This window comes from Battus philenor, unplaced genomic scaffold (assembly GCF_028537555.1).
Source record: "Battus philenor isolate CCGP_79_NKW_IND1 unplaced genomic scaffold, ilBatPhil1.0.hap1 SCAF_4, whole genome shotgun sequence".
Taxonomy (NCBI): domain Eukaryota; kingdom Metazoa; phylum Arthropoda; class Insecta; order Lepidoptera; family Papilionidae; genus Battus; species Battus philenor.
Genome location: NW_027181704.1, coordinates 16,770,603 through 16,842,691, shown reverse-complemented (window position 1 = coordinate 16,842,691; position 72,089 = coordinate 16,770,603). Strand labels below are relative to the sequence as shown.

General features: G+C 33.8%; 2 protein-coding genes across 4 annotated transcripts; one reads left to right on the top strand and one right to left on the bottom strand.

The window, feature by feature from the left end:
• Positions 1-26,831: 26,831 nt before the first annotated feature.
• Positions 26,832-40,863, bottom strand: LOC137928686 (uncharacterized). Of its 3 annotated transcripts, none has more exons than XM_068771616.1 (15): positions 40,687-40,863; positions 40,370-40,479; positions 39,757-39,883; positions 37,645-37,722; positions 36,795-36,920; positions 36,050-36,238; positions 35,615-35,740; positions 34,947-35,093; positions 34,096-34,416; positions 33,494-33,642; positions 32,800-32,948; positions 32,136-32,434; positions 31,884-31,997; positions 29,319-29,481; positions 26,832-28,826 (listed from the first exon to the last, which is right to left on the bottom strand). In XM_068771616.1, the coding sequence occupies exons 1-15, from the start codon at positions 40,768-40,770 to the stop codon at positions 28,036-28,038; spliced, it is 2,973 nt and encodes a 990-aa protein (XP_068627717.1). In that variant the 5' UTR covers positions 40,771-40,863; the 3' UTR covers positions 26,832-28,035. The 3 variants fall into 3 exon arrangements, with proteins under 3 accessions (XP_068627717.1, XP_068627718.1, XP_068627719.1); XM_068771617.1 differs by having other exon boundaries at positions 36,050-36,211; XM_068771618.1 differs by lacking the exon at positions 35,615-35,740.
• Positions 40,864-42,004: 1,141 nt separating this feature from the next.
• On the top strand, positions 42,005-54,170 carry Las (lipoyl synthase, mitochondrial). The gene is made up of 8 exons (XM_068771567.1): positions 42,005-42,116; positions 43,632-43,824; positions 45,297-45,430; positions 46,370-46,526; positions 47,252-47,309; positions 49,263-49,415; positions 51,678-51,799; positions 53,028-54,170. Exons 1-8 carry the CDS (start codon positions 42,069-42,071, stop codon positions 53,261-53,263), a joined length of 1,101 nt encoding a protein of 366 aa, XP_068627668.1. The 5' UTR covers positions 42,005-42,068; the 3' UTR covers positions 53,264-54,170.
• The last annotated feature ends 17,919 nt before the right edge of the window (positions 54,171-72,089 follow it).

The following is a 72,089-nucleotide window of genomic DNA, read 5'->3' as shown; positions in this document are numbered from 1 at the left end:
TAAATTGTCAATAAATACAAGTAAGAAAAGGACCAATGTTTAGCCACTTCCGCACATGCAGTGGTAGTCGTGCAATAAAGTGCACCGCCCGCCAGCCCGCTGATAAATGCGTATGCGGCAAACAATGCGAATCACACAACCGCCACCGCCAAATTACTCAACACGTGTTTCACCCCTCCACGGGGCATCTTCAGAAGTTATGTTACACCAATTAGTGCCAAACACAGTCACTACTACTTAGAATGGACTTCCGCGAGGTAACGCCTGATTCCATTAAATAAATAAATACAAGGTTCGTCCTGTGAATGGACGTCTCACGCTGCACTTGCCGATACATGGTCTCCACTGCAGAACCTCAAAACCCCAGCGGCCATCTGATCTGCCAATTATCTGACCGTTTCACTGCCACTGCAAATTCTTAACCCACTTGGCTATTTAGATTACTATAGTAGATCTAGTAGAAAGTCCGAAATGAAAGACCGCGTCTCTGTGTCATCATTAAAGTTATCATTATTAACACACATAGGTTGTAGATTAGTTGTAGGCTTTAGACACCGAGAGGAGAAGAACTGAGAAAAAAAAGCGATAAAATGTTACTGCAATCTATTTTGAAGTCGTAGTTCGATATTCAAATAATTAATATGAGATTACTTCGCTATTTCCTTCCTACACACATACATACACATGTATATGTATGTGGTAATCGGGATGCAGGGATTGAATTTTAGAGTCCTTCGTGGGGCACAAATATTTATTTTAAAAAGTACTCCTAACCTCCGCTCCTTCGTCGTTCAACCGTCATCCGTCTCCCTTCCTCTTACACGCCTCTCGCTTGCACCATTTGACATTTCTATTCACGCATGCTTATACGTTTCATTCTACATGTATATGTGTATATATATATACAGATTACTAGACGCGGTAGAAAATTTTTGTAAACACACAAAAATATTCATAATTTTTACAGTGTTGCCAACCCTAACATAAACAGTATATTTTTTTGCAGCTCGATAACAGGGCTAGCCCCAGTTAACGGATTATCTATTTATGACATACCCTGTGTACATATATACAAAGTATATACCTGATGCATATATATACGAGTATTATATACTTAACCATTTAGTTTTGAAATCAACATCGGTGTCACCTGACCAATTACAATATTCCTGGAACAAGCGGTATGATCCAATTGCCGTTTGACCTCTCTCTTAATTAATTGCATTTCGCATTCAAATCTGCTGGTGAAGTTTTCCTTAATCACAAACGATAAAAAAATTAAGGGAATTCACCTCGGTCGAGATTACGCGATATATTAATAGGAATGCGGGCAATTATTAACGTAATTGCAAATACTTTTGTATTATCTGATTAAATGAATGCTAGCAGTCTAGTGGTTTCAGCATTAAATTCGAAAGTTTTAGGTTCGATCCATAACAGGCGCTAGCTATATTAATTTATATTTAGGTACTGTGAAACAAAAACTAGAAATATATTTGGTTACCAATAATCCACTCTCAGGTTTTGGGTCCCGTTAAAAATCTAACTACAGATTGGACGGAAAACGCTGAGAGCGTTGATATTTTATTTAAAAGTATATCTAGTAGACTATGGATGCACAGACCGCGGCCCGCCGGTCGAATGCTGGTGGCCCGTCGACAGCAAAAATAATATTCTCGTACATTCGATAAATATTGAATTCTATTTCAGAATAAAACCAAAAGAATTTAATTACCTACACTTCTGGCGGCCGGCCCGCCATCAGTTCATAATTTGCCTGAGTGGCCCCTAGTCTTAATAAGTCTGTGTAGTAGACAATAAAAAATATTATACATTTTTTTTCTTTCAACTGCCGATATCAAATATTGAAAAGCATTTTTAAGCAACATCTTTGTTCATTTACTTCTCTTGCTTTTGTATATTTTCATCCCATGTATTTCCGCTGCAAGGCAAAGGTATCCCTTAAAGATATCTATGGGGTGATATACCATATTCATCACACTTCGCAGGCGGGTTGGCAATTGTAGTTTGGTATTATGGTACGCAGCGGAAATTAAAGTCCCATCTTTTGGAAACTTGTTTGTGAGCAATGGTAATCTTATATAACTAATGCACAAAGAGTGAATTTCATAAGATCGCAAATATTAGTACTCTACCGCGGGACTATCACTAATCGCCTTTATACATATTCCAGATTATTTTAACATCCTTAGGCTTTGAAATATTTATTGGGATCTATAAATGAATTCTAGTTCAGGGATCATCGACAAACTATAATATTAATCCTAATTTTAAATTAAATAAACATGTTTATAAAAAAAAATTGTATTATTATATTTAAATAACAAAGATATATATTAAGATTATAATAAAGTTAAAAGGAGCCGGTTCAACTTATGTTAGCCGGAACGTTAATTCCGTGCAGTGTTAAGTGGAAAGTTTATATCATCGACCTACTAAGCTGTTTTCTAAACAATACTAATAATATAGTGGAGAAATCAAACAGAAAAGAAAACATGTATTATTAAAATTACAGTTTACATACATATTTAATGGAATCAGGCGTTACCTTGCGGAAGTCCATTCTAAGTAAGAAAAGGACCAATATTTAGCCACTTCCGCACATGCAGTGGTAGTCGTGCAACAAATGCACCGCCCGCCGGCCCGCTGATAAATGCTGCATTTTAGGTGCATTTGTTGCACGACTACCACTGCATGTGCGGAAGTGGCTAAATATTGGTCCTTTTCTTCCTACAGTTTACATGTTTTACTTTCATATTCCACAGACATTAGCGTCTATGCCTTCGTTTAAGCAATTACATTCTTTTATTTCAAAAATTTTCTCACGTTTCTACATACCTGGATTTGTATAGCATGTCATAGCTTTTCAAAAAGACCGGATACAAGCGGCTTGCTTCCAGAGAGAGTTTTCCGACATACCAGCTGTGATCAAAAAGTTGGTTGAAAATATCATTTAAAACTCACGGAAGGCAGGTAAGTTTTTTCCTAGGTTTGTAGGACTAAATATAACATTTTTTAGGCGATTATTTGTCAAAAGACTTAATTATCTTCGAATTACACGTATCTTTATCGAATGTTTTAATTTTGTCAAACGCGTTGAGTCTCGGTGGATACCAAAATTGCTTAATTATTTGGAAAAAAAGCATCAAAAGCTCTACTGATATAGTCTCGCAACAACTGTGTTGTATTTGGCTCCGTTTTGATATGATTGAAGAGAAAAAAAAACAAATTGAAAAAGGTTTCGACGGTTTAGAGGACTGGAAAAAGCGTTGGTAAAAGTCTGTTTTCTCAGACGGGGAATACTTTGAAAGGGATGAAATTGAAGATTTGGATGAATTGATTTTGGTTTGGTATTTTATCTATATATATTACTTACCAATGACAATATCTCTGAGACACAGGCATTATAGGCTTGAAATTTTCATTCCTTCAGCTGAGTAGAAGTCAGATTAGTTTTACGAAATTTCAACCGCAAGGCTTCTACGGGTGTTCATTAAATTCAAGAAGCGGACGAGTGAAATAAATTATCATTAAATCTTTTAGTTTCATGTAATAACACTTTGATACACTGAGACAAATATTAAATCAGCATTTATGAGTAGTTTTGTTTCATGTTCTATTTTTGAAATCCACTAAAACGTATGGAAGGAAAAAGCAACAGAATTCAAACGGAGACAAACCATCAGAAATAGAACACAAACACGACAATATTGTTATTGCTTACTAAGACACTAAGAAGCAGTTTTTATAATGCTTTAACTGAACTTTTTATATATCACTTATTACGCCTAGCCATATTCTTTTTAAATAAAGACTATGCCCATGTAGTTGAGAGCAAATTTCCTTTTTAACGTATTCTTTGCAGAAACTAAAACTTAATTGAATAAATACTATGGCATCTCGATAGTCATTTTTTTTTCTCATTTTCATTTTTATCAATTTTTCTTTGATTTAATATATTTAGTTGGGTAGAGAGAGGAGTCTTTTTGGCAAAAGTTATCGCCAATGCATAGCAAGTTGGTCTCCATAAACGTGCTACGCAAGTCGTCAGCCCCGAGAGCGTTACCTACCCCCTCTACAACGCGACGGAATCGGCGTCCGTACAGTAAATCAATGGAATTAAAAAAAAACAATCCTAATTTTGTTTCTACAATTTAATATAAATAACTTATTAGCAAAAATTTAACTTGGAAGTACATTACAGTATTGCAGCACTGTCGCGACTGAAGGGCCGCATTCCAAATGTTCCAGTGCCGGCGTAGCGGCGTGCTACAGGGCTACGAGCGTAGCATTAGTCACGTTTATTTCTGTACATCTTAAAGCTCCCGCGATCTCTACGTGCGCTATGATTGGAAAAGTTATTTTCGGTGTTCACCTTTAATTATCGCAGTGCCGAATGTCTTGTCTCTAATTGTTTACTATTATTTCTTTATGACGTCATCACCGATTACAGACTGGAATAACAATCAGTGGAAATCTTTTTTGGGTCCAAATATACGTACTTAAAAAAAATCTTCACAGATGGGATTTGTTTTATTAATTAACGTTTAAAATGTCATGAACGAAAGCTTTGTTATATTCTAGTTAGTCAAATTAGGCTCTAGAGTGATCACATGTAAAGATCAAAAGTCCTCTTATACAATAGTTTTTTACGAAACTTAAGCGCCTTCAAAACTTCTGCACTAATTACACATTTGGACTCCGAAAATATGATCATGTTTCCGTATGTCCCGCTAAGCTCAATTAGTTACCCATACGGCTTCGTCGGAATGCTCTTATCCTTAATATACTTTATAGTATTTTTGTCAATTAGCTCACTCCCTCTTATTTCAAATCAAGATTTCAATTTCACAATACACATGAAAGGTATTTGAGATCATCAGAGAATCTGAAGTTAAAAATCCCAGCGCATTCTTCTTCGTTCATGGCCAAATCTTTTACTACACAGACCGTTCGATTGTTGAATGTTTTATCACTGAATATAAGACGTGCTATATCACTATCTATTTTTAAGAAAATGTTTAAGTAATATTTACCAGACCATTGATTAATTATCCTTTAATTCTTTTCTTTCTCTCTCTCTATTCTTTCTGAAGCAAGTGCGATTCAAGTTATTTTGCTGTTTTATTTGTTATTGTACGCATAATTATGTATAATACTGTATTTATTATAAGTATGTTATGTACACATATGTGTATGTTTATTTATATGTACACGTTAACAACCCGTTATTTATCACTCTACTGTCTATATACTATGATTGTCTGAAAGAAATTGCCTCGTGTAATAAGACCGCCCGTTGAATTTTCTTCGCTATTATGCGACCATATATATATATATATATATATATATATATATATATACATATATAAATATTGTTAGCGTATATAGAAAAGAGTTTTAAATAAATGAAATAACACAGTCGGTATGTTCTTTTCTTCCTGTGGCCGAAAAGGCTAACAGCGATGACATCAAATAGAAACAAGAGCCGGTATGTATGTCATAATTTTGTATACATGTATATGTACATATGTATACATAACAATATTAATTATATAAATATACTTCATCGCCTATTATCAAATAATTCTCTATATATCTATATCATTTATGTCAAAGGGCAGTGACATATTTGACGCCATTTGTAAAAAGTAAGGCGCGTCCACATTATGACATAACTTTTAACTAACTACTAAATTAGGAGACAAACATGTCTGGTTTAAGAATCATGTTGATTTTTAGCAATAGAAGATTTTTTTTACATGTTCTTGTAACAAGTATTCTATTACTCTTTTTATTTCTAATTATTATTACATGAAATTGTTTAGTAAATATTTTGAAGATTAACTATCTATGTATAAATATATATTACTAGCTGACCCCGCAAACATTGTTTTGCAAAAAAATATAAGTTTTTAATTAACAAATGTAAGATAAGGGTTGATCGTAGAGGGGTGAAAATTTAGGTTTGTATGTATTTTTGTATGCTGTATCATAATAAAATAAAAACCAAAAAAATTGTCTAAAAAATTAAAAATAAAATTTAGGGGTGGACCACCCTTATCACTTAGGGGTATGGAAAATAGATAGTAGCCGATTCTCAGACCTGCTGAATACGAATATAAATTTTGGTAAAAATCGGTCAAGCCGTTTCCGAGGAGTTCAAGTTCGAACACCGTGACACGAGAATTTTATATATTAAACCTATCTACTACGAAACATTTTACCTTTTTATACTTTCATTCGACGAACATTTATCGAAACAAAGTTTTAAAAAAAGGGATGATAACATGAATCATATAAAACATCGTGCACCATAAATTATTACATACAAAATATAATCAAATTTAATGAAACTTAATAAAGTTTACGTAATAAGTAGAATAATAGAGTTACTTCCTTCTTCTTCTCCACAACTATAACATCTTGCGAACCAGAGTAGTGTCAGAAAGTAGACGATCAATAAGAGAAAAAGGAAGCTGTTAAAAATTCCAATGTTGAATAAATGAACTTTATTTTAATTAATCTAAATGTCTACATTAAAATTAATAAATAATATAGATCTCTGAGAAACGATTTTTTTTCTTATACAGCCACAAACTTATCATTTTTGACAATACGAAATCTGTCAGTCGTGAAAATAAACCATATGATAATGATGTAATATTTTAAAACATTAATTACTAAGTAAATAGGCGACAGACAGTCGAAACACTTCAATTGTGTATTGTAGTGTTTCGTGCGAATCAACTAGCGAATAAAAACGCGGGGATTCCCCGCTGCGTTTCCCGCGCGATCGCCGCGGCAGACGGAACTGCGTGCGGATGTAACGCTATTTAAATTCGAACCGGTTTAATAAGGTGCGAATAATCGAAAACCGGATAAAAACTTTACCATTTAATGTAAGGAATTAATCAATGATTTGCTACTAAAAGTGTAAGAAAAGAATTTGTGACTACATTATTAGTTATTAAATCAAACAATACATGTATAATTTATTTATTTATTTAACCTTTTATCTACACCATTGACAATAGAGAAGGAAAAAAGAAAGAAAAGAAAGAATTCATATCGTACAAGAGGCAGTCTTATCGCTCGAGGCGATCTCTACCAGACAACCTTTGGATGGAGATGAGAGACATAAAGAAGAGGGCAGTTTATGGTTTATGTCCATACAAATACATATATATATATACATATATATATATATATATATATAAACATTCCGATACAAATATATATACATATAAACATACACACATAGATAGATACAAGAACACTATATATAAATATTTACGTGGTAAAGATACTATATAAATAAAAATAGTTAAGAGATGCTACACAATATCCTATTTAAAAGGCGCAGGAAGTGCTCATTTACCATTTTTGTACTTCTATATACATGTATATTGTACTTATATACAATATACTTCTTCCTTATCGTAATAACACTTGTACTGTACTTTATACATTACATTCTTTTCACCATTTGCAAAAGTATCCTCACTTATACACGTAATTTACTTATTGCTGACAAAAGCAACAAGTTGAAAGTACATCTAAACTACAATGAAATATACCGGCTTTTACTTAAGCATATCTATCTCATGTAACTACAAAACAGATGATAAAATAATAATCTGACTATTTTATGTTTTAGATGATATATGATGTACATATATATCTAGCGGATTAGCAAGTCGAATTGTCAGTGGGCAAGCCATACATCGTGGAGATGATGGCTGGGAACATACGCAATTTTCGACAGATGGCGTCACTGTCGTTCCAGTGAATTTCATATATAGCCGTGATAATTCATACTGATTTGAATTGAAGCGAAAACAGCGAACTAATGATGACGTTTCGAGTTTTGAGTAATATAAGAATTTATGTAAAAATGTGAAATTCATGACCGGTTTATAAATTTAAAATAAATACGAAAAAAAAAACGAAAGGTACCAAATATTTTTGATTAAATTCCACGCGGACGAAGTAGCGGAGCAAAGCTAGTATTATAAATATCATTTGTTGAATAAAGACCAATAAAAAAAAAACAAAATGTCAAATTCCCACACCAAAGAGTTTATATTTTCTCAAGAAGATCACTATATAAGCTATGTCACTACTTTGCTTTAGATTAAGATTACTAGTGTAATCACTAGATAAATGGACGCGTCACCTTATCATCTTTACAAGTAGGTCGTGTAACTGAACATTTAATTCAGCGCGTCTCCTTTCGGGTCATAAAATAAAGTAGCGTAGTTTAACACTACTGCTAGATTTTCTAAATACATTTTATCCATACAAAACGCAAATACTGCAAAAAGGTTATATGTCACGTAATTAAATGTAAGTCCTAGTCTGATAAAAGTATAACGAGGTACAAAATGAGAGACTATGGAATATAGAACTAAACATAATACAATAGGAAAAATGTAAATTAAAAACTGTAATGCAAAAATAAACAAAAGTAATACCAAAAATAAAACAATAATAATAATTTTAAAAAGAGTACTCAAGGATGGAGGTGAAAGCAATGTAAGGAAGTAAAATAAAGTGTGGAAAATAATTATAGATTATGTGACGAATAAAAAAAAGATATGTACTAGATATTGTGAAGAAGAAAAGGTAACGATGAAAATATAGTCACTGAGTTAAAGCCTTATTAAGAAAAATAATGTCGTTGAGTATCGACGATAAGGGATGTATGGTAAGCGTCGAATAACGGCGGCCATTATAAAAAATGTACAAAAAAAGAAAAACTATCGATTAAAATTTAAGAAACTAGTAAACTAACACCTGTTTTCGACAAGGACAAAGAAAATGAAAACACCTGTACCTACTTGTGAAACATTTGACGTCAATAAAATCAAAACATGACGCGCGAGGATGTATTCGTATAAAATAAAACTAGAAATAAAGTGTACTACATAAAAATCTGTTATATGCAATGGCCAATTGTAATCAGGGAATGTAGATGGGGGAAAAAAGGTCATGTGAGGAATAGTACTTGCAAATTAGGAAAGATATGATATTGTGATAGAAGGAAGGAAATTGTTAATAAAAATTGAAAAACTTGAAAAACTCATTTTCTTGAAAAGTATTTAATGTCTAACCATATAAAAAATATATATAGCGCTATAAATTCAAGAAGTTCATTTAACAAAACATATATAAAATTCTTGTATAATATGAAATATTTTTAAACGATAATAAAGGTTACAAATAAATTTCTCTAAATATTTTTTCTTGGGAATTTTTTTGATATATTTTGGCATTAGAGAGTAGTTTAATTTGATCGTAGTTTCTATTGCATTTGATACGTCTGACATTCTTTTTATAGGGTACACGAGGATAATAAAATGAATGAAAAAATAGAACTTCGTTTTGAAATGCCTTTTTTTTTAAATACAGTTTATTTTACAATGTTATAGGTTCATTTCGTTTTATTTAATCTACGAAAAGATTTTTTTATTTTTTTATTAAGTGATTATTCATAGCTAAGACGGGAAAACGTCTGACCGGTAATCTAGTAAGTAATAAAAAATCAAGCATCACGTGAGTATGCAAAACGTCATCTTCCACTTCTCAGTGTAGTTTAAGATAGTTTTTTTATTGGTGTCCCATTAAAAAGTGCTGGCTTATCACCGTGTTTCACACATCAAATATTTAATCAAAGTGTACGTCAAGATACGCAAGACCAAAACAAATAGCTGCGCGGGCGCACACTGTTAAAGATATGATAATACGCGATGAATGAGTCATGTAACTTTCATTATACTTACGCAATTTTTGTAAAAAAAAATTGGCATAACGATGCCCCCGGAGGCTGTAGAAATCATATCTTTGATAAGATAAGCATGTCGTATAAGTCAACCTTTAATACTGCTATAATTAACTGATATCAGGCGTTACCTTGCGGAAGTCCATTCTTAGTAAGAAAAGGATCAATATTTAGCCACTTCCGCACATGCAGCGGTAGTCCTGCAACAAAGTGCACCGCCCGCCAGCCCACGGTTGTTTGTTCTTATTGAAAATCTCTGGGATAAGCCCATGTCCAACAGTGGACGTCATATTGCTGAAATGATGTTGAAAGTGATGAGTTTTTGTTATATTATTTATCTTACTAGACTTGGACGGTGTCTAAAGACGCTGCTACAAATTACGTTATCAATCAACCAAGGCCAGCCCAATATCCGGGACACGTCTGACCCATTTAAAAACCTCACCAACCGCACACGACCTTGAGTTGCACAAAAAATGGTTTTTATGTAACACTACACGCTCATCAAAATTATCTAATTTCCTCGCGTCGATCGGGGGCACAGAGCAAAAAATCTCTCGATTACCGTTTTTTTTCTTACCGTCGGCGTCTTAGTATCGATGGTGAGTACCAACCGCGGAGGTTGACGGCGGACGGTGACTCATGGTGACTCGTGGCGGATGCTATGGAGTAATCTTCAAAAAGATTTTTTCTTCTCATTTCTCCGTTTCAACCTCTACTTTTTTCTCATGCCAGAGAATGAAAATTAAAATTAATTACTTCAACAGATCTTAAAAACATTCGTACCTAAACAGATCTTCAAACTTGCAGGATACATATTTCCTTTTCTTGTATACTGGCTGCAAAATTTCCATAGCCTCCGAAGTTTAAGAAAAAAAAATTAAACATATCCCAAAGTGACTTGGTACATAAAATTTCTATCACTTATAATGCAAGACTTCAACCATAACATGGTTATGTTTTAATCAGCAACGGTTATCGTGACGATCTTTAATCCTTAATAGCCTAGAGTTTCAATTTTGATACCAATCTTTTAAACCGAATGTTCACATTACTATTAGTTTTTTTATAGGTTGGCTGTACGTATTTTACTGTTGTATAATATTCTTTCGAACGAAATTAAAAAAAATATATATATTTTTCCCTTCATTCACCCTCAAGCAAACACAGTAATATTAAAAAAAATCACTTTACGAAAGTGATTTTTTTTATCAGGCTATTAAGGGTTAAGACGGGTATATATCTTTCAAAAGGCGTCTATCAGCTGAAAAAAAGAAGCCACACACAAATCATAGATATTTCATAGTACTCGAAATATCGCTCACTCAAATTACACTCAAATTAGTTTATGATTGTGGAGTCATTATCGACAGTTGAGCTGTCCGTATCCGTCAGGAGCGCCGTAACCTCTGAACCCGCACGCGATTGAGGTTAATTTCACAAAAACTTCTCACCAACGTCAAATCTTGGGTAATACCGTAAATTCGGCCTTGCGGCGCACGGAAAAACTGTTTTAACTGCGGAAATTGAAACCGAACTCATATGACGCCGGGTGTTGGAACATATTTCCAAATATTGGAATGTACATTCCGATGACATCTAACCGTACAGTCTTCAGGAACAAATAATAAACAATACTTAATTTTAATATACATTTTAATACTATATATTATTTGTGAAACCATTGATTTCGGATATGGTGTACTTCACTTTTGAAGGCAATTATTGTTTCTGAAGATGTTAATGCTGTTAGCCCTAAGACTTTTACAGCTTCATCGGTAATGAGTTCACGGAGCGCAAAGGTCCGTGAACTAGATTTAAAACTAGAAACTAAAAGCTGGTGGGGCGTTTACCAGTTGCAAAAGGACGCTCGCACGTTGTTAAGGCTCTTCGTGGTAGAGCTTTGACGGGATGTGTTGCTGGAGTGTGCTTGCGGGTTAGGACGGCAGCGTGGACCACAGGCGAGCCGAAGAGGGATCTGGATCCAACCACGGTTCGTCTACTCTGTTCGCGGTAGCGGGAGCGGGCGTCCGCTCACTAAAAACGGGTGTTGTGGTGAAGGCAAGCGCTCTCGTGGACGCTCTCCAACGAGATGGACAGACATGATCAGAATTATCACTGGTGATGATTAATGAATGCTCATCCGCCAAAAACCAAGTTATATAGCGACGCTTAGCGAAAGCAGCAGGAGATCTGACAAGAGTTCACGAATGAGAGGAAGAAGTATTTCACATCAATGTAAGGTTCGTACATTCACCCCTTTTCGGCTTTTACATCTAATCTCAATCATCCCGTATTCGTATTTACCCTGTATATTCGTATTAATAACCTTTATGTGAAAGCGTCTCATTCACATATAGTTAATAAAGTTATTATTTATTTTATAAAATTAACAGTGAGCCAACCAAAGATTTTGTAAATGATTTTTCGCGTCGTGTTTTAGTGTGTCAAATTAAACCAATTTGTGTAGTTTTCAGTAGCGCAATATTGTCTTTTTTTCCTGAGAACACGTAAAACATTTCTGGTCATAACTTTCACTAACATTTGTGTGACCTTGTTTAATAAAAACACTTGTATTAATAAAACTAAATATTAAACTTTTATTAGAAAGTCACGAAATTATAGGGACTATAGCTGTGTAAGTCTAATCCGCCATATTGTTAAAGGCAGGTTAAATATTCGCGCATCAAACATTTATATATACGGAGGTCACATCCATGAATGGAGAGTTCTAAAGATACAGTCACCGGTGAGTAAGGCGAGTGGAACTCGAACCCACGTCGGCGCGGTCGCGGGCACGGGACGCTGGTAAAATCCGTTGATATAAACAAGACGAACTCGAGCGCCCGAGGGCGGAGTTTTGTTAAATTTATTACGCGTAAATTGTACGAGAAACGCCCACGTTGGTTATGCCGAATGAACATGGGCTTAGAAGGAAGATTCTAGAAAGTTCTGCATAATCAAATAGATATCCAGGACAATAATGACTTGAAAGAACACGTAACAAAATATGGTTTACAAAATTTTACTTTATATTTTGAATCGTTTATAAAGATCGTGTACATAAAATGAGTGAAATGCTATGAAAGCTCAATTTTATCTTCATCATCATGCCAACCAATAGACACCTTAACATCACCAATGACAGGTCTTGCGCTGCCGAAATTGCTGCCGAATTCAACCACGTCTCATGACCGTTGTCAGTCAACCTTGTGAGGGTCCATCCGCACCACGTCTACTGGCTTATAAGGTCTACTATAGAACTTAAAATCGAAATTTATTAGTAACAGGCATCCGTTAATTAAAGTTGCTACTTCAAATCGCAGCCCGATTTAAAAAGCCTACAATAACATAATAAACTTAGACTATTTTATGGTTAGATACATTTATTTACAACCTGTATTTTTGATTTATTTATTTACTATTCTTAAAATTTTCGTAATATTGTCTAATGAACGTTTGAAATACGTTGCATATAAGTATAAGAGAGGTAAGTCGTGTTACTTAAGCAAACGAGAAAGGTTTAGATTCCCTCTGGAACAGTGTTTCCTTACGAAGCCGCCCACGCCAGGTGTGCAATTTAATTGTTAATGGTGCAATTCCAAAGTGTACTCGACTTAAGTTTAACTCTCTTAAATATAAAAATTATGTATGTTACATAGGGGAGCATAAGAATTTTAGAAAGGATACGATCGTACAGGCTAGTGTATAAATCTTGGTACTCGACTAAAACATTACGTACGAATAGAGGCTTTTAGTGTGTAGGAACTAAAAATAATTTTCTTTGATCGGAGGACACCTGAACAAAAAAACTAAGTTTAAACTGTAAGCTCTGTGTTTGGCACTAATCGGTGTAACATAACTCCTGAAGATGCCCCGTGGAGGGTTGAAACACGTGTTGAGTGATTTAGCGGTGGCGGTTGTGTGATTCGCATTGTTTGCCGCATACGCATTTGTCAGCGGGCTGGCGGGCGGTGCACTTTATTGCATGACTACCTTATGTGCAGAAGTGGCTAAATATTGGTCCTTTTTACTAAAAGAACTGTAATAATACTTCAGTGTAAGACTGCATTCGTGCAAAGAAATACATTAAAATGTAAATTTAAAAATGTGGGTGTTAATTTAAATGTAATTATAAATACTTATTAAATTCTCTAAGAGTTAAACAGGAAAATACGAAGTGTTTACAAAAGTTGCCAATAGAACTCGTAAAGTTTTTCTGTCCGTCCGTACGTGAGAGCAGCCGCTGGCAGACACCCAGGCGCCTACATCTCGTAGTCTTTTAAATTTTGTCTACATTCTAAGAGTCAATATTAAAAAAGATTCTTAAATGAAACTATTAGGTTTTTGCAAATAAAATGGCGGATTTTTTTAACAAGCGATCGTTTTTCTTCGTTATTTTATAATAATACTTGAGTTTTTAACATAATATCATCTATAGTCGTACTGTTCATTGCCAGACACATTTAAAAAAAAGGATTTTCTCTCGAAAGTGTTAACCTTTTTATTATCTGTTTTGAATTTCTACAATATTTAGATATACGAATATTTTTAAATGACTAACTTGGTATAATAAGCTGCACGCACTTAAATAGCTTATTCGCACGCATTTCATACGCACTAACCTAATATCTAGTCTAATACTAGCTGCGTCCCGCGACATCGCATAGAATTTAATAAAAACAACATACATAACTCTCAGAAATTGTACTTTACGCTATACTTTTTAAACAGGCCTTTATCAATTACATTTTTTATATATCTCAACATCTGATATAATAGATTTCGAGAAGTGTTTTTGCCTTACTTTCAGTTTGTGAAGTTTAGTTTTTTTTTTAATAATACGTAATATATATATATATATATATATATATATATATATATAATATGAGTGGGTGATGGTTGAAATTTCTTTTCGAAACTAAATTAACAGAGGACATCTGCCGCCAGGTTGTACAGACAACCTTTTTAAGTTCGTCAGGAAGGCGCAAATGTAAGTCGCTTTTCACTTGTCTTATTTAAATCTGTGGGGGAGTGTCATGTTGATGCAGTAGACGTTCTATGGCTAAAATGATGATAATCAGTGTCAGTTAATAGAATTTAAAGGAAACTTTAATAATCCATATTCTATAGATATTAGCCGTGCTTTTGTTTCAACAATTATATTCTTTTTATTTCCCATTTTTTTATGCTAGCGTTTTTTCATCAGTGTTCACTAAGTCTCTTACAGTCTCTTAACTAAAATCTTAGGTCCTATCTCTGTATCTCTCTGAGTTACTATCATCAGACCTTACTCCTGGGAGACCCGCCAATGCGAAAGAGATGAAGCTTGGCCCTAATTCTCTTATACGACCAATCCGTGCCTGGTAGCCGCCTCAACGAATTACCAGTAATCAATTAGTTTCAATTAATATTAAATATCATGAGGATATGAACCTGAAATAATTTGTAACTCCTTATCAAAAGGTAAACTGTAAGATCGTTTACGTCATTGCTTGCATAAAAAAACCACAGAAGCGATATCACAGCAAATGCAAATGTCCGCGGCGCGTTATCAGGCGAACTGTTCTTGGTAATCTCGCGTCGCATCGACTAATCGCTTCCTTTCAATTATATGATAAAATACGCGATGAACTCACTTGGTTTTTAATATTTTTCCAATTTCTTATTGTTAAAACAGGCCATATACAGGACCTTTATTTAGACACCGGCTTGCATCTTAAACCGTTATTTTGCCCTTTTATTTCTTGTAAGTGTTACAAGCTTATCGACGGTTTTGAAACGTCAAGTATAACGCTTTAGTTAAGGTAGAAATTACTCGAAAAGAACCGGCAAGAAACTCGGCACTTGCTCTTTTGAAAGAGTCGACAGCGTTACATTATTCCCATTAATATCTGTTTACAAGATGGAAGCGATGCCGATTGTACCCAAGAATTTATTTAATTCAAATATTCCTCAATTTTGTTATAACCTTTGGCAATTAGACTAAAAGTTAGCTAAGCTATAGCGCTATGTCACCATAAACCAAGCGAAGCTATAAATGCGAACAGACAAAAACAATTTATCCTTTTACAAATAAGTAATAAGTTTTCCGGAAACTTTTTTAAAATTCTGAAAAGAAAGTTCAGATGAAGTTCAGATGAAGATGTACGTTTGACACAGTATTCCGTGTAAAATAAATATAGATTACTCCGGCGTAAAAATCAGGGAGGAAACCATAGCCTCCCTGATAAGCGGAAAGGATACCAAGAAAGAATTCCTATCATATTGTAAAAGAATCACACAATATGCAATAGAAAGAAATAAAAGTTAGGCATTGAGAACAAATAAAAACTAACAAGACAAGATAAAAATAAAATAATATAAAACTGTGATAAATAATATTCTATAATAGATAAAAATATGATATACAATAAAAATAGAAACTAAGAAAATGTAAAATGAAAAGAGGATGAAAGAAAGGTAATAAAGAGCAAAAGGGAAAGACAGCAGAATTGTGGCATAAAAGAATAGACTGAAAGAATATGTGAAGTATGAAAGGAGAGTATGTAAATAATAAATAGTTATGTGAAAAAATAAATTTGCCTGTAAAGTCCCTATCCCACACAAGATAGGGGTACGAGAGGCCCCCAATAGCGGGGGCCATAAAAAAAATATAGATTACGACAATATCATGTTACGTATTATCAAAGTTTTATGTACATATAAACTAATTTACAATAGACATTCCAATAAATTCTGCTTCTTTTTTACAGCAGATAAAAGATAAAAGCCCATTACAAAGCATAGGCCTTTTACACAGATCACCACGATCTTGCGCTGCGGGCGCATCTAGCTACTTCTCATGATCTAAGTCTTCAGTCAACCTAGTAAGGGAGTTTACCCACGCCGCAACTACCGGCTGGCTGTCGCCACTCAAGAACCTTTCGGCTCCAACAGCCATAGGTTGTGCGAGCAATGTGACGCTCGCTACCACTTCTTCGAGCAACGTCGGTGATTTTGTTTATACTGTAGATTAAAATAAATTAATGCAACATATTTTATAATAATCACATTATTTCCTGATCAAACGTGAAATATATAAATTAATTTTGTATAAAACTAATCGACGCACCTGATAAAATACAATATAAGCTTGCAACACTTGAATTGCCAAACGCGCATAATTCTAATCGAACTGTCAAACACGCAAAGGTTCTATAGTCATCTAATTTTCTGAAAATTTTGTAATAACTGCGCAATTTTATGTTACCTATATATTAGGAGACTTTATAAAGTATTAGAGGTTCATTTTAATGTAAATAGTTTAATAGAATTTTTGCTCTGTCTTCGCGGAAATAGCTACAGTTCGTACACCGAAATTAGATGTTTAAAAAAACTTAAAGTATATATTTCTGTGAAAGATTCCAATAAATATTCCATACTATAGTATGGAGTTATTGCCTGAATAGTATTTGTTTTAGAAATAAATATTTTTCTACCATCAAAGCCAATTAAAGATTTTTTGTGCAATAGCCTGATAGACGTCTAGCTTGACACTACGAATGTTACGTTTGACGAACGATGTGTTGCAATTTTATTAAAAAAATAATTACGTATTGCAAATACACAAAAATGATAAAATAATTATTTCTTTGTGATATTTAACGGTCTGTTTTAAATTGTTTTATCATTTATAACCTGTAAATAATATATATTTATATATGTTCTAATCCGCATGAGAACAATGTCACAAAAGAAACACGTGAGAAACTAGAATTAAAATGAGATACCAAATGATTGTGTCTTTCAAATAAAGAAACGTAGTTACGCTACAATAGCCCACATTAAAGTCAGTTGGTTCTTTTATACATTATTTAGGAAATAACCTCCAAATTTTTTTTCAATCTATAATTAATAACATGGCAACACACAGTTATTACAAGAGAGTTTATATTAAAAGCGTTAACAAATGCTTACTAACAAAGTGTTACAAGCTTCTTTATTTATTTCTAATGCAAATCTTATGTATCGCACTATTTTGTCATTTATATATTGATAAGGTTTGTGAAATTTTTTACAAAAAAAATACGTCTGGTAAAGGTGGTCTAAAGATTGTATGTCGTGTTATAAAATATGACTTTTTAATTTTAAATAACACTAGAAAGTCACAACACGCAGGTAGAGGATATTTGAATATACATTAAACCAATTCAATAATTAGATTATTAATAAACTCGAACATAACCTAAAATGGCGGAAGGTAGAACGCGCGCGTCAACAACCGCACGGGCACGAATTATTTTGGACTTGCAACACTGGAATTAGCGCGCGAACTAAATATATTATTTTTAAAAGTAAACAAGCGGCTTCAATTAGGTGCGGTTCGACGGCTAGGCGCGTGGGCCTGGCCAATTGCGTTTGTTTGCTAAACCGGCAATCGCATGTTTGTTTGGTGATGTTCAATTTGGCGCAAATTGGTTGCGTTCGCTGACAGACGCGCTACTTTACACAAGCTCTTTGCTTATACGAGTATTTAACTTTAAATTCCTTCAATTTTAGTATTTCGATAAAAAAGCTTAGAAATGCTTAAAAAAACTCGTTTGGTCCACTGTAGACATATATTTTGAGTTAAAGAATGCCATTATAGGAGGCTTCCCTTTAGTGGCTTTCTTCTCATGATGCACACAAGTGATCCACAGTGTATAATAATATCAATAAATAAATTAAACAAATTAACATACTTAATCTATATACAAATATTTTATTTACTACTTGGTGCCGATGTTGGTAAAACATTAAAACCATATAGAACATATATTTTAATATTATTACTAGTTCGATAAATGACCAATTATATAAAGTTACATTTTCAGATATTTGTTTTTTTTTTCACATACAGAATGCATATCACAATAATAAATGACCAAAGTATAAGAAAATTCCATGGTTTTTATTAAAAAAAAAGATTTCTTAATCACAGTGGCAATTTTGTTTGTTTATTTAACGACAACTATGGATGAACGACCATTGAAAATGGCGCGTAAAATCCGTGACATTTCAAAAAGAGCGGGAAAACATTCCGCGCGCCTGTCGGTTTCGCGCCTTCCAGCCATGCCTCCGATGCCAGTGGAAAATCCCTCGCTCCGGATCAGAAACGTACTCGCAATTCAAGCCCACGGAGAATGTTTCAATCCTTACTCATTTCACCAGAGCCGAATTCCATCCAGGAGTGATGCGGACGTGCGAGTGCCGAAACACAGAAAAATTATTTCGGGCTCGCGGCCCACGCAACCGTTCCATGCATATTTCTGTCAAAACAAGTCGATTCTTTTGAAGCAGCGTAATAATAGATTCGAAAGTTTATTATCCGCGCGTACGCAAGGGAAATGAGCCAAAAGCAACATAAAACGATCATCCGGCCCGATGTTGTGACTTACATTTCTAAATTGCACAGATAACACAAACCACAACTTGTTTTCTTCGTTCAACCTCAAAATATTGTGACTATGTGATGAACTACATATCTTAATTTACGTTAAATATGTAAACATCTTTTAAATTACATCATAAACTAAGTTATTATTGATATTATAACATATATACTGGATTTGAAGTTTGTTTTTCAGTTTATTAATATTTTTACGATTATTAATCTGTTATTATCAAATTTTTTATTTAATATGAAAACAAATATTTTTCTAATAAATTTATATTTACATATTCTCTAACTTTCTAAGACAACATTTTAGGCAAACAGTGAATTTTATATAATTTGTGTATTGTTTCTATTGTCTTAACATAAATAAATCATTGAAAAAAGCATAAAATTTTAAACTCAAAAAAGTTTTCTATAGCCGATTTAGGCGCCTAAAATTTTTAATTAGTTAAAATAAACATCCACAACTTGTCACAATAAGATATCTAAGTTTTTATTGAAAGTTATTTTATAGTAATTTTTAGGTAAACTTAATACAAATAATATTTTCAATTCAATTATATTAAACCTCATAATACTAGTATATTTATTATCTGTTGTATTTTTAACAACTGTTGTAGTGCAGAATTTTTAAGGACTTGAATAATACACCAAAGGAACTGTCGTGAAACTGCAACACAAGTCATAAACAACTACTATACATATCAAAACTTAATTAAACGCTGTCACTTGCACAGTGATTGAGTAAACAACGTATATTATAACACATCGCCGCCCAAGTGGTTTTTGCAGATTCCGTGAATTCGAAGTAGGACACAAAGGGTACTTACCCTAAAATCTAATTTAAGATAGCCTAAATTAAGATAACCTAAATTAAGATAGCTATGCTAGAAGTCTCACCAGCTTTATCAAAAGATTCCTAATCCGGTACCAGAGCGTGGTCATTTTGTCAACCTCTGCCGCTTCATGAAGCGCTGAACATATCTCAACGCAAGAAACTTTGAAACTAAAGTAAATCGGGTTTTAAAAAAAGACATAATCGATACGTACCGTTGCTATAAAAATAAAACCATATTATAAAATATATTCTCAACGGTAATGGTCATTAGTTCTTTACTAAATCACCAAGTTTAAAATGACAAGATGAACATGACCATAAGCCATAAAGGACCAATAGGAAGTACAAGTCTCACCAAAATAATAAAACGATGGGTGAACAATATTTTCACAATTTGACAGACATATCTGGAAGAATCTAGATAAGGCATTTATTCGTGAGTGATCCACGAAAATTTAACATAAAATATTTCTAACAATACTCACCACAAATATTTATGATGTGAGATTGCGGTGAATTATTTATTAAAATATCTTTTAAAATAGTTAAAATTTCCTATAATTGTGGGCTGGTGTCGTGTGGTATTATAGTACGCAAAGGACGCCGCTGCTTGTCCTTTGGAAACTTTTTTATAAGCAGTGACAGTCCTATATCTAAGAAATTGAACCCACAGCCAACTATCGCAAGTCGCAGACTTCTGCTGTATTAAAATAATGACTTTAATGTCTTTTTGGTCAATATTAAATAATTATTTTAAACACTTGAAATTAAGCTAATTATTAGGGATGGAATTGAAAGGTAAATCTAAAACGACAATAAATAATCTGAAATCGAAATAGAAATGAATTCATTTGAACCAGTCACCGTGATTTTATTGAAGGCATCCTTAATCTAAAATACAGTTTATGTAAACAAAGTACGCCGATCGTATGAATGAGGCGATTAGCGTTCCATCCAGAGCAACGGAATTCTTGGCGGCAAATCAAACGGAAGTTGCCGGTTCGCTCGCCCTTCGCCATCTACACGCCTCACCGCTCAAATATTCAGTGTAGTAACCCCATTTCTAATTCGGATTGCTCTAATAAAAGATTGGGCAACATTATTCTCTTGTTATTGTTTATGATGAATCTTTTTTTATAATACTTTGACAGATAATACAGATTAGATATGTAATTTACACATTAATTTTTTTTATATTTGACATAACAATGACGCATTCGAATCTCCGGGAAGCGGGATTAGTACTTTAATAGTTCATTTTTGGCGGCATTTCACACCATTGTCGTAGAAAAAAGTGTTTTTTTAAGTTGACAGATCTTTTAGAACTGTCAAAGCTAAGTCCAAGGATGGCGACAATATGTCGAACTGTTATTGAGCCAGCAAAAAATTATAATTATTTTTTAAACGAATTTAAGTAATTTAACTTACAATTTACATTAAAACAGACTCCTAAATTTCCTTTTTTATATAACAAATATCGTTTAAAATATATTTTATATCAATTATGTTTAAAAATAAAACAAAATTTGCTTTTCGTTCTGATTTATTTAATAATACATTTACATACATGTTTGTTATTACTTTATTGAACTGAATATAAAATGTATTAAATGATGGTGTAAAAAAATAACCAAGACTTGTTTAGACAGTTTAGGCAAGAAAAAGAACAAATGGGACAAGGGCGTATATGATCGCAAATAAATGTAAAGATGCGTTTACATGTGCTAGTTAATTATCCTACGCATTTTTTTATTTCTGTCGCCATTTTTCCGATTGTCAACACCGTCCTAACTTTACGCCATTCCATATTTTAGTGATTTAAGAAACTTATGCATACGAATTATCATGCAATAATTTTAAAAATTTGTAAAAAAAAACTGTTACTGTTAATTCCTTGATTATTTATACACCTGAAATATCATAAAGGGTTCCAAAAGTCATACGGCATATCAAAAGACACGCCGTTTGATGTAGCCGCGTTCGTCAATGCCATTACATTGCGACGGTCTTCTTTCGACTGCATACCGTTCTCTCTTTCACTTGAGCGATAGTAGTGTAATTTTTGGTAGTTTTTTTCGGTACAATTCTAGGTTTACGTGTATTTTAAGTAGTAATAAAATTAGTAAATATTGTATTACAAAATTCGAACTATAATTGTAAGTTTTTAACCCTTTCGTTACCAGGGCCGAAGTTATCCGGCGTCCATTGGACAACCCATGTGTACGAGCACCGAAGTTATGGGGCATCCACCCTGTAATATGGGCTTATGTGTAGATCCCTGTTTTAAGATTTATCACAGCCAAATAAATTACTAATAAACATCCTAATTTCTTTTTTTAATTATTATGTAACACAAATGAGAGAATTCGAACATCAGACTACCGTCATGCAATGTGCACAATTCGCGGCGCACATGCCCGGTTCAGTAGCGTCACTTCTGCGGAACGGACTGCGGTAAGGAAAGGGTTAAACCCTTCCGAGTGATGAAAAGAGATTTCAAAAGGCTTTAAAATAAGAGTAGCTTTTAGTGAAGCAGCTATTTGTACTATAGGATTTTCAAGCATGGAAATTATTTTCCTCTAAACTTTGGTCTTTGGGGTTTTAGGTTTCTTGTGTGTTTTTCACACACAAGACCAATTTTGGAACCATCTTATATTTTTAAGCTCATAGAAAACCTTAATCATCATTATTCGTAAAGCACTCCTTAGATTTTCGAATGTAACCAGGATCATGCAGCCAGTCTTTAGTGATCTATTCTCAAACATCTCATATGCGTCTTGTCATCCGCGTCCACGTGGAAGGGCAAAACACTCACACAATACATCACTACCTCGTATACAGGGTGTCTTGTAATGAATGGATAATCCTAGGGTGTCCAATAATTCAGCTAAGGGTGTGTTGATCGTCGTTTTTATTGCCTTTGCGTTTATGTACACCGGGTTCGCAAATTAAATTCTTAATAGAAATGCGGTAGATTGAATGAGCCTCCTAAATTTGTTAATAAAATAATTTAGACAAAGTTTCTAGACCTTTGATAAAAAAATGTATGAAAACCAAAATAGCCAACTATTGCATAATTAAATACCTGTAATACAATTTACAAAATAGTATAATACTTAACTATAATTACCATAAACATGCAGTGCGGTGGAAGACTGAGATTTGGGATCTTGGGTCTTTGATTCGATTCCCGAGATAAAATTCACACTTTGTGCATTAATTAAATAGGATTGCCACTGTTTGCAGAACTTTCCAGAGGATAGTCAGCAGCGTGGTCTGCGTATCCTAACATACTGCGATCGCCAAGCATGGCGATTATGGTTACCCCTCCCCTACCTTTATAGATATCTCTGGGGTAAGTCCATGCCTTGCAGTGAGCATCTATCGACTGAAACGAATGCTATTAACATCCAAAAAGAGTACATTCGACTGAATTTTTTAATTTACGACCTTGAATCTACAGTAAGGTTAATAAAAACGTGTTTTTTTTTAAACTTACATTTTTGGCGCCGACTGGAATTATTTTTGATACTTTTTTTAACTTTAATAGCTGAACTATAAGTTTCTCCAAAATTATCCATTAATAACGAAACACCCTGTATACGCTTGCGAAAAGAATGTCAGAATTGGAAAAGGGAAAGCAGCTCTGTATCAGGAGTATCAACAGCTCCAACCAAAGAACTAAGTATACAGGTAGTCTAAAATATCAAATTAAGTCGCTTAACCCTTAAATGCACGACTTTTATTTATACTTTAAAAAAAAAATATTTCTCTTGCAGATAAGTACACTAAAATGCAGGGCATAAAAAATGAAATCTATATAATATTTTTTTAAACTTACTTTTAAAAAAAAAACCTAATGTAGCATATTTACAACACTATGCATTTTCTCTCTCATTTTACGTTTAAGTGGTATGTTGCAATTTTACATCATTATGCATTTAAGTGTTAAGGTTCTACTACTAAATAAGACTTGTAAGGTTTCATAAATTTGAAATAAAAATAAAACAAACTAGAGAGTTGTAAAATTTAATACGGGCAACAATTTTAACTTCATACAACACCAAAGGTCGTTTGAACCAATTCAATTCTCGAGACAACAATCAATAATATTAAATGTTAACCAAAAACAAAGCGAACACCATCCCTCTAGACTAAACATGTTCACAATAACTACAGCTGGTCGGCGGTTGAATCTTTAGTTTACTTACAAATATACACAACATATATCTATGTTAAAATTCATTACTTCACATATTATGCAGGTATATCTTATACTATATATATCTTATTTACACTGTATTTACATTGTATATATATATATATATATATATATATATATATATAGCTCGCGCCAAACTTCAAATACATATACATATTTCTGAAACAAAAGCGTATAGATGTGCGTTTGTGTGTCCCTTTCTTTGACACAAAGTACAGTCGCGAGCACATATTATTTTGTTACTTTTATTCTGCTACTACAATTCTTTTTATTTATCGATTGGGTGTAAGAACATGTAATAAAGTTCAACGATATATCTCAAACCTTCCGCTTATAAATTTAAATTTCAAAAATATATAATTAAATTAATCTTATCATAGCGTACAAGAGTTTTTAGTTGATCAAAACGTATGGAATTGGGTTTATTAATTCTTTTAAATAATTGATTATATAATGTACACATGAAAAACTGTTAAATTTCATTTACAAAGAGCAACTGTTGAGTTTCTGGTTGCCTCTTTCAGCAGATCAGCGTCCGGAACAGGTGGTAACTTAATACATACATGTTAAAATAAACGACAATTCAACAGCGCATATAAAGGCCTGCTTGAATCAAGATATTTTGATCTCAAAGCTTGTTCATTCAAAAACAATGAATTGTCAATTATGTTACCGACTGTACACACACGATAGCGCGATTGAAAATATAACTAACGCCATCTAGTACAGAACAAAGGAAACAAGTTGACATTCATCACATGTATTAATTAATGCCTTTAAATATTAAAACTAAACATTGTCTCACTGACTGTACCCACTGTGGTTTCACGCAGAACCACCAGAGTCTATAAGAAATTTGGAGCGAGCTTTGTTGGGACATTAGTTTCAAACATACCTTTTGGATTTCAGGTTGATTTCCTTCATTATTTATATGCAATGATATAATATACGCCAAATATGGCGCTACCCAGAAATCATACCTACTACCTACGTTGGTAAAGTGGTGGTGGCTTGACGGTGTGTACAAAGGATATATACAATAATGTATAGGTAGGCTTTTTGGCACCTCAACTAAGTACAATAAAGAATTAACTCTTAGGTTTAACTATTGCAATTAAATTTTTTGTTAATGACGTTCCAGTTTGCACAACATTAAGATACTGTGAACCCAATTTACGTGAAAATGGTTTGAAGATATCTCAGAATAACTGTTGCCTATCTATGTCTTACATCTCAATCCAATCCCTACTTATAGGGGGCTGTAATTCAATCCAAACGTCAGAAACATAAAAATAAAATTAAATCGCAATAAGATCCGTTAAAAATCCTTTAGGTTTAAAGTAAAGTTATTTAAGTTAAAACACATAGTTAAGTGACAACCAAATAAATACCTTGATGTACTTTATACTGTATCAACTGGACAGAGTCAAAATCAAAGACTAATAGACAACTTATTCCCTTAATATCAAGGTAAGGGTGCGTTTACATGTGAGCGAAATTTCAGTTTACATTAGTCAAACAAATTATATAAACTGATTGATTTGTTTTGTTTTGTTGGTAAAATGTTGAAATAAATTGCTATACAATGTCTCTTAGGCATGACTGCAAAAGATGCAGTTATAAAGAAAAAGTCAAAAATTTATTTGAAACAAACAGATGTAAATTATTTGAATTTTCTTCTTGTTAAAGAGACGGTGGTCCATAAAAGGTGAGTAAAAAATTAAAAGTATTAATAATAACATAAAAAGTCATTCCCGCCAAAAATCAACCAAGATTGTAAGACTATATAAGATGTGATGATATGTAGAGATGTGGGACAAACCAAAGAAATTGTCAAAAAAGTTTAAAGTCAAATTCAATCATCTATCCCTTTCACTTGCTTACAAAAATGTGGTTCAAAGATTTATTGTCTCTGTCCAACAACAGTAAGCAACTCCAAGTTATTTGTACTAAAGGTAAACGAAACAGAACTTAAACATATCGGAAATAAAGAAAAAATAATTAAAATAATAACCTGGAAATGGACTGTGAAACCCATTACCATAATAAAAAATTAACATATTTAAAAACATAAAAAGCATTAAAACTGTAAAACAATTTCTGCATAGGTAGATAAAATATAAATGTAAGAGAATTGTTATCAATAAGTCTTGTGGCATTTTAATTATCTGTGGTGTCACATGAAACAATTTAGTCTACAGTGGCAAAAAGACAAGATATCTTAGCAAATTGATAATTGCATAAAATACATGTAATAGACAAACTGTGAAAAGAAATATAAAAATGGCAGAATTAATAAAATATAACAATTTACCACCATTCCTATATAATAGTTACAAAAATTTTGTAACAATATTTTATTATATTTATTTCAATATGCGAAAAGTCTAACCTTTTTAAAATTGATTTTAAAATATTAACCGTAATTAAAAAAAAATATTTAGGAGTTAAAATAAAAAACGAATGTAAAGACAGAGAAATAGATATAAAATAAATATAGTTAAAACAAAAGTAATAACACCTTTGAAACATATATTCAATTCATTTGTTCTCTGTGTATCCAACCATATGCCACATATTAAAAAAAAGCATTTATTACCGCGATATGCAAAATGTATTTACATTACATTACATTACTTAAGACAGTTTCTTACATAGTAATCTGAAGATTTATCTGTTCTTCAATATCTCATGTGCATCTTGTATATCATGCATGTTTATTACAGCTCATGCAGTACTGTCATAACCACTATAGTATTTCAAATCTTTAATAAATATTTTATGCAATGATATTTTATGGGGTCTTGTGATTTATTTTATGAAACTAATGGTGATGTGACCATAGTGGAAATGGTCACTGTTACCGAATTTGTATCAATAATATATTCATGTTGCAATGGGAGATCAATTAGATTGTAATTACAATCAAATTGACATCCTTTGGCATCCTTTTTATAAGCCACAAGTGACTACAAATTATCTTAGGTCATTAAAAATATGAATAGATTAATTTTTAATTTTCCTGGACTTTTATTAATATATAAACAGGAATATTAATATTATGATTTTTCCTTTCAGCCTATGGACTCCCACTGCAAAGCATAGATCTTCTCCATAGATCACTATGTTGACCAGTTCTGTGCTGCATGCATTCAGCAACTTTCTGTGACCTGTCATAGACCTACGGTTATGGCAGCTTGGTCTGTACTTTGGATTCTAGCACCTTTTACCTAACTGTTGTTGTCCCAATTTATGGTACACTAAAGATATCGGCCTCTTTCATGATTTATCTCAATCTAAATATATATTTTATACATGATTAGTATGTAACCAAATATAATATACATACATATATACATTATCTGTTAGTTTTTGTTTGATATATCAATCTTGATGTATTTTAAAAAATAATATAAATTGATAAAATTTTTGGAATAGATATGACACATCGCTAATTAATGCCGATTTCACATACGGCGGTAATAGGAGCTTTAACCTTATTAAAAAATCAGTTTGTGCATCTCATTCCCAAATGTAAAACTTAAATCTAACATTAATAACCTGAACCACTGTTTCTCAAGAGCATCTCATACTTAATGATATACAACTTACCAAAATCTTTATTCCTCGTGCCATCAGGAATATCACAAGATATCACTAATATAAAACCACTAATAAATTTCACTATTTGGTCCCCTAACGGGTATGTATCACTCCCGTTGTCACCTGCGGCCGCCGCGAGACACCCTTCCTCAAACAGCAGTAATGTTGTACAATGCACTCAACTTCTCCAAGAACACATTATCCATGTTCTCACCAGACAATGCATCATTCCTCACTTCTCTATTCATATCCCTGTCCATCCTCACATCATTAAGTAATACAGGTTGCGTAGATCCCATAGCTATATACCCTTTATTCTTCTCCACATTTGTGAACACTTGTAGTTTGCCATCTGTGTTCTCTGATCTCACATTGGATTTATCCAAGTCCTCCATTGGAGGGCTGCTACGGAACATCGGCCTTAGCACTGCCAAGTCTCTTTCCTCAGTCAGTCTATCGCTTTCCTTGTAGACCATCTCATCAGAGTAATCTTTCTTGTATGAATGCATCATTTCATTGTTCCTGTATTCGAATACATCCTTGTATTTATATTCGGGCTGTCTTGTATCAAATACTTCAACATTGTTAGTGTATCCATCATTTATTTTCATTTGTTCTTTGTTTGTAGCAACCGTTACATTTGGGACTCCCTTTTTAGTTTGTGTCTTTTTGGTTGATTTCTGTGGTTGTTTCTTGTCTAAAATACTCCTTAGTATTGGTAGGCGGCCGGAGGAGGGTTTCTTAGTTGTTTTTTCTTCTTGTGACTTTGCTTTGGTCTCTTCGGTCTTCGTTGAAGATTTCTTGTCCTTGGTTTCTTTGGGTTTGGTCTTCATCTCGTCAACCCTGAGCCGCACCTTCTCGTGGATGAGCATGTGACGCCGGAGGTCGTAAGCCACTCGGAAACACTTCTCGCACTGCGGACATTTGTATGGCTTGCTTCCTGTAATAATATAAAAAATGTAGATTGTTTATATATGTTACTTTATAAAATATTACTAATAGTAATTATGACCACAGCGTAAAGTTGTAGGGTATGAACTCCACATAGACTTTTCACCAACCAAAAGGCATTTTTTAGGATATTCAAAAGATTTCACCCCAAAAGCCAAAAAAGGGGCTAAGGCAGCGTGTTTCACAGAGGGAACAGCTTATATAAGGCGCTAAAAAACGGGTCATTAACTTAGGAAGTCATATAAATGCATTACAAGGACTAAATTTGGAAGGAATTCTGGAAAAAAGGAAAATAACGGGGAAAGAGTTTGCTTTTTGTCAAGGTATATGTTAGAGGTACCATATTGCTGTCCCCTCGTATAGTAGACACGTAAATTGTTTATAGCGACATCTAGTAATTGCTAGTATACACTTATATGGTTACAGCGCCATCTACCGGCGGCGCCATTATAGGCAGTGGTTTCGGTGCGCGTGTACCTACCCGTGTGCGTGCGCATGTGGCTGAGGCGGTAGGAAGAGGCGCGGAAGGTCTTGTTGCAGTAGTCGCACTTGTAGTTGCGCTCGCCCGTGTGAATCCGCCGGTGCACGTTCAGCGAGTAGCGCCGCGCGAACTCCTTATTGCAGAACTCGCACTTGAAGTGCTTCTGTTGGCACCAACGAAAATCCAATTATTTAGATAACGTTTAATACATAATACCAAATCTTCCCTACGCAAGTTTCGAAAAGAAGCGTTAAAATAACAAACATTGAAATAAAAAAAGTTCCCTTTTTATTTAGTTAATGTGACGACCGTCTAAATACCTGACACAGAGAAGAGCACAAGAAGGATGAACGAGACAATCGGAGCTGACGGCACGACATCAAAAAAGTTTTGGGGTCTGTTGTGCGTCCCTCGTTTTACAATGGCAGTGTTTGCCGGCGTAGAGCCCACGCCCCACAGGGGGGTAATTTAACCCTTCTTTGCATGGTGATGGAAATTTCCATCATAACATTTAGTCAACAAAAAAAGATACTCAAAACCCTTGTAACGTAAATTTGTTGTTGCTCGCAACTTTTTAAGCGACTATTGCGTACAACAAAACGCGGTTGTCGAAAAATAGCAAAGGTCACTGTGAATTACCAGACCTAGAACTTGTTATTCTGCTGTTTGTTGAGACTGGAAGAAAGGAGCGAGATTTTAAATTGTTTTATGGAAATAAACGGAGATATAAAATACAATAAAAAATTAAAATGAGTGGAAAAAAGGTTTGTTTTCATGTTTTTGTTATTTTATGTACAATTTATATCAAAACACTATAAATGAATTTCTCAAAACGTTGTGATAGAAATTTACATCACTATGCAGTAACTTCACTTGTAATGTATGGGAATTTTTTTTGTAAATGTTTATTTTATGTTTTTTTTTGGGGAAACTTGAATGAAAGAGATATTGCAGATTATCTTTGTAAGTTATAAGGCGGTTGGCTCTCAGAAGATGACCTTAATGACCAAGATTCCGATGATGAAAACCACGATGCTGATGAAATTATAAGTGTTGCAGGAGGAGAATGATGATGACGATGTGGATGAAACTGCTGACGTTGAGCCTCCTCTTGTAAAAAAAGACGATCAAGAATCCTCTCACACATCAAACTCATCTAATTTGTAGTCTTCATCCAGTTTTCCATTTGACAAAAGAAACTTGATTTGGAAAAAAAGGAATCTGGTGTGTGACACAGATAAAATTAATTTCTTGGGGAGTTATGCTGCTTCAGGTGGTCTATCACACCTAGAAACTCCATATCAATGTTTTAACCATTTTATCACTGAAGATTTTATCAAAACATTACTAAAGGAGACAAATTTATATACAAAACAGAGTAATCCCAGTTCATCTATATCATTTACAGAGTATGATTTGTAAAGTTCTTTGGTTTATTATTATACATGCCAGTAATCAAATTTCCTAGCACAAGATCATACTGGTATACATACTGATATTACTTGTCCGTTTATTGTCCAAGAATACAATAAACATATGGGAGGAGTAGATCTCATGGATAGCTTTTTGGGCAGAAATCATATAAAAATGGGGTCTAAAAAGTGGTATTGGCGTATTTTTTTCATCTATTTGATCTTGCTATTATAAACTCTTGGATTGTTTATAAAAAAAAAATGCTCAAGAAAGTGATGATCCTAAAAAGAGTCTGCTTACAATGGGCCAATTCAGAAATGAATTGTCCTTTGTGCTATGCAACAAAACCACCAAAGCAGCTAAAAGAGGGCGTCCTGGTACCAGTGTACTAGAAGAAGAATTACAATCAAAAAAAGAAAAGGTTTTCCAGCTCCACCACCTCCAAAAGACATAAGAAAAGATGGTGCTGAACATTGACCAAAAGTAAGTGGGTCACCCCGGTGCAAATTTCCCAAATGTAAAGGCTATTCTACAATTTCGTGTAATAAATGTGGCGTCAATTGGTGCTTAAATAAAATAATTATTGTTTTTTGAATTATCACTAAGCATAAAGAAGACTAAGTAAACAACTTTTTTTATTTATTTAGTACCGGGCTAAATATGTGAAACTGCATGATGATGTAAATTTCCATCATATTGTTTTTTACATAATACATATTTTTATTCACACCAGGATTTTTTTAAATATTTTTCCTTTAATCTAGAGCATTAATTACATCACCCTGATTTATTTTAAAAAAATAGTAAAAATCATGCAAAGAAGGGTTAAAAGTTGACACGAGTTTTAACACTTTTGCTTTAATATAAATATACGTTACCTAGGGCAGCATAAGAGTTTTAGAAACGCTTTGGTGGGTCATAGCATCAAATAGGAAAAAAAATACTAACTGTTCACGAAGTTATAATTCCATAGCTAATTTTATTCCATGAATAAACACATCTTTTGACATGTGACGGTCAGTTCAATTGCGTTTTTCTATCAGAATTTTTATATGTATTCTGTAAATGTGGAACTAACATATGTTAGATTGTTGCACTTATATATATCACCCACTTACAGTTACAGTATTAGATGGTAAATAAATAAAGGACCTGATCAGAGTGTATAGATGCCTTGTGGTACTTGAGGTCGCTGCGCTGCCGGAAGCTGCGGCCGCATTCGTCGCACGCGCACGGACGGTCGCCGCTGTGCACGCGCCGGTGGATCTGAACATCAACAGCGAGAATAATTGTATATTGAAACATAACTATATGTTGGCCCTTATAAGTCTCAAGGTGGAAGCTTTGCTGCGAGACGGAATCAGAAAAGAAGACATATATATATGACTAAATATATGTTATCACCTTTAAAGCGGCGGCGGTATAGAAGCCTTTGTCGCAATCCTTGCAGTAATGCTGCCGATCCCGGTGCATTAGCATGTGGTACAGCAGGCTGTTCCGATGTTGAAACACGCGGTCACACAGAAGGCACTCGAACCTCTTCGTAGGTTTCTTCTTCTCCCCCGCGCCCTGGGCGGGTTTCTCCTCCTCATGCGGCGGTTCCGGTGGAATAGGTTCCGGATTGTCCGGGATGATGCTCTCCGTGAAATTCGTGTTTTCCTGACTAGGCACCTCGCTCTCGAAGATCCTTTGCAGTACTTCCTCTGTGGAAATTTTCATCATCTTCATTTCAGTCGCAACAGAACAGTCCGTAAATAAGTAATTAATATAAGTATAATATTTAAGTAAAAATTGTGAAAAAAATAATAACTAAGAACAAAGGCTGCCGGTAGACGGTATAGGTTTAGATGGCGAAGTAAAAGAAAAAAAACTGTAAGACCTACCCTTTTTAAAATGATTTCGTTAATAAATCATATCCAAAAAAGTTTTTATTAAACAATTTAATTTAATGTTATAAAACAGAACAATTGAAGAAGCACAATGAAGAAGGGTGGAATAGATGGTTAACAAAAGCCTGCTTTCAGATATCTCAATTGTGTGCCTGGTATTAGTGGATACCGAGTGTTACCTTTGAGCTGCGGCGCGTGCGCATGTCGGGGGGGCGGCGGCGCGGGCGGGGCGGGCGGCAGCTGCGCCGGGGGCTCGGCTGGCGGGCACACCGCGCAGTACTCCGGCGCTCCGCACCCGCACACACAGTTATTTCCGTTGCGCATGTACCTGTGTCATTGCATCTTAACGTCAGATATACAAAGGCCTACCCCCATCAATATGAATTGAAATTTCGCTCATAAAATCTAAAATATTTATTTATCCCGTCCGATAAAATGCAATAATTCAAGTCAATTATTTTATTTATTTATTTAATATTCTTTATTGTACACGCTATAATATATATACATAGTTGCATAATAGTAAAGAAAAAGTACAATGGGCAGTCTTATCACACAAGGCATTTTCTTACGATCAACCATAGTATGGAAACAGTAGAGGTATAATTAAAATGTACGTATAAACATACATACATATGTATGTAGCATAGTTATAATAAATTTAGTATAGTACATAATTATAAATAAAATAATAAAATTTCAAACTGATGCTTGGATTGCACTTGGCTCGGTACGAATAAAAAAAAAACAGAAAAATAAACAATGGTCAATATTTAAATTCAATGTTAATTTACCACATAAATTAGATCCTTAAAATCCTTGTTTGATAATAAAACCTTAATATTTTTTTAATGTTACTGCTGTTGGACTCACCAGTGCCTGCCGTGATCCTGGTGGACGTGTCCGTTCTCGACAATGAGATGCGGCAGCAGAGGCGGCTCGTACTGCTCCCCATCTTCGACCGCCACGTGTATGCCCTCCATCAGGTCCTCCGGCTCACTGAACTCTCCCATATCCTCGAGCTATACACAATACAAATATATTGTTATTACTTCTCCATCAACAGGTTCACACTTTATAGCATTTTTCATCCGCAGTAATACAATATATATAATTTATATATATAAAAATGAATGTCTGTCTGTATGTCCTTTATAGTATCATTAACTATGTATTTTATTATGTCATGATCTTTAGTAGTCATGAACAATTTGGAGTGGTGGTTGTGTGATTCGCATTGTTTGCCGCGTACGCATTTATCAGCGGGCTGGCGGGCGGTGCACTTTGTTGCACGACCACCACTACATGTGCGGAAGTAGCTAAATATTGGTCCTTTTCTTACTTAGGATGGACTTCCGCAAGGTAACGCCTGATTTCATTATATGATTCCATTAAACATGAACAATTTTTCTCCATTGATTCTTTCCCTCTCCCTCTGTATGTCTCTCTCATTAACAGATGTTAAAAGATATTACCTTCGGGTTCAAATGAGCCTCCTTCAAGTGCGCTTCACACTGCTTCTGCTTTCTGAACGACTTGTCACACTTCGGACAGTTGTATATCTCCAGTGTCTCATACACGTCTGCTTTGCCGTTGTCCTGCGGTATGTCCTTCTCGCTTGCCATTGTATATTGCACCTTATTTGTATGGCACGTTAGTGTTTTATCGCTTGAAGTGTACAATATATGCTTGTCCATCGGTTGATAGATTGACTTTGGCACTGTATTCTCTAAAGACAACTCCACCAGGGAATCGGGCAGGGTTTGTACATTATCCACAATGCAGGTGTTTGTCATCTGGAAAGACAAAGTATAGTTAACTTTCTCACTTTTACATTCATACATTTTTGTACAGCGCTGTTCCTAACAGCAACAAAGAAAATGTATAAAAAATCATAAAATTCGCTAAAAAAATTTACAAGTAAATCTTTTTAGTTTTACTTTCTTAAGGTACGTAGTTTTACTTCTTATGGTACATAGTTTTATGTTTTATGATAAGTAGTTTTACTTTTTAGGGTGCATAGTTTTAGTTTTTTATGGTATGAAGTTGTGTTATGAGACAGTTATTTTTTATTTTATGTGATGAACTCAAAACAATAAGAACTTGTCACTTGGCAAATACAAAACTTATTGAAAAGAACAACTCTTTGCCCCTTTAACGTACCTGTAAAACAAAAAATCGGCAACATATTGATTGAAATAACAAAAAGTGTAGAAAAGAAACCTAAAATATACTGTACAAAGGAATATATTATGGTAATATAAAGAAATAAAAATATGTATTCTAACATATAATCTCTTGTTATTCGTAATTGACTGATACCTGCCTTATCTATTCCCAAATCAGGAACAACGGGATTCTCAATGATTATTGTTCCATGCGGCTCGTAATGCTGTTTCAGATGCTGGTAGAACTTCAGCTGCTCATCTCCGTAGAACTCCCCGCATAGCTGGCATACGAGTATCGGTCTCATCTAAGAACAAAAGTTATTATATCACATCTACATATTTGTTTTTTAAGTTCTATCAATACAGACTTAATAATTCAATTCGGAAATTTTTAATCTATGCTCTATCATCTATCCTTGTCTCACCTATAGTACTAGGCGAGACTTAAAGACGCACACGAGATATTTAAGAACAGACCAATCTCGTGATATTAATGTTTGTTACTGTCTTAATGTTTTGAACATCCACATCATCTATCCTTGTCTCACCTATAGTACAAGGCGAGACTTAAAGACGCTCACGAGATATTTAAGAACAGACCAATCTCCTGATATTTATGTTTGTTACTGTCTTAATGTTTTGAACATCCGCTATTAGACATAGGCCTCCCCCAATTTTCAATAGGACCAGTTAGAAGCGTAACCCTTCTGGACATCCTAGTCTGCACTTGCTGGTCCATAGCCTCTACTCCAGAACATTAAGAAACCAACAGCCACTTCAACCTGCCTATTCGCCAAAACCTATATAAACAATAGAAATTACTCACATCATGTGTAATGTGATGTGAGTCTCCAGCCATGTGTTCGGGGTGAGGCACACTGTTCACAAAGCTGTCCGGGAGGATCTCCTCCTGGGGCACCTCCGAGTTGCAGTGGATCACCACTATCTGTTCCTGAGGATGCAGTGTGACAACCATAAGAATTAAATAAGCATCCTCAACTCTTGTAAAAAAGAAATACTTATCAAATAATTAATATTTATTATGATGTCGCCTTGCATACGTTTTTGCATTTCTTCCTACTTCATAGTAAAATTTTAAAATATATCGAATTTCTTCATTAGATTCATTCATTTTTAATAAAACAAACTATATTAAAAGCAATTTAAACCAAAATGTTACTAATTTGTTTCTTTTTGTTTATACATAATAATTATGAAAATGCTTTTTTTACGACCTAATTTCATATCACTATAGCCTTACTTGATGAGGAGTGCTGTTTCCAGTATTCCTCTTCAGCTTCCTGGATATCCTCTTTTTGTGCGGCAAACTCTTCTTGCTCTGCTGTTTATTCTGTGCCGGAGACGCGCTCGCGCCTAGGTCGAGCACTGGTCCATCTTGCTCCGATAACATTGGATTGTTATCCTGGTGATAAATCACAGGAATTATCCTCTGTTTTCCAAGAATAATTAAAGAAGTGATTAATTGGTGTTTTTTGCCACTGTAAAAAAATTTAGATTAAAAAGGTGAATAGAATTAACTATATTTTAAAAAACAATTTACGTTGATTTTTTTTCCTTAAAATACAGTAGTCTATAGGATGAAAAAAAAATGTGAATACTGAATAGTAAATAATATCTATAATATAAAACATATTAAAATTACTGCCACAGCATGGAAAGGCTTTCTCCTATGAAAATAAAAAGAAAATAGTTTACAAGTAAAATAATTAGTTATGTTTTAAACATACCAAAGACGCATTGTAATAATTAATAAATCAATATTTAATAAAACAAAATTTACTGACAGATAGATTTAATGTCTGATTTTTATTTTAATTAACATTCGATTTGACATTCGTAGTTTTTTAATTATTCTGTATTTGTTAATAAAAATGTTAATTTTGCTGGCAACTTTTAATAAATACAACAAAATAATTAAAACACATGTAGTGTTTTATTCTTTATTTTTATAGAAACCATACTACAATTTCCTAGTAATCACTAACCTTCATAGTTGTTTTAGTTTTGTTGCTGAACCAGTCTGTGTCCTGACATCTCTTCATCTCTTGTAACGGTGGCAGTGGAGCCAGCTGCGGTGGAACTTGTACAACAATAGGTTCGGTCTGATGATCCTATGGTGATTAAAATATATATGTAATTCAGTCAAAAATTTTAATACATACGATCAGTTAAAAAAAAACATAATTTTTCATGAACCACCGATCATTCAACAAACTCAAGGTCATAACATTTAAAAAACTTAATCTAGATATATAGCAAAGCCTTCTTAAATAGTGTATAGGTATATACTCAGTAGGTGTGTAGGTATACAGATATATAGTTCAAATATCTATCTATATATATCTGATTAAAATTATAAAACCCAATCATACTATAAAAGCAAAAATCACTTTTTATTTAATGACCCTCCTGAGTATAGTAATATAGTATATTAAATGTTTCACAAGTCGTGGTTTCAGCCTTATTGAAGCCAACTGAAGAGCATAGGGCTCCCCTAAAGATATCTATAGGGGAAATACTATTGCCATGCTTGGTATGCCGGTTGACGTCGCTTGATTACTTTGTTTTCATTTAAGACTATAATTCACAGAAAGTGTAAATACATAAATCTGAGCTGCATAAAACATTTGCTGTTTTGAAGTTTCTTCCGGTTTCTTCTTAATAACTAAAACACTTTGTGAAATAGTAGTCAAAAATAAAAAAGATTTTTTAAAATGTTCAAGTTGAACAATAAAATTTATCTTTATAAAAAAATTATTTAATTTTGATTAATCATTTTAAATCTATATTTGTTAAATCAAATCAATAAAACATTTAGAAAAAAAAAACACTTACCAAGGTCTGCGCATTGTACAGCCGCATTGGAGTATCCAGTATAACTGATGTATCCATATCATTCCTCACTGCTGATATCTGAAATTTACACTCGAATAAAGCCTCAAAATTTTAAGATCCTGTAGTCGCTGTTTCAGGCCACAGAAGCTCTCTGCGATGCATAGGCATGCCCTAAAGATATCTATGAAGGGATATGCCATAATCACCAGGCTTGGCAGGTGGCTTGACAATTGCAGTATTGTATTATGGTATGCAGAGGACACTAATAGCCATCCTCTGGAAACTTGTTTATGAGCAGTGGCAATCTACTGTCTAATCTACCTTCAATTAAAATTCCAGCGATCACATAAAAGTATACATATGTCATGTCTATAAGTTTTTATGCATGTGACTCAAAATACAGGTCCGAATACCTAGTTATTAACACAACAGACAGCTATAGCAGATTAATGCCCAAGCTAAGCTAGAGATAACATGTATTTCTTAGACTTCTCTTCGGAAGTAAGCTATCTGGAAGATCATGTAAACATCCAATATCCTGTCTGAAAAAAACAACTTGACAATGTGAAGGACATTGGGTGATGATAGAATCAGTTCTAGCTTCAACTCAGGGGAAATTGCTGTTCTCAAAATCAACTCAACTCACTATCCATTAGATATAGAGTCACAAAATAGGCTGTAATAAGTTTAACAGAGATCTAACTTACAGCTTATATTTAAAAAAAAGTTAAATTGATAAAACTACCTAGGTTTGTGTTTTTTGACTTGCTTGCCTAGTATTTTGTTAAGTAAATCATAAATTGTATAATATCAATTTCCTAAAACATTGTTAATTTGAGTAAAAAAAAAGAAGGAAAATAAGAATGTTATTGTGTTACCCTATATGTATACCATTATATATGCTTTTAGTATTTTATACAAAAAGCAAATCAATTAAATCTTGATGTACTGTTGGGGTACATCTAAGTATTTAATTTTAAAATTTCCATATGTAACCCTTTCTGAATACATTATAGGCAAGCATTTCGTAATGGTTACTTTGTTAGGCATTTTTAACGATATTCCTTGCAAAATTCCATTTTCAGGTAAATTGTAATAACTTTAAAAATATGCATAAGATTTTTAAATTTTTTTGTAGTGTTTGAAACTTATTTATTATAGATCTGTGGATGTACAATAATAGTGCTATTTTTATCTAGGATAAACATATTGGTATGTGTTTGCCTCTCTAATACTGGTCGACCAATAGTAAGTTAATATGTGATCCAACTGTAACATGTGGCACAACACATAAATTCATTACAACATCTTGAGATCAAGGCAAGAGTTTCCAGATGCTGTGATGACTATAAGACAAGCCACATATACTTCAAACCATTGTCATAGCTAATCAACCTAGAAGCATGAATGGAGTTTCTACTGCCAGTTCTCCCAGCGCAAATGCTTTCAGAAGTGATAGTATTGATGTTAGCTTGGCACCAATAGCTACTGATCAAGTTGAGATTTAACTCTCATAGATGACCTTGTGACAGAATGCTAAATGACAGCCCAGAGCAAGGTTCTCTTTTGGGGCTCTTAAGCATAGTTACTCCATGGAGAGTCTACCAAAGCAATGTAAAAGCTGATCAGCCATCAGAACTAAAACTTCCCCAGGAACCTATGTCTTTAGCTACCTTAAAAGAGATCCTAGACTAGTGACCCTCTGTATCCAATCACATTAAATTTGCAGAATCTGTAAATGCCATTCAGCGAAATTCTGCGCCCAAAAAATGTGTTTCCAATGATAACAATCACAGCTTCCAACTTTCAAATAACTATACCATTTTCTTATTAGTATTTTGCATCCACAGCTTGGAATTTAAACCACTGATCAGTAAAAAAGACTGGCCATTTCCTCAAGAGCTTAAGCTTGGATTATAACATGAATATCCCACTAGGAGTCTGCTAAGTGCTAAGTTATGTGGTTGATGTAAGAGTGAACTTCAGACAGTCATTGAATTGTGAATAGCATTCTGAAACAAAGGTGCTCCAGAGTACTCAATCTTGGCTTAATCAGTAACTACTGTCAGGCTATGACAAAATTTAAATGGAAAAGTCTTAATAAATGAACACCTTGTGATGAGATTGTGGCCGTGAGTTCTGTGAGAAATGCGCCACCAATGCTGCCAACCTTCCTTCAGGATCAAGGAGCTCTTCACTCCACTGCCCTTCTCCAACTTGTTCATTCACTGATACTTGCCTGAAAATTTACAATCGAATATCATGGCTATTGTCAAATTTCTTTAAGTAATGCAATAGACTAGAAATTATTTTTTAATATAATAAAGAGACCCTGTCTCTCCATACATTGGGTTGTAAGAGAGGCATCCAAATGACAGGGCCAAAAAAATAGACTAGAAACTATCACTTTGCTAGTAATGGTAAAATTATTAATTATGCAATTGATGAATTGAAATTAAAATTCAAACAAGAAATCCCTGGGAGCTGGCTTAAATGCTAACAAAAGAAACATGCTATATAATAAGAACAATTAAAAACATAGAATGTAACTTTCATATTATTACAGTATAATTATAAAGCTATAATCTTAAAATTGAATACAGAAAAACATTTTAAAATGGATATGTTAATTTAGCAACAATTAACATAGATAATTATATGTATAATCTTTATGTGCTGTTGCTATATAATTGTATTTTGAAATTGGAGGAAGTTCATCATTTACCTGCACATCTGTGCTGTGGAGAAGCTGAGCGGCTGCATGACTGTCACCACCCGACTGCCTCCGTCGTCTTGGACGTTGAGAGCGAGAGAATTCGCATCCACATGAACAGACTTCAATAAAAACAATCACACAATGAAGTATTGAATAATTTGTAATTTAATTAATGAGAACTTTAAGCAGCAGTTTCTATGTGCCTAAAAATCTCAAATATCAATGTAATTCCATAAAATTAGTATTCAAATGTTTCTTTCAGGCAGCCGTAATTTTTTGTTCTGCCTATAATTCGAATAAAAAATAGAGTTGAAAAATATACGTACATCTGTTGGCTGGTGCGAATTAATGTAATGGGTGACCGCATCATCCATTTTATCTTCTAAAAGATGGGGACCGACGTTCCTCATGATGAAAAATTGTAGATAAAATTTTGTTTATTTCATTATTGCTAATGCTGCTTGACAGCTGTTTGATCGCAAGGTCGCTTTTTATTTTATTTTGATTAATTTATACAACCTATACGAACACTACTATGTCTTAAATTAAATGTAACTATGTTTAATTATATATTCACAGTAAACGATAAAGTAATGTTTTTCTACATTTTTTATTAAACAAGTTTTAATGAAGTCAACCTAATAGCACTAGGTTGCCATGTTATAAATATGTCCTTCATTATTTCTAATTGTCATTGAACTCGGTTCATTAGAGATGTAGTTATTTAGTAAGTTAAAAATACTGTATCATAAGTCAAATAATAGCACAACCTAATATTATTTGTTCCAGTTTACCGTAAAATTACTATTATTTTTGAACGATTTATACTTTTCGTATTTAAAGGGCCAAGGGGATAAAGACTTCTTTTTCTTTTCAGCCGATGAACGCCCATGGATAGCAAAGATGAAATGCAAAAAAAAATTTTTTTTGAAGGCGTAAAAACGGGAAACTGGCGGTTAATCAGATTCTAACGAATTATAACATTTAAAAAATTTAGCAGCGAGGAAATCTACCTAAGCATTTGGTTTATGCCCGCTATAATTGTTTTTTTCTTTAATTGTTTAAAAATTGTTATTGAAAACAAGATATTAACTCAATGCGATAATGGCGACATTAGGACAGACACATATAATTCCTCAAAAATATTCACTAAAAACATATATATACACACAATACACTATATCAATATAACAATATAGTTATATTGATATTGTGGACCAACCCAATTAAATAAAATTTGTTGGCCGTTTTTCATGTCATATAAAACTTAATTTGTATTAAATATTAATGATTGGCACAAGCGGTAAACATTATTAATTGCTACAGTTTTTTTGTCAATATTACATAGATTCAATCATTTTCTTATGTTTCATACAGACACGATACATGCTACATTCCCCTAGCCCTATAGTATTGATATTGTTATTATTTACTTGTTCAGTAGTTAACGTCGGAAGGCTAAGTTTAAACTAGCATTTTAAAAGACCTTATCGGAAAAAGTCAATAGTTTTAATGTATATTTTATTAATTCTTATGTATTTTTTAATGGTGTTGATTTCATGTCGTTCATTCATGTCGAAGTGTGAATTAAAGTCATTCATTAAAAATAACTTTGACATTTCAACTTTATTGACATATTTTTAATTACGATGTTATGTCACCTTCAACTGTAAACTTTGGTTATTAAATTTCAATGTGAAATTTTGAAATGTTTCGTAATACGTTAAAATTAAAATTACTATCTCGAAATCATGAGGTAAATGAATGTTTTTATTACTTTATTCAGTTATTTATTGTAACCTCTTTGCTTGAATTACGTACCAATTTTATTTATTATAAAACTGATTTGTTAAATATTGTTTTATAATTATCTATTTAGTGGTAATGTACCTTATTTAACGATTTGTAGTTTAAATTATATGTAATTATGGTTATGTGATTAACCTAGCGTTGTTGTTAAATAAAAATATTTTTATTAATAAAAGAAAAATGCATCGAAAACAATGTTATAACCACATAAATTTGTATATAATATTTTGTGTCTTATTTAAAATAATTAGATAAAATAAAGATGAAGTTATAAGAGTTTGTTAAGCAATAATGTCTGATAACAATAAGTAACAAGTACTTGTATTTACAATCATGACCTCTGAACTATCATTGCTATAGAGAAATAGTTCGTTTACGGCTAAACTTCATTTTGTTTATTAAATTGACCCATGATATATTCTGGTTTTTGGAATAATTTTGTTATATTATCATAAAATTCATGTAATTAACTTTTTTGTAAGCAACTGCAAATGGTTTTACAATACATACAATCTTGTTTGTTGTAAATCTTGTCACATGTCATTTTTTTATTCATTACAGTGTAAAACATATATTTTTTGATAATGAAGCATGCATTTAAATTGGTTACTATATTAATGATATTTTTGAAAGTATGCCATTATAGATGAGGTCAATTTGATTCTAGTTTGGACATCAAGTTGGACTCTTCTTACACACATTTTGTGTCATACAATAGATATATTATTTTATAAGAATATATATTATCTAAAAATAGTTCTAACCGGGTAATAATAGCCAGCTTATTATAAAAACCTGTACATATGTTATGTGTTTAAACATTCAAAAATATGTTATCCTTAAATTACTATATAGATATTTGTCTCCAATACGCATTCGCACTCTGGAATCTATGTTATATACACCAATACCTCACTTTATGCTGTGGTTATATTCCAAATGATGCAAAGTGTGCAAAGCGAATTAAATTATCTATAGCAAACCATGTAATGATCAAAGATCGGTTCTCAGGTCATGAAAATGCTACTTTTTAAAAAGAAAATTAAAAAGAGAACCATTTAAAAACAAAATTTATTAACATACATACAAAAAACAAAAAAAGACATATACAATTAAAACAAAATAAAGTAATCAAGATTGCCTGTTGTGTACGTCTGCTTTATTTCACAATATAATAAATTTCTTTCTACTAATTGATATTCGTAAATACCGCCTGGAACACTGTAAAGCTCATTCCGCTGTTGGGATCATTTTGTAAAAAATCTCCATAGAATAAATAAAGAAAATTTAAAAAAAATTAGACTCAAACCCAAACCAACACATTCTCGAAAATCTAACGACGCACAGTGAAAATTTGTACTAATCAAGCAGTGATGCAACTTCGAAAAAACGCAAAGTGAAACAACATAAGGCGAGGTATTGGTGTACATAAAATACATTTATATTTGTTTTTGATTTTCAGGTGCAAAGATGCAAGCACACAAGTAAATTGGATGCAATCAGAGAAAAACTAAGAGAAGGCCCCGGCTTGGCAGATTTTATTTCAGAGGACAGACCAGCGAACTGGGATGATTATGTAGGGAAACTAAAACGTGAAAAGGGGGAAACAGAGAGGTTACGACTGCCGCCATGGTTAAAAACATCTATACCTACAGGTATGTCTTTTATAGAACCGCTATATTACGGGGGCTTGTTTTATTCAGTATTCAGGAACCTTTAAAAACATCTTATGTATTATCCCTTGATGCTTTAAGACAAAAGTACATTATTCTTGTTATCAGTGCTAATGTTCTGTACATCATTGAAACATGCTCTTTCACTCTGGACCTCATTTGTAATCTTGCTTAACTTTTTCTATTTATTCATTAATGCTAAGTATGTAGCCCATATAGCGCTTATAATAGATAGCTCCTGGGACCTGGTGTTTCTGAAGTGGTGAACATCTGCTGACAAGCACAGCTTTGAATGTCCAACTTTAAGTGGACAGACAATGTTAGACCTGCTGAATGCGCTGGAATCACACTATTATTAGCTGATCCTTTTGTAAATCTTTGAGTGTATGGATGGTATGTCCCAACAGTGGACAGACTATGGCTGAAATGATAATGACAAGATTATACTTTTTTCTGAGACACAGTACCTTACAGGATTTCAGTATTGACATATGATTATATTTCAGGCACATATTTGTAAGATATGTGATTTAAGTGATGATCTTACACATGACTTCAAACTTAAATGGGCTGGTCATGTTGTCTGTTTCTCAGATAACGGATGATCTATCAAAACCACCACTTGACATGCACCAGCAGGTTAAATGAGTTTTGGTAGACCGCATAAACCAGATTTTTCAACCTTTTATATGCCATGCCCCACCTTAGCATTTCTAAAATCCTTATGCTCCTCTATTGAACATATATATATATATATATATATATATATATATATATATATATATATATATATATATATATATATATATATATATATATATATATATATACACATATATATATTTATATATATATATATATATATGTATTTATATTTATAAAACTTAAGTTTGTGTAGTTCACTTTCAAATTGCCCCACTTAAAAGTAAAATGCCAGTGGGGTCTAGTCTTCAAATTAGGAAACACAGGCATAAAGGTAGGTAGATGGCATGCTTCAGTTGGCTGGTAAGCAGTAGATATCTAGACGAAAGATAGATTTGCAGCAGATAAGTTTCAAACTTTTAACTACATTGAGCCACTGATCTTAGCTATATGACTAATCTCATAAGTACCACTTATTACAGGCTATAACATCCACAGAAAAAAGAACATATATTATTATTAATTAAATTAAAAGATACTAATAATATATAAGTATCCAAGAATTAGTCCTAGGATTATAGTGATAAATAAAAATATTGGTAAAGTTTCTTCTTCTTTTCAGCTGATACCCAGTCTTGCGCTTCTTGAATTCAGCGACTTCCCGATCTTAACTATATCTTAAGCCCACCTAGTGGGCGGTCTGCCCACGCCGCGTCTACTGGCTCGTGGTTCCACTATAGAACCTCTAATAATGTTTACATCAAAGAAATCTTTTTCATTGTGGTATATATTAGACTTTTTCTCTTTCTAAGGATCGAAATTCAGCGCACTTAAAGAACAGCTCCGTGGTCTGAAGCTGAGCACAGTGTGCGAGGAGGCAAGGTGTCCGAACATTGGTGAATGTTGGAGTGGTGGCAAGCATGGTACCTCCACAGCTACCATTATGGTAAAAATTTAAATTCAGAACACTTTATGATGGCGACATTCTTCTTAGTCAATTCCTAACGAATGAGGGCCAAGCATCCATGCCTCCATCTTTTTCCAGGCTGTTCTATTCTGTGCAAGCTTTAAGGAGCCATTACAGAGCTTTAAAATTATTGAATGTAAACAGTTATTAAAAATTGATATCAATTGAGTTCAACATCTGTCCTTTCGAGCATGATTGAATCTGAATTCTGTAGTTGATTAAGTAACAGTCCAAACCAACCCGCAGGGAGATTCGATAGGAATATGCATTTGCTTGACAAAAAATGGGACCTCACAAAAATTAATCATCTTTTGATAGTGAATGAACTGAAATGTTGGCTTTACTTCACCTGTTAATATAGATATTTTAAGAAGCTTAGATACTGTTACTTGTAAAAATCTGGTAGAAATTTGACTGCTGGGGCTCACTGGAACCACCTGATTTTTAAAAGTAGTCTTTGTGAAATAAAGTCTGGGAACCTCTGATCTGAACCCAGCATTCCTTTAATGATGGGCAGCTTCATGACTCCACAGAGTGTCCATAACATGAAGATAGAAAGCTCCTAATCTAGTGATTTAAATTAGTAACAGCATAACAACTGAGTAGAAAGGAAGAGGCTTCATCTCTTATTTAATTGAATAAAAGGTTTAGTCAACTGATTTCATATACATCTAGTATCTGCCAGTAGAAGTTCCGTCAAAATCGGTTCAGCCATTTCATAGATTAGGCGGAACAAACAGACGGACAGGTAAGGATGAAAAAGATGAATTGGTATTTGTGCCTTTATTTTAATATTACAAACCGACACTTCAATTTTATTTATTTGCATATATTAAACACATATATTTTTTAGTTGAGAATAATATTTTAAATCTACCCCGAAAATGTATTTAGAATTAGTGTGAATGTATTTCTCAGCTGATGGGTGACACCTGTACAAGAGGCTGTATGTTTTGCTCAGTAAAGACCTCCAGAGCACCTCCACCGCTGGACCCAGACGAACCTCGGAATACAGCCTACGCCGTTAACCAGTGGGGTCTTGGCTATATTGTACTTACATCTGTTGACAGAGATGGTGAGTATTGTCTTTCATGTCTCTTTTTAAATATATTTGGCGGTTGTATTGTGTTGTACATTAGTGTTTCCCAACGTGGGATCTACCCCCCACAAGGGAGCAATTTGATTAATAAGTGGGAAATTCAAAAATGGATTTTAACCCTTTCGCTATAATATAAAAACTATATATGTAACATAGGGGTCTCTCACAAAAAAGGTTGACAGACACTGGTGTAGATAAATTAAACTATGGTATATGTGTTATAGATTATATAAGAAGTAAATATGACTTGCACGGGACAAATAGACAGCTTATAACCTAAAAAAATAGCGAATTTTTTATTTAAAATAGTAACTATAGAGTTTCTTGGAAGGTTCTTAATATAATCAAAATTATAAACCTAGTAGTATATGTATATATAAATATATATATTTTAATATTTTTAATTGTTTTAAAGCTGTATATATGTCTGCGTAACGACTTTTACGGATAATCAATTGACTTAAGGTTTACCAATGTTTACGGATAGTCAATTGACTTTCTATACAGTGAATTAATATTAAACAATATTATGATCAATAAATCAATTTATAGCAAATGATAATGTATATTTTTCTTATCGTATTTTTTAAAAATATTTATTGCGCTTTTTGAAAATATCTCGTAAGGTTATTTTGCTATATTTCGACTACATAACTTGAACGCTACAGTGATAAAGGTAACCTCAATATCTTTGTCATCAGACATACCAGACGGCGGTTCGACGCATTTCGCTGAAACTGTACGAGAGATCAAACGCCAGTGAGTATATTTTTTCTATATATGCTCCGTACGGCTTTTCTCACAATCACCCGCCATATTTATTCCACCTAGGCCACTGGGGCCTGGTGAATAGACGACCTTGTTCAGGTCGTCGGAAGACTGCATACATTGATTCTTCTTAGGGTGGTAGGTCTTGGAGGTAAAAACAACACGAAATCCGAAGTACAAGTGCATATAATTATTCGAATTATGAAAACAATGTTCAACAAATAAAAACCGTCAGCCAATCACAAGTCGAGAAGTTTCGTACAGCGCCCTCTATCGCTTGATGTATATAAAGAATTGTTTTTGTGGAATTCCCCTTTTCGATATATCGCTGACGATGACGTAATGTAGCTCTAATAAAATCTATGAGGGAATCCTATATCTAACAGTGAATGTCCTATGGATGAAATTAATATAATGAAATAATTGCGTGACGGTAATCGTATAGAGCGACCTCTGTATCTTGATCCATTCACTTTATCCTCGAACACTAAATTTTCTAAAGCTACTTTTTAGTTTATCATGCATAAAAGTATTTCACTTATAATTTGAGGCACGTTCAAATTGAAATATATTGTGATATTTAATTCTTGGAAAATGGAGAATCGATGTGGCACAGATATTAGGAAAATTCTTCTCCAACACATTCAAGGCATCGCTGCATCGTTCTCTTCTTCCAGGTTTACTGGCACTTAAAGTTAATCATCATTTCAGCCGAGAACCCACGGCTTTATTGCTTGACATAGACCTCTCGTCATATACAAGGTTGTGGGAAGTGGTTGGATATGGGCAGTGCAGCACCTGTCATGGAAATTTTTGGGAGAGACCGAAAACTTACAGTGCGTGTCTAACTGTTGATATGATGATGATGATATATATATACCTTGTAGCGGGCGTCTATATGCAGAAGTTTTATCTATTTGTAACTTTCACGTGAACGCTTCATCATCTCCTTACGGAATTCCGTATTGTTCTCTTTCTTACGCAATACTTAACGTTATAATTGTAATAAATATTTAATGAAATGAGGAGATCGGTAGGAGAACCAAAATCACCGAAATAGCTCGAATAATTGTTCGTCTGAAGTGGCAGTGGACCGGGACACATCACTCGTGAAACCGATGCCTGAGGTGAAAGGTTCTCAAGTGGCATAGGTGTTTGGGGCGAAAGGTTATATACCATAGGTATGTTTTGTGGAGGCCTATACCTTACAGTGGGTGTCTAACGAAACGAGTGGTAATAGATATACTATAATATACAATTATAAAATGAACAAAACAGATACAGGTCGATAAAAAATATATTAATAAATAAATTAATGAATAGTTAAACTAATTAAATAAATAATCAATAATACTATGATATATAGTAGTAATAAGTAAATTAAAAATGTAAAATGATAAATAAGTATATACTATGTAAATAAATGAGATAACAAAAGAGACTCTGTTTGGCACTAATCGGTGTAACATAACTCATGTAGATGCCCCGTGGAGGGGTGGAACATGTGTTGAGTGGTTTAACGGTGATGGTTGTGTAATTCGCATTGTTTACCGCATACGCATTTATCAGCGGGCTGGCGGGCGGTGCACTTTAATGCACGACTACTGCTGCATTGGCGGAAGTAGCTATATATTGGTCCTTTTCTAACATAATAACAAAACCTGTGATATTAAGGAACAAGGCGTAGGAAGTGAGGCGATGAATGAATGGTACTTAGTAAGAAAAGAAATTGTAAAATGGAAGTAGAGATCATGTGAAGGGTAGATCATGTAAAGAATGATAGGAGAGTATGAAAATAAAAAAAATGTTTAAAGATTAAAAACGACCCTGTTCTTCCCAAAGATAGGGGTACAAGAGGCCCCCAATAGGGGAGCCGTAAAAGTACATAATTATAAATAAATTAATTTAAATGGAAATGGTGTAATATAAAATATATTCTTCCAGGAATAAGGAGATACTTGTGGAGTGTCTAGTGCCAGACTTCAGGGGTAACAGAGATAGCATTGCTACCATAGCTGATTGCGGATTGGACGTGTTCGCGCACAACATTGAGACCGTGGAAAGACTTACTCCATTCGTGAGAGACCGGAGGGCTGGGTGAGTTGAATTTTATGATCCCAGGACTCGATACTTCATCACTACAACATAATGAAGAACGTAGTAAACGGCTACCATAGGATTTACTGTCAGAAATACAAGGTGATTGGTTAAAATTGTTTAGGAGAATGCCTCTGTAATTCCACAAGCCCCGAGATTCATTTAAGACGATGTCATAAACCGAAAATATCCGTGAGATAAAAAAAAATTACTTGACTCGAATTCCAGTTGCACGTTGACTTTCGCACGAAGGTGGCAGCTGTAAGCGTGTAGATATATGATTGTGTTGTGTGCGGTTCGGAACAGCAGCGTGGACTTCTCCGCGATATAAGGGAGGATGCTCTTCCCTAGGATCGCCCATGATGTTTACTATTAGGGTGCTGGTGGTGGTTGGTGGTGGTTACCGAAACTCTATATTTATACCAAAACCTTAAAATAACGATAACGAATCCTAAAACTGACTTTATTTATACAACCAATTAGAATCCCTACTTTACAACCAATCAATATCGTTGTATGAGAGCGACGGAAGATGCGTGCGGAAGGGATAGGTGTATATAAAAACATAACATATATTCAACCGGTTTTTGTTGCTACAGTAAAAGCTTTAAACTGATGGAATGTATAGCTATACATCATATCTAAAAATCAAAGGTTTAGGATATAATAAATAATGTAATGATAATATTATGGGTTTTGACTCTAAATGAAACACGATTAGTTGCTCAAGGAGTCCTTTATTCACAAATCAGATGGTCACCCTACTTTAATACAAAGTATACTTTCGCATAGTCCAAACTACGCTTCCAAATCGCTCAAGGAATCACTGTCCAAATAACTTACCAAATAGTCACTTTGTATCCCTGATCGTAGATCTTAACATTATAACTCGAAAAACAACACCGCCTGTCGTCATGGGGAGTACACTTATTTATACTACGGATAAGGTTCTAGTGAATTCGAGATAGTACTCGGTTAGAATTTCCGAGAACCGTACACAAAAAAATATAAATAACTTCAAGGCCACTCGTGTTCACGATCCTAGGGTTCAGTGTTTATTGTTTACAGGGTTCTGTAACTCGTGCTTTGTCACAATAATATAGTAAGAAAAAGAGTTTTTAAAATTCGAATTCCTACCTACTACTTCTTTATTCAAGTATGCATTTACTTGCGCTTTTGTATCGTCGATTATTAAACGGTTTTATTTAGTTCGACCCGTACGGAATTTATTTGTTTATTTATTTGGGTCAAAATTAAAAATTGAGAAATTTAAACACCTTCCCGTTGTCAGATTGATCTGAAATTTGGTACACACATTTAATTTAGATGACAATACAATATAATAAAATTAATAAAATTATAAATCTAAGATGGCCGCCGATACAAAATGGCGAATTACATATTTTTCCTTAACCCCCTCAATATGGGTATCAAATGAAAGGGCTACACTAGTAAAACACGATGATTATGTCAAAATTTAAAATTCAAGATGGACGCCGTTCCAATATGGCGGACTAGGTACATATTTTTCCACAACCACCACAATATGGGTATCAAAAAACCGTTTAACTTAAAAGTTTTTTAAATGTATTTATTTTAACATAAGCAGTAAGCTAGCACCGGCTCTGAACGCTGATCTGTTGAAAAAAGCCGGTAAGAAAAAATTAAATTTAACAATTTTTCACTTTCCATGCACTTAGATCAACTAAAAACTCTTAAATGCTATAATAAAGTATATTTAATAATATACTTTGACGTTTAGATTTAAAACTAAGAAAAGGTATATCTAAGATATTTTGTGGAACTTTATTATATATGCGTACACACATATTATATATACACTCAGAACTGGGAATAATTTGTTAACTTTTTGAAAATTTAAATTTAGAAGTTACTAGTTTATTTTTATATGTTATATTTATTATATATCTGTAAATATATTTAATATAAGACTTTTAATTTAAACTGTTTATTATCTGTCAATAGAAAAAAAATGTTATATATTTGACAGAGATTACTATATACAGGTTGATTTGAAATAGATGTTATAGTTATAAAGCTTTTTGTGTATAGTAACATATATAAAGCTCTTACCTCTATTTGCAATCACCATGTATATATGTTTCTATTACTTTATCGTCTTAGTGTTATATTCACTTATTTCAAAGTAATCTATTTAAATTAATATATTACACTTACTTTTATAAGATGTAAAAAATAAATATAAAAAGGGCAGGCGTTAATAGTGTTTTCAATTTATAGCTACCGTCAGACATTGAAGGTTCTGGAGACAGCGAAGGAGGTGAACCCCGATCTGGTGACAAAGTCCTCCATAATGCTGGGGCTGGGGGAGACCGATCAGCAGGTGGAGCAGACCATGAAAGGTATAAATTATTAATGAGAACTATTTTAGAATATGCAATTCATAAGAAAAAAGAATTGAAAGCTCAATAACTTGTACACTACTTCTTAAATATTCTACGTAATAGAAAATTAAAAATTTAAAACATATTAATATAAAATATTTTACAACGTATTTAAAATTAAATATAGAATAACAATTTAGGCTAGAGTTTCCGCTTGCAACAGACGGCGACGTATGGCCGAAATAAATGCGCGGTTATCTATGTCCAGCAACATATTATTTTTCTATCTATTTATTGTAACAGGTGTTGCAAAAGTAATGTCATTATATGAACCGGCTCCCATTTTGTTATAAAATAAACAAATAGCGTTGTTATTAAAAAAAAAAAAACTATATTTGAAAGTGTAAGATTGATGACATTGATTGGATAAAATGTCTTCACTCAATTGCCCACCTCGCGAGTTTATATATAATTCCGCACGTTTTACGGTATTTTGAATTGTACCTCGCAAAACATCTGACTCTAAATTGGCGATATCTTCTTCAATGTTAGCTTTCAAAGCTTGTAAGATGCGTGGTTGTTGCGGTAAACGCTCGGCTAAACCTTTAATTGTTCGAACACGGCACGACTTACTGCCGCCCAAGTGGCATTTTCAGTTTGAGGTGGCAGGGCGCAGAAGGCGCCTAAAAACCTCTTTTGAAGATGTGAAGCTTATGAGCTTCTGAAGCAGTGACGACTCTGGTTGTTACATATATTTCTTTCTCTTTCATACTATTTACGCCGAATAGAGAGGCTGCCAAGATCTTAGATCGCTTCAGCAGACGCTTGATAGAATGGTTAGGCTCAAGGTCTCCCACGTGGGAACCTCGACTTAGGCTATCACTTATAACTCTGTGTTTGGCACTAATCGGTGTAACATAACTCCTGAAGATGCCCTGTGGAGGGGTGAAATACGTGTTAAGTAATTTGCGTCGGGCTGGGGGGCGGTGCACTTTATTGCACGACTACCACTGCATGTGCGGAAGTGGCTAAATATTGGTCCCTTTCTTACTTAGGATGGACTTCCGCAAGGTAACGCCTGATTCCATTAAATATCTCTTATAAATAACACCATTCTCCATTCAACTTAGCGGCACCCTTATATACAACTACACGTGTCAAACGATAGTGCATCGAAACCTACAACTAGCCATCTATTGTCAACGTCTGAAATCACAGAGCTTATACATGTAAATTAAATCTTCAGATCTGAGATCGGCGGGCGTGGACTGCGTGACCCTGGGGCAGTACATGCAGCCTACGAAACGACACCTCAAAGTCTTCGAGTACGTCACTCCAGCGAAGTTCAAGATGTGGGAGGAGAAGGGATCAGAGCTGGGATTCTTGTACACGGCGAGTGGACCGCTGGTCAGGTCTTCGTATAGAGCTGGAGAGTTTTTCATCTCCAGTCTGCTGCGCGATAGGAAGGCTAAGAGCAACTGACTGGTGGAAACGTATGAATCTAGTTTACTGGGCAGAGATGGCAAACTTTTTTGAAGGGATCCTTTGTTACTAATCTTTGGGGTATTATACATTGCTCCTTTATAGTTCGAACTATTTAAGAGTACATCGCGAGTTGCAATTAATTGTTTATTTACAAAGTTGTATACCTTCTAAAAAGTATTAAAAGGATTTAATTTTTTTTAAAACATGTATAAATTTATATCATATATATTTATATCTGTCGTCTGATTGATTCATAGTTCTCGATAATTCTGGTGTTGTGTTTAGATTTCACGAATTTTGAAATGAATACATTGGGCAGGATAAGTGTCCGCAACTAATCGAATACCCTCTGTATTTACGCCACGAACTCTACTTCAACCTATGGTAACGTGGCGGCTATCTCTTCGCATCGTATCGCTGACGAGACGTCTGAAGACAAAACTCTTAGCCTCTCTGCAAACCGCTCTTTAAATTCTTATACTTCTTCTTCTTATTCTTTATACTTCTGGCAGGTAAACAAAACAGTAAAGCCACCGAACCTCACCGCCTGCATAGGACGCACAATACAGATAGCATAACTTTATTGTCTTAATTACCTCATCTGCACCTTTATGATTTTGCGCCGTCAGCCCCGACGGGCTCGTTCATGGAATTATTCTTTTGTTTGCGGCGATCACCTTTGTCACGGATATTTGAGCGGTTGTCACAATACCATAAAATTGCGTCGCCTGTATAGCCTCTTCCAAAGATTTAAATATACAAAATGTTTTGTACACAAAAAATTGTCTATAAAAACGTTTGCCATCTAATATAATGAGAAAATGTATATTTTGTTAAAGAAATATTTAGTTTAAGCTGTCTTAATCTCGAAGTACGACCTCCTTGGGCTTTTATGTATATAGAATCGATGACAATTGTTAATTAAAAATAATATTTAAATAAATAAAAATTGTTGTTGATTTTAAACTGTTTTATTACAGCCCTTAATGCTAGGTTATTTTTATAGTATATATGCGATCTTTTGGTGCGATTTTTTTGTGTTTAATAAAAATTTTCTTGTTACTTTTAGACTTTGTATATCTGGATTCCGAGACTTATACAAGCGTCTAGTAAAACAATGGTCGTCGCAAAAGCTGATCACTGATAGCATGGTAATTGAATAAGTCAGCTCTAATAGTGCGAGGTATCTTTCAAGCGATGAAAGCGTTTTTAATTACCACACGGTAGTTCGAGTGTTGTCAGACTACTTTTCTTGATCCTTGATGCTAATCACAATATGGAGCATCCACCGAAGTAATCTAAGAGTTTGGCGGCCTCAAATTCCGGTGAAATTATTATAAGTACAGCTTGAGCCTAGGCTTTTTGGGGACTCCTCAAGATTTGCTACTGTAGGGGCAACATTACGCCATCGGCGTATCGAAAAGGGGAATTCCACATAAATAAAATTTTTCACTTAAATCGGTATTAATACTGGCGATGCTCCAATGTATATACAACCTTCTGCTTCGGACTTTGTGTTGTAACTACCTCAAAACCTACCAGCCTTAGGAAGAATCCTGCACTACCTTAAAAGAGGTGTTAGACTAAGCGCCTTCAGCTCCCTGTCTCCTCGCACCCATGGAGTCTGCAAATGCAATTTGGTCAGCAGAGCAAGTCAGTTAAAAATAAGATTGCTGCTGCATCCTTAAAGTTGTTAATAGTCAAAATAGCTTTATCATATAAGATCATAACAATCTTTTTTAAATCGTCAAAAAAAATTGAGTTTGCGTTAGTTTGTAAGCGCCATCTATTGAGAAGAACTAACAAAAAACTCAATTGGATTTATTACAGAAAATAAGATCCATAAAATTGACCACGAAATCAAGGCGTTACGTCCACCAACACGGTTGACAGATGACATTTTTAAAGTCGTCTGGAAACTATGCAGGCAGCTTCCAACGGATCACTATAGATCTGTTGTGAAAGCCTGTGTTCATCAGTGGACACTCAACGGCTGAAATAATGATGATGATCAAAGAATATTGGTTAAAACGATCACAATAATTCAAAAGGGATTAGCCTGTCTTTAGTGGCAATAGAAGTCAAGGATGCTTTCAAGGATATAAGCTAGGTTATTTAAAAAGTAAGATTTGTAATTCTGTGAACACTTTGTTAAACAGTAGCTGTAAAAGATTGTAAAGAAGGATATAAATAAAATCACTATTCGCTAAAAATGTGGCGAAGGATGGAAAGCAATGCATAGAAGATTTGTAAATAGAAGCAATAAGAATTAATGAATATGTGAAGGAAGGAGAAAGAATGTGAGACATTGAGACGTACGAGAGAAGAAAAATATTTGTCCCAAAAAATAGGTAAACGAGATGTTACCAAAATAGGAGCCGTAGAGGAAATATTGGAAATGGCGAGATTATAAAATAAATACCACTTCCTGTCAAAAGAATAAAATACTACTACTTCCAACACTAACTGACTGTGTTGAAATCAATGTATTTTATTAATTAATTTTCTTTCTCATGACCACAGTTTAACGTTGATTTATGGGAAAATTTTTAAATGAACTAAAAAGGAAAGAGACATTTATTTTAAGGCTCGCAAACGTCGGTAATTGTTTAAATGCTTTACCATATAAGGCATGATTTTAGCTGTTGCCTACAGTAAATAGAATACGGTCTTTCAGAGGACAGAGGTCGATAGCGCACGACCGCACCGCTTCGAGAGCCGAAAAAACCAACACAATGCGCGCTGAATACCTTAAACATAACTAATTTGTGCCGCGACTTGTACACGAAGCACTACACAATGGATGCGGCATTAACATTATAAATAAAATAAAAATCATTCAAACGTTATTGCTTTGAAAATGACGAAATATTTACAATTTTATGTCATTGACAATTATAAATCACTATTTGGATATTACGTTTAACTTATTAATGATAAAAAGTTTTGTAAGTTTTCTAAATGGTACGAAAAGACATTAGAAAGCGGACAATATGCAATTAACCATGTTTCTTCATCTTTACAGTTGATGGACGTCCATTGCAAGGTACAGGCCTCCTTGAAGAACGCTATGAACTGAACATCGCAGCGGCGATTTCCCCGTTAAACCATGTTTAATTATCTTTAATGACACGTATTAATATTTATTACAGACATGCAAAATCTTTGTGTAAGTCTATTTATCGTCATTATTTCAGTCGCTGGACATCCATTACTTGACATTGGTCTCCCTCATATATTTCCAATAGCACCGGATGCAAGAGTTTTCAGTGTCTACTGATGGATCCTAAAAGATAATAGTAATAAGTCACCAGTATAATAAAATTAATATGAAAATAATATTTATTTATTAACCACAATTAGAAATACGTAATTAAAGATAATCCCTAAATTTACCAAATTAACTTTTAAACTTCATTTATAGCACTAAAATATATTACATATTAATGGAAGTAGTTATTAAAAGTTTTGACAACTTTATTATGTAAAAAAACTCGAAATTGTTATATGTCCACCATTCGTTAAATCCGGTAAGGTAAAACCACCAGTAATTGACACTGTACTAGTAGTTGACACTTTGAGGAAGAAAATAAAATATTAAGAAAAATACAGGTTGCCATAAATCGAGATGGTGTCTAAGGTATAGTATAGATATTTTGCAGCACCAAAACAAACTAACGTGGTGTCTTATACAACACCACTGGTTACCCCGTTTGCATGACGGCAACCGCACGTCTCGCACCATTTTTATTGTTATTTTCTTGTGAAGTTTGTTAAGAGCAAGCGAAAAGAATTTTAATGTTGGAAAGGTAATATTATTTTACATTGTCAAATAAACATTAATTTCTTTAATTATATTAGAGTTTGAAGCGTGAATGCATATTATTTAAAATCAAATTTAATAAAAACTATATAAATGGCGTCATGTCAATTACTGAAACTCGAAATCACATAAATTTGAGTAGTTGACATGTGAGTGTCAACTTATGGATTGTAGTATAATTTGCTAATAGTCTTTTATTTATTGTAATTATGCTACTTATACGTTAAATTACTCTATTTTATCTTCTAAAATAATTTTGAACTATTTTGTTCAGTAGTTGACAGGAGGTGTCAACTATTGGAGCTGTAAGTGTCAACTATTGAATATTTTTTTTCGTTATTTAGATGCCACCGACAAAAGGAAATTTTAGAAATTATACACAAGATAGCCTTAATAGATAAAACAGATTCTGGTTGGATGACTTGTGAGGCGTTTTTTGAATTTATTGCTGACATTTTCCATCCTTGGCTAGAGAAAGAAAAGATTCCTTTGCCGGTCATTCTTTTTGTAGATGGGCATCAGTCTCACCTAAGTTTACAAGTGAGTCAGTTTTGTGAAAAAAATGGGATTATCCTCATTGCTCTGCACCCCAATGCAACACATCTATTACAACCAATGGATGTTGCGGTTTTCAGAACGCTGAAAGAGCATTGGAAACAATAGGTTCACGAATGGAGATTATCTAATTAAGAATCTCCAATCTTAAAGAAAAAAGATTTTCTAAAATTACTAAAAGAAGTTATCAACACTATACAGAACGCAACAATCTTCGAAAATGGTTTTAGGAAATGTGGGTTATTTCCATGGAACCCAGAAATTGTCTCTGTCCCACTAAACAATGAAGGTGATCAACTTACGAATGTTGAGGAACGTAAAAGATTTTTAAAAGAAGGGCTTCGGTTTCTCAATCTAAGTATTCCACAAAGCAAGCTCATTACATTTCGCAATGGAGATAAAAATGAGTTGGATGAAAAAGATATGTCACTGTTTGAACTATGGCAAAATACAAAATTAGAAATAGAAAGTGGTTTGATAAATACCTCTGTTATCAACGAGCCTACCAAAGAAAGCAGGGAAGATATTGATCTATTATTATCTACAGAAGCAAGCGGTATTACTACGCTCGCTTCTGGTGGCATCAATGAGTGCAATAACTAAATTGACGAAGATAACAACCTAGCATCTGAAAACAACATTTCTACGGTTTTTGAAAAATCTTCTGAAAATGGTACGAACCTTTGCTAAGCTGGACCTTCTTCAGTGTCAGCGGAAATCCCCAGCCCTTTCAAAAGACATTTCTATTACAATAAAAATCAAGAAGAAATAAAAAAAAAAACGACCTATAAAAGAAAGAATGCCTGCCATAGTTTCGGGACATCTGTGTCAAGAATACTTTAGAAAGAAATTAGCAGAAAAGGAAGAATTAGAAAAAAAATGTAACATGCTGCTGAAAGACAAAAGAAAAGAGAAGATAATGAAACACCAAAAAAGCGAAGATTCAGAAGTGTAAGAAAAAGACTGAAAAGAGGGTGTTAAATTTTGATGATAGTTCTGGCACATACGGATGGCATTACTCTTGACAGTGAAAATGTGTCTCAAAATGAGAGCGATGGAGAAAACATATCTGAAAACAATTTTAAAAATCCAGTACAGAGAAAGGTAGGAGAGTATGTAGTATTTTATTACGAAGAAGAGTTATTTCCAGGGGTTATTACTCACGTTACCAAAACAGCTGCTTCTATTTCGGCAATGCAGAAATGTGGAAGACTTTGGAAATGGCCTCAAAAAGTGGATCTTTTGGACTATAATTGGGAAGACGTGTTGTATCATATCAACGAGCCATTACATTAAACATGAGTCAGACAAGACATGTGTACTCTGTCCCCGAATTAGATTTTTTTATGGAACTAGCTGATATCTTTTTTGTATACATTTTATACCTTCATATTAATTTAAGCATACCTATGTCAACTACTGAAAAAAAAAGTGTCAACTACTGAATATTTTAGTTTCCACTAGGTGTCAACTACTCAACATAGTACTTTTATGTTATTAAAAAATAACATAATAATACACATTAGTTTTATTGCTACAATCTTGTCACATTTTGAAAGGGGAATAATTAGCGCAACCAGTAATGACAAGCAGTTCCGTCTAAGATGATTTCATGATATAACACATTTATATTGCCTGTTTCATTTTCTATTCTACTTTGCTTCGCAAGATGTTATTGTTGGAATGTTGGGGTGGAGACAGGAAGCAGGAAGAACATCTACAATAACACATCTTTAATAACTTTTAACAACACATATACACTTTATCCGATATAGCCAAAATAAATTAAAAATAATCAGGTACATCACTGCCAACGTTTCTTGACATTTAAATATTCGTTTATTGAATAATAAGCCATTTCCATCAATTTTCTTTCAATATGTGTTTTGAATTTTATAAATGGTAGTTCAATAAATAAAATCAAAAACTCTACTGTGTTTATTAGAGTTTTAGGATATGTTTGAAATTCTAGTAGTTTCGTATTTTGAGCCGAGGTCCTCAATTTGATTCTAGGTGAACCAAATTCGTAACTAGATGTTTATTCTTAAGTGCGATCACTTTTCTTTTTGTATTTGACGTTTTATTATAAAGATATATATTAAATTTTATGTTTGTCATCTGTAAAAGAACCATTACTTATAATGTACATATTTTTATAAATCTATATTGAAATCTAGATCGCGATAAAAAATACAAAGCCAATTAAAATGAAAAAAGTTTGTTTTACGCAATTCAATAAAAAATGCCGCATCCATTTTTACCTTATCAAGTATTCTTACATCCAGGTGTTTGATGCACGTATGGTCAGAAACGTATGCTGCCCACAGGCCAGGCTTTTTGTGAGCTCGTGCGACAGTAATGCGGAGGGGAAATCAGACGAGGCTTGTGCCTCTGAGGTAATACTGACTGATAAACAATATCTTGTTGAGCCGCGCCACATATCACACCTAAAAGGTTTTTCGGGAAATTTGAGGTTTTTTTTAGTGATTATTTTCATATCCCAATTAAATTTCAAATTTAAAATATCTTTATTTAAACATGCATTCATATATGCTTTTGAAATGTCACTTATAAAACTTTGTAAAAAGGACACAAGCTCTGAGCTCCGCTGATTTTTCAGCCGGCAAGAAACTGAACAGTTACTCTTTTGTAAAGTAATTTAGCACTTTTTAATGTGTACATTATAATATAGAGAGATAGTAGAACTAGTAGATAATTCCAACGATATGAGAAATGTAGGATAAGAAATAAATATAAGGCAGAGTATAGAAAAAAAAATAGATTAAAATTTAGCAATAAGCAATCTACTCAAATAATAAGGAAGTAACAATCAGGTACCGTATATGCAAGTAAAAAAAAAGTGAATAAGCGGTAAGGAAAAGCGTAAAACATAGAAATAATATAAGTAACCAATATAAAAGATCTCTTTACTTTGGCGGCAGAGAATTGCAAGTGGCGTAACACATATATATATATATATATATATATATATATATATATATATATATATATATAATATGAAACAGGTCGTCTGGGAAATGTCATTGAACTTTATTATATATGCATGAATGACGTGTTAGTCTTGAAATGAATTTCATATGCAGCTGTTTTCATTCATAACCTCTGCTTTCCTCAAGGCAGTAGTAAAAGTAAAACTATTTAATTATTTAATACGGTATTTTTTTCTACAACTACAGTAGTTTTTATTAGTTACTTCATTATCTACAGGATGCTACATCAGACGGCTGAGAATTTAAGGTTATGATTACAATAATTTCAGCTATAGGAAGCCAAAGCTGGCCTCCCTATGGATATTCAATAGAGCCGGTAGTAAACGGCTTGCATCTAGGGTTTTTTTTTGTTTTGTTTTATTATGGACCCCGCTATTGGAGGCCTCTCGTACCCCTAATTAGTTGGGATCAGGGTCTTTGTTTACAAATAAGTTTTTCAGATTTTTCACCTTTATTCTTCACTCACTGTCATACTTCTCAAATTCTTTTATTCTTACTCTATTTCCATCATAATATCTTTCATTTTGTTCTTTCATTCCTTTTTGCTTTCATCGCCTTCCTTCCATTATCTTATTACTCTTAGGTGGCTAGGTACATTTTTTTTAAATTCTTTATTTTATTATTTACATATCCTATTTTTTATCACAGTTTTCTTTGTGTTGTGCTTTCTTAGTATATTACTACACTTTTCTTATTCTATTTTTCCTATTAATAATTGACTAGTTATTTTATGTTCAGTTTATTAGGTACCTACTTATCTATACTGTTTTGTTTCTATTAACAGTGTCACTCACCACCCTACGAGCAAATATGAGCATCTAAGTTTTGCATTCTGTTGGATGGAGGTTCTATGTTGTCTTTGCCGTCACGTGTACAGTAATTAGAGTAATTCATTATCAAGTTGTGTTATAGTGAATCCTGGTATAACTATTTGGTTGGGACATGTTTAAATCGTATGAATGAATATATAAGGTACGTCGCGCGCCGGCTGCTTCCCACGTTCATCTGGTATGCGTCGCGCCCGCGAACATGTGCCGCGCTGCGCAGCGAATTTATCGTATTTAACTGAATCCAACCCCAACCGGTGCGTGCTCGAATTTATTAACAAACCAATCCAATATCGCGTATGCTTGTCGATTGTTCAACGGCTTTTTGTGATGATTTAACATTTATTACACGAAAAAAACACCTTTTCCATAACTCATAGACACATGGTTGACAGAAGAATTTGTTAAAGTCCTTAAAATAGGCTGCATTCAGGCAGCTTTCAATTGGTCTTTCTTGAAATATATAAATGAGGCCTATATCCTAGTACAGGCTAGTATGTTCTGTCTTTCAGTCGCTTAAAAGATTTAGATTAGTATAATAAAATAAAATTCAATGACCTAGATGTACCTTTGAAAAGTCAAAAGAGGTAGAATAAAATCGTATTAATATCTTGGAAATGTGGCGCTGAAGAAGAATATTGCGGATGACATGGGCGGCAGGACAAGACACTAAAACAGTGATTCCCAAAGGGTCAGCGAAAAAAAAATTGAAGGTCCATGAAATGAAAATGGGGGTCCACGATAGTGGGTCTCAACACATACACTGATAGTACCTATTTATTTACATCATACTAACTTATAATATCAAAACATTTACATTATTTATGAAAGTACCTATGAAGTAAAAAAATATTAATATGTTACGTATATTTTACATAACAGATACAAAATTTTATTTTGAGTAGTTTTAATTTAAATTCAATTAATTAATATATAAATTAACATGTGTTTTTACTTTAAGTTTTTAACACTTAACTTCAGTACAGTTAAAAATTTACAGGGAATCAATAGCAGGTAAGTAGGGGGTCTACCCAACACGGAAAAACATGGTAAGGATGACACAAAAAAGTTTGGGAAACTCTGCACTAAAGTCTCTATTCTTCAGGTGTTCAATATCCAATATCTTAGCGACTGTCCAACTGATATTAAAAAAAAAGTATACCTACGTTGTAAAAAAAAAAAACAAAAATGTCGCCATGGATAGACTTGTCGCTCAGAGTAGATCAAACAGATCAAACGGATCATGTGAAGCTCCTCATGGAAATGTCCCAATCCGGTCAAACATTAATAAGGGATATCGTCTTCTGCTTTGGTGCGATGAAACTAGAATTGTTTCTAGTAATATAAATGTCTAGAATAAAATCGAGCAGCTGGCTATTTACAATGCGGGTCGTTTCTTTACATGCAGTGCGTGTAGAGTGACGTCAGAGATGTTTAGATTCACGTTTGGGAAAGCTGTATGTTAAGTTGATGAGAGAGTCACCATAAGTTGTATGTAGTGGCACAGGACAAGGTTTCCTCTAACTTTCCCAGGCTTTCCATGAGCTTCGCTACCTTAAAACAGGTCTTAGGCAAGACGTCCTCTATGCTCTGTCACTTTAAACTTGTACAATCAGCAAATTACATTTAGCTGTCCAACAAAGTCAATAAAATAGAAGCCATATAACAAAAACAGTTATCGTGGTTTTACCGCAATCCGACATTTTTTACAGACAACCATTGTATACACTTAAATTCAGAATTATATAATTTATAAAAAATAAAGATATGTATAATTAACTGATAATGTATAATATATTTAATAATAAATTTATAGAATCTGATATTTAATGCATTAGACCAGTGATTCCCAAAGTGGTCTATATCGACCCCTCCTTAGGGGTATATCGGGTCTATGTCTATGACAACCTGCAAGGGGTCTACGTCAGCGAAAAAAAATTTGGGGGTCCATGAAATGGAAATGAGGGTCCGCGATAGTGGATGTCAACACATACACCGATAGTACCTATTTACTTACATCATACTATCTCATAATATCAAAACATTTACATTATTTATAAAAGTACCTATGAAGTAAAAAAATTGTTTATTTAATGTTACTATATTTTATTATACATAATAGATACAAAACTTTATTTTGAGTTGTTTTAATTTAAATTCAATTAATAAATGTATAAATTAACATGTGTTTTTACTTTAAGTTTTTAACACTAAACTTCACTACAGTTATAAATTTACAGGAAATCAATATCAGGTAAGTAGGGGGTCTACCCAACACGGAAAAATATGGCAAGGGGTCTACGACACAAAAAAGTTTGGGGAACTCTGCATTAGATTATAAATTTTATTTAATCAAAACAGTTTTACTTATAATTACAAATCCCTTTTTTCTTTCTTCTTCTTTCTATACATCTAAGAATTTCATTTACAACTTTATTTATACGTATCAAATTAAATCTATTATAATCTAAATAGATTTAAGACTATATATGTGATTTAACCTGTTGCTTGACAAACTTACGGAATCTTCACTATTTATTTAAATAGCACATGTAGATATTATATGTGTAACTACTTATTGTGGCTTACAACTTATAAGCTAAAAATAATTAAAGTTTCCAAAGTGCTTATAATTTTCTATTTCAATAAAAGGATATGTTGTATTTGAATAAATAAAGTATAGCATAGTTATATACATTAAAATTAACTACTGTTTACTATCTGTCTTTGTACTGCCAGAAGTTATTGGCTTCTCGCATTCCGATAGAAAAAACAATGTCACAATGACCGATTTATACAGGTTGATCGGAAGTAGGTGTAAAAGTTTTTTTGCTGATAAATGAGTTGTACATTCACTCCTTTAAACATTTTACCTATAACAGAACATCCTGTGTGCTTCTCTTATTTATATATGTATACATTTATTTACACTTGAATACTCTGCGGCAACAATACATCATTTTTAATTGCATCTCGGTCTGCGCTCCGGGGCGGGACCCCGACTCTATTTTAAAATATAATACGCTTTTATTTTTGGAAATTTCCGCGAGTGGCTCCAGGGAGAGAAAGCTAATTTCAATTTCATTTAGTTCTGGCGCGATTCCATGCACCTATCATAGATCAGATAACGTGGTCGTATGCAGATTGGACATTTCTTAAAAATAATACGGGATGGATTGAAAATTCAATCACTTTTCTTCATCTTAACCAATGGATGTTCACTGTCACCTTCCTCAATGATCACCGTGATGACCGGTCCTGCGCTGCTCACATTCGGCGACTTCCCTCGGCCTGAACTATGTCGTCAGTCTACCTTGTCGGGGTCTACTCACGCCCAGTCTACCAGTTCGTGGTCGCCACCTGAGAACCTTTCGGTTTTAACCGATGACCATGGGAGAGTTCCAACAAAATTTATAAGGATTTTTAAAGTACCATCTATTAACTTCACCCTCTTATGCTATGGACAACCTTTCCAAAAAATAACAAATGCAAATATTTAGTATGTTAGATGATACAGGAGATAGTCTAGAAATTAGATGTCGAATAGGAAAAGTTTCGACCGCTTCCTTTCGGCTTAAGTCACTTCTGTGCAATAAAAAGCTGGAAATTGAACCACTAAGGCGACTAATATGCTGTTGTCTTTTTTCTGTTCTTCTGTACGGCGTAGAGGTTTGGAACCTTACAGAATCGACGAACAAAGTTGAAGCCTTTGAAATGTTGAGGATATCATGGAGAGATAAAGTTAATAATGAAACAGTGTTAAGTAGCATGAAGAAAAAATCCGAAATGCTATATATAATGAAAACAAGCAAACTACAATATTTGGATCATATGATGAGAAACTTAAAATACGAGTTGCGGCAACTTAGCGTATAGGCTAAGATTTACAAAAAGCGTATTGCTGGTAGAAGACAAGAATTAAGTAGAAGAAGAACGCCAATTGTTGCACGAGCGTTATGCTCCGCTTGTTGCCACTTTACACGAGCATTTCTTCGAGCTACGTGGGTGACATTGGTGACTTTACCCCAGACAAAGATTTCTTCCATCTTAATTCTTTCTTCTGTGCTATCTACACTACATCTACACTAGTACTCTACTAGAAAACTTCTGAACTTTCCATTATTTATAATTAGGTTGATCTTATATATTTTCCTTTGCCCTCCGCTATTGGGATCCCTCGTACCCCTATTTATTGTGGGACAGGGACTTTGTTTTTATTTAATAATGTTTTCATGTCAAATTTTTATTTTCGTTCTCTTCTATCGTTCCTCCTATGATCTTTTATTCTTTTACTTCTTTATTTCTAACAATTATTCTTTCTTTCCCTTTCTTGTCCATTTTTCCTTTTATTCGAACCATTCTTTCTCCTCTTCATACCTTAACAATTACAGTTTCTTTGTTTTTATTATATTTAACATTTTTATCTATTCTAGGTATACATTTTTATATGATCTTATATATAACATAACTGAAATTCAAGCCTTTCAGAGTGAGGCATTGTAAACAAAGCTTCCATAGTACAGATTGAATGTTACTGATTAGGCATATTCATGTAATAAGTTAACTAAAGGGACTGCTGACCCAGAAGCCGAATTACCTTCATATCAATCTCCCGGAGTGGTTTCTGATTGATTAATTGCATACTAATTAGTAATTTCTACTCACCGTCATGTTCTCAATTGAAATGATTATATAATTGTATGATAAGTTTAATTAACAGATTTTAGTTCAAGCTATTTAATTATTGATATATTTTTTTTATTAGAAAAATTCTGTAATATTCCAGTTTGACGGGAACCTATAATAGCATCTTTTAATCGGTTGCAACTCAGTTGAATATATTTTGTGATAAATAAACGCTTGATATAATAGTTTTGACATTTCATTTTCAGGAAAAATTTCCGTGGCAGAGGTCTTCCCAAAGATATCAGGGGGAAGGGGGGGATATCAGGAAAGCAGTAGTAATATAGTATTTAGAGGACACTGCTGACCGTCCTCTAGAAACTTGTTTTGTGGGCAGAGGCGATTCTATACAATTAATGCACTAAGTGTGAATTATTTTATTGCGTCCCGGGAATCGAACTCGCGACCTAATATCGCAAGTCTCTGTTCTCTATCGCTACCACTGCTCAAAAAATAATCGTTTATATATCCTTCATTATATAGCGAAAAAGATTTTTTAACTAGTTTTCTTTTTGACCAATGTTTTTAAACTTTTCCCATGATACTTCTTAGGTAATATTATGTATTCTAATGTAATACACATCAGACTATCGACAGAAAAAACAAAGTCATCTACATAGCTCGAAGAATTACTAGTAGGAAGTGACGGCGGGCGGGGTAAACAGCCGCCGCACTAGAGAGAAAATACGAGTTTTACGCGCCGCACCAGTGCAAAGTTTACCATGAGGCTGAATCGGCCTCAAGCCGCAGTGAACGTGTTAAAAAGTTGCAAAATGCGTTTAGATCGCCAACTGCACATGTGTTGTTTCTATATTTTATTTAAAATTTACTTATATGTTTAATAGATTATATTATTTAATACCACTATCTACATTTAATTTAACAATAATTATATCATTTAAAGCAGTTTAAATATTTACGAATAAAATATATAGTTTATTGCTATATATTTTTTTGAGTTGTATCGTTTCATAGATCTGTCAAGACAGTCTTGCAAGCTACAAAATGGGTAGTCATATATTATGTAAAAGAAACATTGTAATCTGGAATGAGACGCATAAATACAATTATATTTGTTACATGGATGTGAGTCAATATTGCTGAAGACTAAAATCTCAATTTATAATCAAACCACGTGGTTCCTCTACAACCTTTCAACAACGGGTAAGTTGGTATTGTTACAAGATAAAATGAAATAGGTTTTTACAACTATTTTTCAACATAGTGTTTGAGTTATCATATTTTAATAATTTTAGAGGATTTTCTAAAATTTAACATTAAAAAATTTTAAGCATGCGGTAATGTTTTGTTTTATATTGTGTATTGTTTAAGTTACGAAACGCGTATCGCAAGATTTTTGGTAACTTTGGTAAGTTTGGTAGTTTTGGTAGATTTTTAGTAGAACAGGCTTTTATATTACTTAAGATCATTGTAGTGCTTCTAGTAATGGAGAAGGCTGGATAGTAACTAACTTTTTACTAAATTGTAAAAAGGTTTTACTATAGTCCTTTGGGCGCAAAGATAGGTTCTACATCCTAAATGAAATAAAAGGATGTAGTATGAATTAACCCCATGACTAATCAAAGTAACAAGGTTATTTATACATTTACGGGAGTAATATCATAAAAGGTTTCCACAGTCGCGTGAAGTATAAATTGCTTTTTTGAGCGACCTTTCTTAAAGCGATGTGTCGTGTGGACTCAGTTGGGACTCTCGTATGCAATTTTAAAGTTTTTTACCTAATTTATAAGGAAGTTACATTCTGTGCGGCGACTGATCTTTGTCTCGCGAGTGCAGGTTCGCAGGGCGGCACTCCGGGGAGCGTTTGCGTCCTGTAGGCAGGCAGATTACACCCGGTCTGAGCCCCAATACGCAATTCCATCCGTTGCAAGAGGATTCCGCATTTTTATCGGCGCTCCTATTCGATGGCTCTTCTATAAAATTGGCCGAGGAACCGGCGCTGGATTTATGAACACTATTGGCTTTATTGTAGAGGTGATTTGTGGGAACGAATCTGCCTAAGACGTCACGGTTGCCCCGGGGATTGATGTCTCTGTCTAGGCGGGCGGAACTCTTTGCTGTATCATGTATTTGTCAGGTTTAGACGCGTCTTAAATATACGTGCCAATAATTCGCAGTTTTCAAATGTATGTGAAAAATTACTACTTTATTTATTTATTTAATAAATAATCACACTCAATTCCTATCACCCATTTTTCATTTACATCTGTTTTTAACAATAAGTATCGATGTTTTTTAATAAACAAACATGCACTAAAAACCATTCAGTGTAAAAAAGAAATAAGTCAAAATTACTTAGTAATGTCTTAAGATGTATTTAATTAAAAAATTACAAGCATAAATAGTAACAAACCAAAACAGTAATATCGTAACTATCTTAATAAATTAGTCAATAAAATGACTCGTGTCATAAGAAGGGTCAAGTTCACCCAAAGCAACGGAGAAGACTGTGCTCGGAGTGTTACTGTGAAATTGAATCAGAATTGAGCAAATCTGTAGATGAGCAGAGATTACCGACGTTGCTCGAAGAATTGCTCGTCTGAACTGGTAGTGAGTGGAGCACATCGCTCGTGCGACTGATGGCTGTTGGGGCCGGAAGTTTCTCGTGAGGTGGATATAGCATGGGACATGGCTAGGTCGTGGGAATATGGGATGAACGCCCACTGCCGAGCATGAGCTCTCCAAAGATCACCAAGATGACTGGTCCAGCGCTGCCCGGGAGTTTACTGTCGATGGTCTACCTAGTGGAGGGCGTACCCACGCCTCGTCTTCCGGTTCGTAGTCGACACTCGAAAAACTTTCGGCACCAACGGTCATCGGTTGCACCAGCAATTCTTCGAGCTATGTCGGTATGATCTAGATTCTTCTGCGGAACTCCACATAGATGATTCGATCTCACAGTAAAACTCCGAGCAAGCCCTCTCCATACATTACTAGCTAACTTAATAAATTAAAGCAGTTATGGATGTTTTATCAGAAGTACTTAGACTTTCTCTTACAAAGTTCTTAAAAAAATGTAGATAAAAGTACCAGAGTTACACCTTAAAATTAGATAAAAGTAATAAAAATGCAAACTAAGTAAGTTGCGGAAGCAAGACAACTTCGCCAACTTTAATATAACCGGACAATTCCTTTTTTAAACTCTTCCGTTCTAAATTTAAAAATTGCCTCATTGATAATGGCCGTTGCTATTAAAATTACAGTAAGTTTATAATGGTACACATATATATTCATTTTCTATAAACTATTTATATAAGTTACAGGTTGTGTTTTAAGAAAAATGGTGAGCACAAGGAATGAAGACAAATTTGTTGTAACCTTCTCTAGGCTTTATAAATTTAGTAAATATTTTAGTGGGCAACTGTATTTGGTTTTTTTTTAATGGTCCCCGCTGTTGGGGACCTCTCGTTCCCCTATCTCGTGTGAGAGAGGGACTTTTTATTTCCAGTAATTTATTCATATTGTTTATTATTATCATTCTTCTCTTTCATGTATCAACTTATCCGTCGTACTGTTTCTTTCATTCTACAATTTTCCCAGTCTTTCTCTTTCATTCCATTAGCCATACATCCATCCTCAACCACTACATTCTAGGTTTCCTTACTATTTTATTTTGATACATTACATTTTTTGTTCAAATATTTAACACGTATTTTCTTTATAATTATCATCTTATATTATTCTGTTTATTGCACTATATTTGGTACTATTATATTTCTTTTATTTCTATATTTTAGTGTTTGTTTTATTTTTACCTATTGCACTTGTCACCACCTTCCTGCAGTAGCTGAGGAAGAATTCTCTCTCCCCTTCGTCTTGCATGGTGGTGTATTCGTTGTTACAATACACTGCCGTGTAGTGATTTCGATATAACCCTTTAATAAATTTAAGAAGTTTATTAAACAAAAACTAGCCTGAAAGATTTATCAAGTGATAATAGAGTCTAAGGTGGCAGCAGGCGGGGCGCTCGTGCAGCCGATGGACCACGAGCCGGTATACGCGGCGTGGGCAGACCCGCCACTTGGTGGACCGACGACATAGTTAAGATCGCGGGAAGTCGCTGATGCGGGCATCATCATGCGGGCGGTCATCTTGGCGTGACAGTGAATGTATATCAGCAGACATGGTGATGAATGAACATTTCAAACATCAATGTAAAAACTTCTATGAGGCTCAGGGGCTAAAGAGCGAGGCGGCCATCGTTGTCTGTCAAACAATAGACTCTCGGGCTGTGTATCACTATCCATCATGCGGTCGTAGCAATATCATGTCACACACGTGCGTGAATTACACGGAAGAGACTCAAAATGCGATCGCAAGGTTCATTGATGTGGCGAATATGGCAACCGCACAGATACTGGCGCACAACCTGATGATGGCAATGCGGAGTAGATGAGGAAGTGGTAGCACGAACTGTAATGTTTAAAACAATAATAATATTTAGTTATACTTAAGTTATAAACAGTTTAAAGGACTTAGTAAAGGTTCGGAATATTAAATGTAATTGTAAAAACAAATGCACGGGTGCAAATGTCTGTGAAAACAGATTAAAAAAAAAGTGTAAGAAAACTATTAAGAAATAAGAAGTAATGTATACCTTGAGTAGCAGAATTGCGAAATAGTTTTAATTGGCGATTAATCACTTGTTTATCATGACTTGAGCTGCTGTTACCTGAACACGATGTTGATTTTCATTAACAATTGATCACCGATTAACGGATGATTAACAGTAAATTTAAAGCAGGTTAATGTGGCGTTTAAGAGCTCATCATCACTATTATTTATACCATTAGAAGTTTATTGCTAGACATAGGCCTCCCTTGTAGAATCCCGATGAGACCGGAAGGAAGTGTCGACATCTAGCTTCTTTCCATGACCTAAGCAAGTCACTTCCATCTTTTGCGAAGTGTTACGCTGAGCTAGCCGATCCGTGGACTCTACTCTAAAACCTTAAGACACCTGGGCTATCCGTTCTACGTCCCATACTGCCACTTCAACCAACTGCAATTACAACGGATCAGTTTTTTTTTACATAATGTTACGTGACTGCTACTCTAAATGCTTTTAAGTGTCTGTTGGTTTCTTGATGTGTTATCAATGTTGATTTTATGTAATAGTTTTTGTATTTTTTAAATATTTCTTTAAAATAATAAATGTGTGTCTGTCTGTACTCATTTATTCAAAAATCGTACATCCAATAGTCTTGAAAATTTGGTACACTGTTAGGTATACATCCGGGAAGATTTTTGAAAAAAAAAAATTTCATCTTTTTATCTTTGAGTATCAAAAATTCCATTTTGTACACATTTTTAATTAAATTTAGTATACCAAATATTTTATTATTAAGTTAATTATCAAGTTTAAGTTCATTTTAAGTCACAGTACTTATACCAAAAGAATGCATTTGAATTTAAAATATTTAATGTCAGTTAAAAAAGTATGACTTTTGTCTAGTAATCCAAAGTTATTTGCATTTAGTTCATCTATTCATAAGTCATTCGGTAGTATTTCGAGGTTATGTGGGATCTGTAAAGTATGACTAAGCTCCAGGGGTGCTCAGGCCGGCTCTGTCCAATTTCACGGCTGAATGCGCTCTGTAATTCTGGAAATAATGCACCGGCGAGCGACCCAGCTCTAAACTGCCCCGCTTCAGTCGATCTAGTGTCGGGATTTGGGCGTCGATTTGCTGCGATTGGTATGAAACGGTTTTTTTTACGTTAGTTCTCGAATTACTACCGACAATTATTGCGAATTTTTCTCTTTTATTAATTCAGGTTTTAAGTTTAATCAATTATTATGTTTTCGATATCCTTTTAGAATAATTTAATTTATATATATTATATATAATTATATATATATATGACTTTGCCTGTTTGACAGTTCACGCGCTACTTTTACTCTAG

Excerpts from the sequence above, each read along its gene's own strand:
- LOC137928686 (XM_068771616.1), bottom strand. The coding sequence starts at position 40,770 with ATGAGGAACGTCGGTCCCCATCTTTTAGAAGATAAAATGGATGATGCG. Across the intron at positions 39,884-40,369 it reads TCCACAGCACAGATGTGCAG|GCAAGTATCAGTGAATGAAC; the intron begins GTAAATGATGAA and ends GTAAATTTTCAG. Across the intron at positions 33,643-34,095 it reads AGGCTCATTTGAACCCGAAG|CTCGAGGATATGGGAGAGTT; the intron begins GTAATATCTTTT and ends TATTGTGTATAG.
- Las (XM_068771567.1), top strand. The coding sequence starts at position 42,069 with ATGTTTCGTAATACGTTAAAATTAAAATTACTATCTCGAAATCATGAG. Across the intron at positions 43,825-45,296 it reads AAAAACATCTATACCTACAG|GATCGAAATTCAGCGCACTT; the intron begins GTATGTCTTTTA and ends TCTCTTTCTAAG. Across the intron at positions 47,310-49,262 it reads GTACGAGAGATCAAACGCCA|GAATAAGGAGATACTTGTGG; the intron begins GTGAGTATATTT and ends ATATTCTTCCAG.